Below are 71,018 nucleotides of genomic sequence, written 5' to 3' on the forward strand. Positions count from 1 at the left end.
GATGGCTTGGATCACCCAAACAATGTGGGGCCCCAGTGTATTTTAAGCTAGTGTGTAGAGAACTCTCTACACATATGTGTAGGAACCGTTTCCTCTCTCTCTCTCTCTATATATATATATATATATATATATATATTGTGTTCATTTTTTATTAGGTAATTTTCAACATGAAAACACTTTATGTTGATTGCATTTAATCCATCATGTATCATGGCATGTAACATCGTTTTTATTTAATAGATAGGTTGATCCAAACCGTCCATGTGATGGAACACAACATAAATAGGTTGTGCCCCAAAAATCATTCCCACAGGCTGATCCTAGCCCTCCAATCTATAGAGGTTTCCATAATATGTTGTTCCTCTTAAATCGGATGGTTAAGATCACCCTATAGATTTTTTATTAAAAAAGCATAAAGGAGGGGGTAAGATTGAAATTATGTGGCTTCATAGGTTGATCCAAACCGTCCATGTGATGGAACACAACATCAATTGGTTGTGCCCGTAAAATCAATTCCATGGGTTGATCCTAGCCCTCCAATCGATATAGGCTAATCCTAGCTCTCCAATCGATAGAGGTTTCCATAATTGTTGTTCCTCTTTAGGTGCCCGGAATCCGTTAATATTTTGCAAGTGTCCGCATGAGTAATATAAAGTAGTTCTTTCGTCATTGTCATATGTCTTCACCTCTTCTCGGTAGTTTTTTTCCGTAATTGTCAGACATGTACCCTGTGTCGGTACTTTTACGATTTTACCCTCACATAGATAGAATGTACAGATATGTGGGGAGGGCAAAAAACGGTAAAAATCATCCCCATTGATGTGTTAAATGGACAATAATTCTCCATTTTCTCTTATGTTATAGAGTATTAGATATATATGGGTTTTGTTAAGAGTGAGTACCCCGTGGGCACTTGTTAAGGTGCATTGAAAATGTAAATTTACAATAAATTTACATAGGGATTAAGAGTTTTGCATGGCTTTTGAGTCTTTTTTCTCAAACAATGTGTAGATTTACATTTCCAATGCACCTTAACGGGCACTCGTTAACAAAATCCTTCTATTTAACTAATATATTACTTCACAATTGGGTTAAATATTTTCATAACCATATTGGTTCATAGGAACCCTTTTTGTGTGTGTGTGTGTGTATTTTTGTTCGTTGAAAACACCAATCTATTTATAAATTGACTATTGTGCTAATTTATTTTATTAGGTAACGCTGAGCAGTAGACAACATTTAGAATTTACCTAATAGTGATTTACACTTGAATGATCGAGTATAAATCACAAATCACCAATTTTACGCCGGGTAGCTACCAAGGACCAGGGGCATTGTCATCGCCCACACTAAGGCATTTGAAGAATCTCCATCTATGATAAGAGGGCAGGCACAGACTTCGCAATCCGGCCATCTCAATCCCCCGCAATAGAGCTCGTGCTTCCGCTTCAATGGATCCACAAAATCAAACTAGTCAATGATACAAGTACATGGATAAATTCATGGATGAATTGAAGGACGAGCTGAATGGCTTAACTTATTTTCAAAGATATGGATCTTCACTCATAGTACTATCAAATTCACATTAGTAAAGAAGATGTAACTAAGACAATGGCCCTTCAAATTCATACGTCGGTTGGTCTTACTAATGTGCTATCCTCCTTTCAAAGTCTGATAAATGACTTATTTCTAAGGTACTTAAGCCAATTTTACCACCTCATGGCCGTGTTTGGCCATCATGAAAAAATATCCCATGGGACCAGTTGTGACATATGGCCGTGAGATCGAGAGACGTGAGAGAGTGAGAGATAGGGGAGAATAAAAAGCTCCTAAAAACTAGGGAAAAACAAAAACTCTAAATAGATATTTGGAAAAATTGTTAGAAAAATGCAAAGTTTTGGTTGAATTGTGAAGTAAGGGTAGAGTTGGAGAAATTGTAAAAGAGGGGTTGTCAGGTACGGTTTGACAGTGAATTTGACGAAAATATCCCTCTTTAGTTTTTTACTTTTACTTTTAACCCATTATTTTTCACCGTTTCTCACTTCTACCATTCTCTCTTCCCAAAAGAGGCTTTCATCTCGCCGGAGAAACGAATTTTCTCGCCGTCGACCTCGTACGTCACTCCCGAAGCATGTTCTACTCGCTGGAAGCACGACCTACTCGGCGGAAACCATCCCCTCTCACCGGAAATCAGTTTCCTCCCCTATACGAAGGTAATTTTGAAACATTTCATCTAGGGTTTTGTTTATTTTGGGTTTTTTTCTTGAGGGGTTGGATCTCACACACTTCTAACAATGTCTGTTGCTCTCTGAACCTCTTTTAAGTGCCTCTTTACTAATGTGTGAAACGGATTTGCATTAGTATGTATTTTTTAAGACTTTGAAATGCTTTGGAAGGGGTTTCATTTGGATGATTTTCGAATTTTTAGGGTTTCAATGGGCTGGAACCATTAATTGTTAGAAACAAAATATTTTGATATAGGGTTTCTAGGTTTTCAATGGTTGGGCTTTGATTTTTGGTTTGAAAGGGTTTCATTTAGGGCTTTAAATGGTTTCAATGATCTCATTTAGGGTTTCAATGGGTTTGAATGGTTTAGGGTTTCATGTAGGGTTTTTCAATGCTTTAATTTAGGGTTTCAATGGTTTCAGTGGTTTGAATGGGTTAATTTAGGGTTTGGTTTTCAATGGTTTCAATGGGTTTCAAAGGGTTTCATTTAGGGTTTCAATAGTTTTATTTAGGGTTTGAAACAACATTTTGGGATTGGAAGGATTTCATGTAGGGTTTCAAAGTATTTCAATGGTTTAGGGTTTAATTTAGGGTTTATTTAGGATTTCAATAGTTATCAATGGTTTCAGTTAGGGTTTTAGTTGGGGTTTCAATTCTTTCATTTAGGGTTTCAATGGTTGCAATGGTTTAAGGGGTTTCAATTAGGATTTCAATGGGTTTCAATGATTTCAAAAGGTTTCATTTAGGTTTTCAATGGTTTCGACATATTTCATGTTGGATTTCACTCTAGTTCATAGGGTTTCATTTAAGGTTTCAATGGTTTATGGTTGCATTTATGGTTTCATTTAGTGTTTCATATAGGGTTTTGATGGATTTAATTGGTTTTGATGGATTCATTTAGGGTTTCAATGGTTGCATTGGTTTGTTAGGCTTTGAAAGGGTTTCATTTAGGGCTTAGAAAGTTGGAACCAGTATTCCATGGAAGTTGGATCCATGGAACCACATATTAGAAAGTTGGAAGCAGTATTCGATGGATCCTCTATCTAGTAATATTGGTTCCAACTATATAATTTAAGGTTCCCTGGATCCTCTAATCATTAATCTGTTCCAACAGTCTAATATGTGGTTCCAACTGTCGAAATTGTTGTTCCAAAGGGTTTCATTTTACTTGGTATTTCAGCATTTTTCATTTTCGGTGTGAAAGGGTTTCATTCAATGCTTTGAAGGCTTTCACTTGGGGTTTCAATGGTTTTGAGTGGTTTCAATGGTATGAATGGATCCTCTCTGCAGTAAATATTAATTCCAATTTCATAATATGTGATTCCAAATGTTGTTTTAGTGGTTCCGAGGATCCTGTGATAGTGGTTTGAAGTGGTTCGGAGTCTGTAAAGAGCGGTTTTGTTTGAAGTCTGTAAATATTTTTAAATTCAAGTATCTATATAGTGTTCCATGTGTCTAATAGTAATTAAATGTGGTTTGAAGTGTGTTATACTGCATCGTAGTTTTGTGAATGGAATAATAGTGTGTTTGAAGTTTCTTTTCGTTCAAGTATCTTGTCCTGGTTTCTGCAGATAAGAAGTGGAAGTGGTTTCCTTTTTCATATTTGCAACCCCCTAAAAACCTAAGCCAAAACCCCATATAGAGATCATGCCGCGCACGAAGAACGGGAAGAAGACTGCCACTGTGCCCGAAGGCTCTTCCAGCCGCAAACGAAATGGGAAGGCTGTCCGTGAGCCCTCTCCTCCCACACCTCCCTTCGAGGAAGCCAAATATATGGGCGAAGGAGAGAAGGATGTCGAGGTCGGCTCCGTAAAGGCGGCATCCTCCTTCCGTCGTATAGAAAGGAAGGGCATATTGCGAGGTAGGAAAACCATCTTTGAAGATTTTGCCGCATATGATGTTCGATCCCTTTTTGTGGCCTTTGGATGGGTCAATTTTCTCGGAGTACACTGCGATTCATACCCGACTCTTGTCAAACAATTCTATGCCAATTATAGAGTCGGCGAAGATTATAAGTTCTTCCACTCCACAGTCAATAATAAAACCTTTCGCATGACCATGGAGAAGTTTTGTGAAGTCGCCTCTCTTCCCACCACAGGCGACAAGATTTTCTTCTGGACCGGTACCATGGATGACTTTGATCGTTATATGGTTGATCCTGTCACCGCTTATGGGGACCTTGGTTGCAGACCCCCACCTAATGACGGGTCAACCAACGTGTCCTACAATTCCCTTAGTCGTAGGTGCAAAGTCCTACACAAGATTCTGACCAGCAATATCACGCCTCGCGGAGGCAATAGTGACATGGTCCGGCTTTTTGAGGCGTTTATTATGTATCGACTTCTAAAGGGCCAGCCCCTTCACCTTGGCTATATCATACTTAGCTTCATGGAGGACACGAGGACAAAGGCCTTGGCTAGTCTACCATTTGGGATGCTTCTGACACGTATCTTCCAACATGAGAAGCTGATCCAAGGTAGCGAAGAACGCGTTCATCCTTCTAATCCAATGAATCGTACAACTATAAAGGCAATGCGACTTGATGAGCAGAGGCCCGCTCCACCACCTCATCCGCAGGCTCAGCATGTATCGGCTGAGGAGCTCGTTGCACATCGTCAGTACTTTGACGAGAAGTTTACTGCGCTTTTTCAGCTCCTTGCATCTCATCATGAGGACCATGTCGCGACACAGCAGGCTGTGAGCGCCCTACGCACCGAGGTCTCCACCCTCTGGCAGGAGTACGGGACGTCATTCACCTCCCTCACTGAGAAGGTTTCTTCACTCAGCGAGTTGGTCCGCCGCCTGCTGCCCCCAGATCATTAGGTTGTTGCTGCCGATGAGAGCTGTACATGATCCCTATGCAGTTATTTACTTTTTGGTTTAGTGTTTCTGGCATGTATATGGATGGTATGTTATTATGGTTGTTATGAAGTGATATATTATTATGGTTGATATTATGGATGGATGGATGGTATGTTATATTTGGGTTTGATATGTTATTATGGATGGATGGATGTATGATATGTTATTATGGTTGTTCTATTTCTCTGTCTTGGATGGATGGTATGTTTTCATGGTTGTTATGAATAGCAATGGTCCTACTAATCCAATGAATGGTATAACTCTAAAGTGAGTTGGGGATATTTGTCAGGCCTTTATGGATAATTTTGATTCTCTTTACCTATGAATGGGACTAACACTGTGTTTCAAGTGGTTGTCGCTGCTTTCTACAGATTGTGTTTAAGTTAAGGATAGAAAGGTTCCCATTTCCTTCGTTGCGGCTTCGTCATGGTGATTAACTTCTCCATTTCCATTTGCATCTCCTTAAGTTTCTACCTCAACTGTTTCCTAATAGCTTTTTTTGTAGGCCAAATATGTCTTATCTAGATGTTGTCCTTCCCGCTTCCAGAAGTCCTTAAAAATGTTTCGGTTACATGATGCGCATAAGAATTTGATAAATGAGACCCCATTCAGAGATTTGCTACTACACAAGAACCTCGAAGATGTCGAGTTGCGCAAGAGGATTTTAACGACATTGGTGAGAAAGTGGGATCCGAAGCGGAAAGCATTTAGATTGGGGAGCATTGTAGTTCCTTTTCTAGTTAGTGATGTAGCCAAAATATTAGGCTTAACTATGAGAGGGGAGAGGCTGCAACTAGATTGTGATAGCATGACAAGGGTGGATGGTTGGAGGTTTGGGCTTCCAACAACCACCTTCGAAGAGGTCGTAAATGTTATTCATGCAGAAATGGATTCAAATGAAGAAGAGTCGATAAAGTCGACAGTGAAACATGTGATCTTGTTATTCTGCAGTACTGTCTTGTTCGCACAGAGGGATCACAAGGCATGTTCTTGCCTGTTCCCTTATATTGATTTGGGGACTATAGGAGATGTTGCGTGGGCTTATCTTGTTCATGAATTCTTGGTCAGGTCCATAAATTCACATGCTGCACTTGGTGGAAAGGGGCATATATTGGGTTGCTCTATCATTTTACAGGTAATTTTCCATTCATGCCTTATAGTTACTTATTTCTAAATTATAGGAGTGCATAAATAATGTAGCGTGATTTCAGGTATGGCTATTTGAGCATACCACGTTCTGGGTACCTGATTACCCTGATGCTTATACACGTCTATTTAAGTGGATCGGTGAGGATACCAAGAAGACGGAGCATAGAAAGTTGATTGACCGTGTTGGTGATGGGATGGTGAAAGCAACAGAGGTGAGAGATTAATGTTAATTGGTCGTTGTATGTATGTCTTGCGTGTTGTTTTCTTACATTTGTATTTGTAATAAAAAAATATGACATTTATTTCAGGTGCTTCTGATGGTTGAAGCTATGGCGAGGGAGGAAGCCCTACTGCTCGCCCAGGTTGAGGACGACGTTGTTGGTGTTGTAGAGGATTCAGTGGGGGATTCGATTGGGGCAATTGTGCCTACAGTGGGGGATGCGATCGGGCCAATTGTGGCATGTAAGGGGAGAGAACGAAGGAGAGGGATGAAAGTAAGAGAGGGACTTCTGAAAGAAGTAGAGGAATCCGCATCTCATAGTTCTTTGTTGGAGAGGATAGTGAAACTTGAACGTGAAGTGAGGGAGCTAAAAAGTCAGTTGAAATGGACAAATTCATTGAAGAAGAAAGGTATACAGTTATTGGGTGAGGAGGAGAAGGTAGTGAAGGATAAAAAGAAAGATGCTCGAACAAAGAAGAAGCAAACACATGAAGATGAACAAGTGGATAAAACAGGACATATTGAAAAGAAAGATGGGGACGTTGGGATAGGGAGTGATAAGGGACGTTGGAAGGGTGGATTAGTAGAAGATCCGAAGACGATGGATATTGTAGAGTTTGGGTATGATGTTGGGAAAGATGTGGTTGTTGATCAAATAGACCAGATCTATATTAATAGTCAAATTACAGAGGATGACCGGGAGGCTGCAGCTAATATAGTTGCTATCTTGCTTGACACTCCCGAAATGAAGAGTAAACAATGGAGCATTGAAAACAATGTAAAGCAACGTCGAAGGCGAACAAGACCTAGTAGAGCAATGAGATCACCATATTACATAGGTCAGCAGAAATTCAAGGATGCTCTTGGCAAAGTCACCAGGCCTGCAGCGAGCAAGGTGGATGCATTGGCAGCGCTACAACCTTGGTAAATTCCTTATAACTTAGATTGTGTTGGAAAGCCTGTTTCATTTTTTGGAACTCTATCTTGTTCGATTAAATTCATAGATAGGTTGTTTCAGTAGAATGATCTGAGCTAAGGTCCATAGAGGGAGATGACTTTTTACTGGATTTGCAATGACAAAGTCATTGAAAGTGATGGGTACTACATGTGTAAAGAAGACTTGCTTCTACTAAGCGATCGTAGAGGGTGGTTATCATCTCCGGTAAGATTTTATATTATTTGTTAGATATGGTTCATTGAGTAACGTAAAGAGTGAGCGCACATTTCTTATTAAGTTCCTTCTCGTTGACCAATGGTCTGTTCTGTAGATCGTTAATGTATATACCGACTACTTGAACTTGTGGGATGAATGTTTGCGAAAAGAACAAAAGGGAGCATGCATTTGTCTTACTACCCATCTAGCTGTGAGATTAAAGTGACTTACAAGTAATGATTTTTGTATTTGAAGCTGCCGGCAATTCTAACATTTGTTTTCGTGGTTGCAGCAACTTATAATATCCGATAGATGTGAAAATCCTGAAGCATGTTCCCGATTCGTAAAGCGTCTAGAGAATATCCCACTTAAAGAGCTAAGAAAAGTACTCATTCCAATCAACATAGATTTGGTTCATTGGGTTCTTCTACTCTTGGATATGGGTCAGTGTACCTTCGCTCTTTACGACTCTCTAGTCGCTCGCTCGGGTCCTAGAAGGGTGCAACCCCTTGTGAGTACTACCCTAAACTTGTTTCGTAGGCCAAATATTAATTTATGCTGACTACTAACATAACGTACTGAATTATTGATTTGTAGGTTGATTACCTTGTTCAATGGTTCAAAAGGGTGAAAGACATTGATATAAGTGCATTCCCCATTGATGAAGTGGTTGTTCGGCCCATACAAAATAACGGGTGATGTAACTTCCAATTACTTGAGTTTGGGAAACCTACGTAAACGATTGATTCTTATTGTTGCATATTCTTCATGTTTTGCAGCCACGATTGTGGGCTGTTCATTTTGAAAGAGTTGGAATACCTCAGCCGTGACGCTAGTTTGGATTTCACCCAGAAAGATATTATGGCTATGCGAACTTCTCTACTTTTTGAAATGTTAAATGGGGTGTATGGGAAAGTATCCATTTAACTTTTGGGAGGAAGTCATGTTGTAACTTTGTAATGTAATTGTTGTTTTGTTTCGTGGGATGATTTGTAATAGTGTCTTGTTTCGTGGGCATGATTTGTAATGTAATTGTTGTTTCAGTTATTTTGTGCTTGATACATAGCGATGCATATCGATGTCTGCAGGTTTAATTTGTGAGTTCTGTAATGGAAATGGCTGGAAAAATTATATATAACCAACATTATATAACACATTTTACATAGTGTTAACAAGAAGACATTTTGTGGGGAAACAAATGAATTATTTACCAGGACTTCGTAATTGAGAAACACCCAAATAGCCTCCCCATTCTCACCATCTATGCAACAGGCTTAAAATCAGAGTCGAATCATATGGTGTACTCCCGAGCCGCCAATTGAATCTTCCGAGTTCCGAAACGAATTTCTGAACGTTTCATTCCGACTCTCGAATGATGCCCAGAGGGGAATCCAAAACTACTGGAACTGCATAGGGAGTCCGAATGAATATTCGGACTTCCGAAACGGAATTCCGAATGTTTCATTCGAACTCTCGCATGATGCCCAGTAGGAACCCAAAACTACTGGAACTGCATCGGGAGTCCGAATGAATCTTCGAACTTCCGAAACGGAATTCCGAACGTTTCATTCAGACTCCCGAATGATGCCCAGGGGGAACCCAAAACTATTGGAACTTCTTCGGGAGTCCGAATGTTGCCCAGTAGGAACCCAAAACCTGGAACTACATCGAGAGTCCGAATGAATCTTCGGACTTCCGAACGTTTCATTCAAACTCCCGAATGATGCCCAGGGGGAACCCAAAACTACTGGAAGTCCATCGGGAGTCCGAATGAACCTTCGGAATTCCGATTCGGAAGTCCGAAGATTCATTCGGACTCCCGAATGATGCCCAGTAGGAACCCAAAACTACTGGAAGTCCGGATGAAGCTTCGGAATTCTGATTAGGAAGTCCGAAGCTTCCTTCGGACTCCCGATGATGCCCAGTAGGAACCCAAAATTACTGTAAGTCCATCGGGAGTCCGAATGAACCTTCGGAAGTCCGAATCGGAAGTCCGAAGCGTCATGCGGACTCCCGACGGATGCCCAGATTGGAGGCCAATTCTACTGGCATTAATTCGGGAGTCCGAATTAATCGTCGGACTTCCGAAGGTTCTTTCGGACTCCCGAATAAACCCAGATTGGAGACCAACTCTATACACACAGAGAGAGAGAGAGGGGATAGAGAGATAGAGAGATAGAGAGATAGAGAGAGTTAGAGAGAGAGAGAGGTCAAGATAAACATGGCAATAACGAAACAAAAGTGTTCAAACAGTTGTTCCAATATGAACAGGGTGTATTCAATAGCAATTAAAATTGTGGTTCCAAACAAAATTGTTCAACCAGTTGTTCCAAAATTGTGGTTCCAAAAAATGTACAGTTCCGGCCAACTAGTGGCTACAACAACGTTTAATTTTTACAATTTTTGTGTGAGCAAGTATCATGTGTAGTAACAAGGTTCCCAAAATCATTGCCACTTTGTACAGAAAAACCAACAACTCCATCCCTAAGTAAAGAAAGGAGGTGCGAAGGACACTCCGGACCTACAAGAGAAAGTTGCTACAATCAATAAAATGATGGGTTTAATATGAAAATCATATCGAGTGCGTAATAATGAAACATACCTGTTCTGTGTAGGTGCGGATGGACCGATGGGAGTCATATTTAACTGACGATTTATGAGGGGAGGATTTTTACACGTTCTTTTGTTATGTCCAGGTTCCCCACATGATTTGCAGTTGTGATGTTGTCCAAATTGCAGCCCTCTCTCTATTCGTACTTTTTGGGTCGTCTGGGCTATCATCTTACTTGCGGTGGCCATAGTACTAGTAAATCATGGGATGGCTCGGGCCATTGTGTTCGATCTAAAGTTGGATGAATCACCTCCTCATACGTACTCCGATATGTTGAAGCCAAAAACTAATCCTGACAGTACTTATATCTGTCAAGCTTATTTAATCCCATAGCTGCTATGGCATGCCCACACGGCAATCCCATCGTTTGGAAAAGACCACACATACATGTTTTCTTCTCTAAATCCACACTATTCGTATGAGTGGATGAGAGCACTTCATATTCATTCCAACTACACGTGCGGGGTAGAAACTTACTGCCAAACGAACATGATCTGTCCAACCACTTTTCTGCTCTATGAGTTAAATGTGTTTTCCATGTAGCCCCAGCTTTCCGGCGAAACTGGAAGAAGTCTTGTACTTTCCATCTAGTGTGATCGACTAGAGCAGCAATCGGCAACTCCCTTGCGTCCTTCAATACGTTGTTGAAGCACTCTGCTGCATTAGTGGTGAGCACATTCCACCTGGCCCCTTTAAAATGTACATTAGCCCAATTTTCTTTAGGAATCTCAGATATCCATTTCTCTACTTTTTCATTCTTTGCTTTTATGAGTTCCATCGCCTCCTTATGGTCACTCTCCCTTAAGGCATATGCCGCTCTCGAAAATAGTTTACAAAGTTTTTGACTCTTAAAGGTCTTCAACAGATTGGCATTGAGGTGACGAATACCGTAGCTATGGTATGATCCCGGTAATGCTTCAGCAACAACTCTAAGCAGACCCTTCATCCGATCGGAGGAAATCGTAAATTCATTGTTGTTTTTGTCTACTGGAATCACCCTCTGGCGGAGTAAAAGAAGAAACCATAGTCAACTGTCAAAGTTCTCGTTCTCAACAACAGCAAAAGCTAACGGAAATAATCCACCATCACTATCTAGAGTTGTCGCAGCCAATAAGATTCCTTTATATTTTCCTCGCAAATGTGTCCTATCAATTAGTATCAGGGGTCTAACTGTTCGACTGAACACACGGATGCTGGGGCCAAATGACCAAAATAAACGACCAAATGTGTCATCTCCACTACCCCATAGCTGCCGGGTTCGGTATACACGCATAATGATGCCAGGATTACATCTCTCCATCTCCTGAGCATATGCAGGAAGGATGCGATAAGGAGCCTCCGCATTTCCACACATAATTTCGTGTATAATGACCTTCGCATTGAAAGCCTTCGTATAGCTTAAGGTTATACTCCACTTATCCTTGACGTATGCTCTTATCAAACTAGGCGTCACGTCTCCTGGACGGGGAAATAACCCTAGGCAGGTTTCTGCTGCCCAAGATGCTGTGGCAAGGGGATGATCATTACCACTCATCGTACTTGAGCATGTATGCTCTGGCACAAACCTGTTCACCCTAACACAATCCAGGTAATTTGCCCCACTGATTCTGAAAGGACAACTTCCATTCTTGCATCTAACAGCATACTTTGTAGGTTTTGAGTCTACTGAGACGAATACAAAACACCTATCAATTGCATACTCTCTAACTTTGTTCTTAAATACTTTTAAATTCGGGAAGATTCCCCCCACCTTCAACTCCTCAAGTCCTATTCTCCCCACATTTAATTCATCCACAACCATTTCATCTACTTCCATCGGCTCCCTTGTATACGTATTACCGAACGGGTCGCCGATAATGTTATGTACACCATCCTGGTCTCCGATAATGTTGTGTACACTATCCTAATCATCTACACCATCCTGCTCTACACCTTGGCTGTCATCGCTCTCATCAAAGTTTTCATTGTCCTCATCAAAGTCCTCATCACCATCCTCGCAAATGGCATCATTAACATGCATATCACTATGAAAATCCCTACTGGACCGTGCATCGTGCCTGTATGGTAAGGACTAGGTTAGAATGAAATTCAATGAGACAAAAATAGAACCTCCCAACTAAATATAATTTCTATAATTTATTACATGGAAGTGGTCCTATGTTCAGTTGTATCTTCTTCTGTCTTATTAAAAATTGGATCCTCATAATCTTCATCCAAGTCTACTAAATATTTGTCGACCCGATCAACATTAGACTAACAATAATGGAATGACAATTTCATCAATGAATCACAATTTCATACACGGATAGTAGCTATGGTTGGTATGTCCTTCGCCATGTCGTATTCGTTTGCTGGGAGCTTCAGATGGAATAGGTGTTGCTGACACTGCACGAACAAAATTATTTTTGGGACTCAAAGCAGGTTCGATTGGAGTAGAAGCTTCATAATGTTCATTTATATCAACTACATTTCTGAGCAATGAGAATTTCCACATGAGATAATATTTTAATGGAATGAGAATTTAAAGAATGCCAAAGTCCAGCTGAGTTAATATTTGACCTCTTCATGGGGATGGGTGCAGATATAATTTCTCCAACTATGTACTCTTTAGTTATGTACAGGACGATAGAATTAAAGAGGCTATTCTCAAAAAGCATCATCACCATACCTAGCTCATCATCATTTCGAATGTCGTATAACACGATTTGATATGGATCCATGACATATCGACATTTTATAGATAATGACACGCTGATTCCTGTGATCCCAATCCTTTGGTGAATTAGAGACTGAAATTTCAAAAAATTTATATGGCGATTCACAGTTAAACACATTTTCGTCCCGCCAATATATTGGAATGATACTTCATCCTTCAAGTACCCATCAACGTGTAATATAAAATAAGCCCTTTTTTCCACCATTTTTGCACACCATGTTTCGATAAGAACCATTATTAGTACACTTATGATCACTTTTGGACCAAAATAATACTATTACACTTTTGGAACCACTAAATTATGGTTTGAAGGTGTTCATAATGGTCCGATTATATACATACTGAGTATGAGTACCTTAATCACTATCAATACACTCATGATCACTTATAAAGTGCATGAAAGTCTATTTACACTCTTGGAACCACTATTTACACTCTTGGAACCATAATTTCCAAGAGTATTCCAAGGTCTAAATAATGGTTCCCAATGTATTAAACCACTTTTACAAAGCATGAACCCCTATTTACTCTCTTTGAACCATAATTTACACTCTTGGAAGCACTTATAAAGTGCATGAAAGTCTATTTACACTCTTGGAACCATAATTTACACTCTTTGAACCGCTACTTACACTCTTTGAACTACTAAATTATGGTTCCCAGTGTATTACACCACTTTTACAAAGCATGAACCCTTATTTACACTCTTGGAACCATATTTTAAACTATTGGAAGCACTATTTACACTCTTGGAACCACATTTTATACCTCGGACACTAGGGAACCACATTTTATACCCCGGAACCACTATGGAACCACCATTTATACCTCAGAACCACTAGGGAACCCCATTTACACCCCGGAACCACTACGAAATCACATTTTACACCCCGGAAGAACTAGGGAACCACATTTTATACCCCGTAACCACTACGGAACCACATTTTATACCCCTGAACCACTACAGAACCACATTTTATACCCCGGAACCATTAGGGAACCACATTTTATAGCTCGGAACCACTAGAAAAAAACAATTTTCACCCCGGAACCACCAGGGAACCACATTTTCAACCCTGGAACCATTAGGGAACCACATTTTATACCTCGGAACCACTAGGGAACCACATTTTTTTATCCCGGAACCACTAGGGAACCACATTTTATAAGTCCAAACCACTACGGAACCACATTTTCTACCAAGGAACCATTAGGGAACCACATTTTATAGCTCGGAACCATTAGGAAACCACAATTTTGACCCCGGAACCACTACAGAACAAAATTTTATACCCCGGAACCACTACGGAACCACATTTTATACCTCGGAACCACTACAGAACCACATACTATGCACCGGAACCACTCGAGAACAACATTCTATGCCTCGGAACCACTAGGGAACCACATTTTATACCCCGGAACCACTAGGGAACCACAATTTATACCTCGGAACCACTAGGGAACCATATTTTCTACCCCAGAACCACTAGGGAACCATATTTTATAAGTCGAAACCACTAGGGAACCACATTTTATACTCCGAAACCACTACGGAACCACATTTTATACCCTGGAACCACTAGGGAATCACATTTTATAGCTCGGAACCACTAGGGAACCACAATTTCCACCCCGGAACCACTAGGGAACCACATTTTCAACCCTGGAACCATTAGGGAACCACATTTTATACCTCGGAACCACTTGGGAACCACTAGGGAACCACATTTTATAAGTCCAAACCACTACGGAACCACATTTTCTACCAAGGAACCATTAGGGAACCACATTTTATAGCTCGGAACCATTAGGGAACCACAATTATGACCCCGGAACCACTAAGGAACCACATTTTCTACCCCGGAACCACTACGGAACAAAATTTAATACCCCGGAACCACTACAGAACCATATTTTACACCTCGGAACCACTACAGAACAACATTCTATACACCGGAACCACTCGGGACCAACATTCTATACCTCGGAACCACTAGGGAACCACATTTTATACCTCGGAACCACTAGGGAACCACATTTTATACCTCGGAACCATTAGGGAACCATATTTTCTACTCTGGAACCACTACGGAATCACATTTTATAAGTCGAAACCACTACGGAACCACATTTTCTACCGCGGAACCATTACGGAACCACATTTTATAGCTTGAAACCAGTAGGGAACCACAATTTTCACCCCCGGAACCACTAGGGAACCACATTTTCTACCACGGAACCACTAGGGAACTACATTTTATACTTTGGAACCACTAGGGAACCACATTTTATACCCCGGAACCACTATGGAACCACATTTTATACCCCGGAACCACTAAGGAACCACCATTTATACCCCGGAACCACTAGGGAACCACATTTTATACCTCAGAACTACTAGGGAACCACATTTTATAGCCCGGAACCACTAGGGAACCACATTTTCTACTATGGAACCACTACGGAACCACATTTTCTACATTTTATACCCCGGAACCACTAAGGAACCACATTTTATACTTCAGAACCACATTTTCTACTCCGAAACCACTAGGGAACCACATTTTATACTCCGAAACCACTAGGGAACAACATTTTATACTCCTGAATCACTAAGGAACCACATTTTATATCTCAGAACCACTACGGAACCACATTTTATACCCCAGATCCACTAGTGAACCACATGTTCAGCGGTAAAAAATGTCTTCGAACCACTAAATTGTGTTTCCGAGGCATAAGTAATGGTTCCAATATGTTTTAAACACCAATGATACGTCTATGATGACTTTTAAAACCCCTAAAATATTGTAATAATATACCAAACACTAGTTGGACTCTTGAAACTACAATTTTGAGTCTTGGAACCACTATGTAACCTCTCGAAACCACTAAATTGTGGTTCCAAGGCCTACGTAATGGTTCCAATATGTTCCAAACACTAATGATACAGTCATGATCCCTTTCACAACCAATAAAGTAGTATTACAATGTACCAACCACTTGGGAACCATAATTTACAGTCATGAAACCACTATTTAACCTCCGAGGAACCACTAAATTGTGGTTCCGAAGCCTAACTAATAGTTCCAAGAGTCCAGGTATACATACGATGTCCAATCAGGCTTCTCTCTATACACACAGAGAGAGAGAGAGAGAGAGAGAGAGAGAGAGAGAGGTCAAGATAAACATGGTAATATCCAAATAAAGAGGCTGGTAGACCATGAAAACATGAAAATAACGCACAAATAACATGAAAAACATGAAAACCCAAGAAATCATGAAAACATGAAAACATGAAAAGAATATGTAAACCCTATTCAAGTAGAGGAGAATGGCCATACTTGGAGTTATGTTTAATGATGTTTTTTTTCCAAAAGACTGGCTGTTATTCACATTGGATGAGCTACCAAGGTATCCAACAATGATTGTTTTTCACGTTGGAAGTTGGTTGGGGAAGAAGAAAGAAAAAGAGAAGGTGGTAGGTCAAATACCTTAGGGATTAGAGCTTATAAAGTTGGTGGGAAAAAGCAAGGGGTATATTTGTCCTAAAGGCCTATTTTTGTACCATGACAGCCCCTTTTTTATAAATTTGAAATGACTACCCTTTTTTCACAATATAATGAAAACTTTGCATTTTTCTAACAAATTTTCCTAGATATTTTCTTTTCACTATTTTTTTGAGGACTTTTGATGCTATGTCTACTCCACCACTCCATTCTCTCCCTCTCCTTCCTTCTCAGCACCTACCACGCAATTGGACGCACGAATATTCCACGGAATAATTTTTCATGGTTGCCTAACATGGCTTATATTTTTTATGAAATATTGAATCATAGAAAGACTCATCTATTTGAAGCTTGTATTCACCATTCTATATGAGAATCAACTATTTATAAAATGGTTCAATTGTAGCTTCGATAATGTATATTGTGCATATATCTTTTGTGGTTGTTGATTGATTCACAAAGGATAGCAAGTACGGTAAACTTTTAAGAGTGGATTGCCGGAATCAGGAATTGGAATTAGTATCCCATTTCAATCCTATTCTGATTCTGCCCATAAATGGAATTCCAATTCCCATTCTTTTGTATGGGTAAGCTCCAGAATCCAATCGTCTCTCTCATCTCGTTACTGATGCTCCTCGTAGAGTACTCTCCATCGTCCGAGACACAAAAACCCTAAAAAGAGATATCAAGAAAACCACAAAAAACATGTAGATGTGATGCACTTTTCCCCCGCAATGGTTTATCTTTTACCTTCGTTCCAGAGCAAAACATCTGGAGAGGGATTTTCGTTTGGAGAGAGAGAATTTTATTAGACAAAGTGATAGCTAGAGTGAAAATTTCGGTAGATAGAGACCCGGAATCAAGAATACCACCTCTTTAGGCATTGTTCGTTTACAACCGATTGCGAGTCCAAAACCAATTATTGCACTACAATTTATGTTTAATTTTGAGTCCAATAATTGGTTTTGGAGTCACAATCGGTTGGCATAATCTCAAACGAACAGGGCCTTAGTCGGTAATGAAATTCACTCAAAATTCTAGTGTTTTTATCCTCTTGGGGTTTCCATTTACACCGATAAAATTGATCCAGATGCTGGAATCAGCAGAGACGTAATCCAACACCGATTCTGATTGCTGATTCTGGCAATCCAAACACACCATTAAGGATCAAATTCCATAAAACATCTTCATGTTTTTTCTAGGAGTCAGATATATCTACCGGAATTATGTCCATGTTAACGAGGGATCGATGCTCTGTGAACATCATTTTAGAAGAAGGATTAGTTTAAGTGGAGTGGTGAATTGGAGCCTACTTTGAAGGTTCTAAAATAAATAATTTCCTCAACACATGTTGGCACTACCTAATTTCACGGAGGCATTTGAGATCTTGACAAATTAGGAGCTGCGTTTGGGAAGCTTTGATGTAAGAAGGATGACCATTGCCTTAAGCGGTAGAAGTATACTTTTATCAACAAATGAGATGGAAATTATGGCAATCATTCATACCATTAATAAGTGGAAAGTAGTCATAGAATTTGTTCATAATATTTTTGAACTTCATGGCATGTCTATGGTGATTGAGATGTAGTCTCTATTAGTATAATTTAACGAGATTTGTTTTCAATTTGTAAGGCAAGGAATTGAAGATGGGTTCACTTTATCACCCTCAATTCCTCAAATGATGGTCAAATTGGAAGTACATCTATATTATTTTTAGACTCTCAGCCTAAACAATGGGTCGAATGGCTCCCTTGGGGTAGAATAGTGGTACAAAACCACTTTCCATGAATCCACAAAAATGGTATCTTATGTAGCATTCTACATCCAACCACCATCCTTTATTGATACTTTAAATTAAGGTACAACTTACGCTCCATGTGAAGGAAGGATGCATTGAATTTTGAGTGTTGAAATCTCAAGTGGATGAGCATCACTCAAAACAAAGTTTTGAATAAGTAGGGAATATTGCACAATGGGTGAAAGCCCGATTCATCAATATCGGGTGAGTGAAGAATGACAAACTGAAAAAGTAAAGAAAATAGAGCTTGAAATTTGTAGGTATGATATAGGGCTTGTCAAATTATATAGTGTAGGTGCATAGTTGCATGTAATCGGGGTACAACTTAGTTGGTACGCAGCTGTTGTTGGATCAAATATCAAGGGCGACTATGGGCAGCTGCGTGCAGACACCCCGTATGAAAAATCTGAAACACCGCTAGAGCAATATAGTGACTTTCTTGGCCATGCTATGCATGGTTGTAAAATAATGGGCCCCAACACAGGGCGGAGCTACATTGAGCATAAGGGGGCAGTTGCCCTGTTGAGTTGGACCAAATCCTTAATCCTTAATAGGCCCAACTCAATTGGGCCCAGCCCCCTTTAAAATTTGAAGGCCTGCCCCCCTCATGTATGAGCATGTGTAAGCTTGCCCCCCTTTTATAAATCCTGGCTCTGCCACTGCCCCAACGCATCAAAATATTAGGTGAAAAATGGTGGGCCCTACACCATGCCATGGGCATGAGTAGAGATCTTGTGACCCACCTCGTCAAAACATGATGGAAAATGGTACGCCCCCCGAGGCATAGGTTTGTGAAGTGTTGATAGGGGTGTAAAATGGTGGGCTTCAACCTGTGCACGGATTTGGGTGGAGTTAGTGGGACCCACCCTATCAAAACATGGTGTAAAATGGTAGGCCCCACCCTATGCTTGGATTTAATCAGGTGGAGTTGGTGGAACTCCGCCGTTCAAAACATGGTGTAAAATGGTGGGCCCCACCATAATGCATAGATTTGGGTGGAGATGGTGGGGCCCACTCTATGCTTGGATTTAGGTGGAGTTGGTGGGACTCACCCGATCAAAACATGGTGTCAAATGGTGGGCCCCAGCATATGCATAGATTTGGGTGGAGATGGTGGTCTCACTCACAGGTGCAAAATGGTTGGCCCTACCCTATGCATGGGTTTGCGTAGAATAGGGTGCCCTACCATATCAAAACATGAGGTACAAATGGTGAGCATCACTCGTGCTATACGTGGGTGTAAATTCGGGTTGGGGAGAATATAAGTGGCAAAACCTGATTTGGAAAGGAAAAGCTTTTCCAATAAAAATATTTCTCGGAAAAAACATGTATGACAAAGGAAAGAAACATGATTAGCATATATTATAGATTACGGATTGATGGATTAAAGTAAGGGATGAATGGACTTCAAAGTATGTTGCCCGAAACAATTCTGCAATGCATTTCGAGGCTAAGATAAGCTGATCTCATGACACTTTACTAATAGGGGGTGGCTCGCTTTGGTACCACCCACTTCTCTCTTTGAGAAATGAGGTCTAGCCTGCATCGAATCAAACCCTCTTCCTCTTCATTCTTATATTTGTCTTTCGTTTTTTTACTTGAAATATTTGTTGAATAGGTCACAGATAGCTAGTTTAAGGGACAAAAAGATGGAATAGAGACCTCAATTTAGGTTGCGTTTATGAAATAAAGACTTCGATACAAATTTACAATTAGAAAATCATGGAGATGGTAAGTCAAAACATTGTTTTGCACCTTGCGGGTACTTGTGGTTTGGCAACTTACCTTGCATCTATTGATAGCTAGCATCCCTCCTTTTATTATAATTGTTCTTTTGTGGACCACTAATCAAATAGTTAGGATCATATAACCGGTGAGAATTTTGAACCATGGGGCCAACTATTTAGGGGTGTAACTTGGGCTAGGTTGGGTTGGGTCGAGGCCCATCCCAGCCTAAACCAAGGACCCAAAACCTCAACCCTAACCCGAGCCTCGTTCAACCCTAACCCGACTCTAATGCAACCTGATTTTCAAAATGGGGACGGATTTTACCAGGTCGAAAGAAATTTGGTTTGGGTTGGCCCGTCGCAAAAATACAGAAAAGAAAAATCAAGCCCTATGATTTTGAAATTGTGATAAAATCATGATAACATTAGGGGATGGGTCGGGGTCGGGTCACCCAAGGCCTCAACCCTAACCCAACCCAAAATTAAATCAGACTGGCTTTTCTGAACCCTAACCCAACTCGATCAGAGGAAACACCAACCCAATCCAAGCCAAAATTGGGTTGAACCCCGCTGGTTCGGGTTGAGCCCAACCCAAATTAGCGTATGACAAGCTTTAATTTGATCTAATCATGCCACGTATACAATGGGGTTTAGCCACTTGCCAACTTGTAGTTGTAAGTTGTAACTTTGTTTTTTTTTGTAAGTTGCAACTTTGGCACAAGGTGAGACCACAGCTAAGAGTAAAAAAATGATATGAAATGGTGGAGAGGAATGAGGGGCCTTTGATTGGGGATAAGAAGCAACATTGACTTTTGACAAGAGAATCTCTTATGACATTTAAATCACTCTGTTGCAACCCAAAACCAAGGCCATTTGAAGGAATTGTTATTAGAGAACAGAACACAAAAGCTTACAAAGCTATAAATGCCCATTAATAGCAGAGCTGGTGGGGAGTGGCTGGTTTTGGCTTCTCAGTGCTGGAATACCGTGCTCTATTGGGAAAGTGTGCATTAAACTTGGTAGTAAACATAACTAAAGGAATCCAATTTCTCCCCTTGGGTAACAAAGAGGCCAAAAATAAAGCCTCAGATTCCTTTTTTAGTTTTTCACCTCACTACTCTGTATTTCTTCTTGTTCATCACAGTTCTCTTAAAAAAGGATCTGTTGAGTGAGTGGGTTCTCCATCTCTTTTAGTTTTGCAGGTGGGTTTTCTCATTTTCTTCAATATTTGTTAGTGGGTCTATGTTGGTCTTTATATATGATGTTGTTTTTGGCCTTTTTCGTTCATGGGGTTTCTCATTTTCTTCAATATTTCTTAGTGGGTCTATATTGGTCTTCACATATGATGTTGTTTTTGGCCTTTTTGGCGCATGGGTTTTCCTGGGTTTCCTGTTTTTGTTTCTTTTGTCTGGTTTAGTTGGTGGTTTTGCTTGTTTTAAGTGGAAATTTTTTCTTTTATATTTGGCAGGTATGTATAAGAACCAGTTGCAAGAACTAGCACAAAGGAGCTGTTTCAATCTCCCTTCTTATGCATGTATTAGAGAAGGACCAGACCATGCACCTAGATTCAGAGCATCTGTTAACTTTAATGGTGAAATTTTTGAAGGACCTAGCTATTGTACTACACTAAGACAAGCAGAGCATGCTGCCGCAGAGGTAGCTCTAAATACTCTCTCCACAAGAGGCCCTTCAAGGTCTTTAGCTGCTAGAGTTCTTGTAAGTGCCACAGATCATATGTTTCATTTTGAATTTAAATTTTTGCTTGTTTTGATTTTGGTTTAGGATACTACACCTACTAAAAAACACCCATCCATTTTCTCTTGTTTGTTGTTCAAATTTTGTGGACACTGTTCTATAGGATGAGACTGGAGTATACAAGAACCTTCTTCAAGAAACTGCTCATAGAGCTGGTCTAAACCTCCCTGTTTACATCACTGTGAGATCAGGGCCTGGACATTTACCTGTTTTTACTTGCACAGTAGAGCTTGCCACAATGAATTTCACAGGTGAACCAGCAAAAACAAAGAAGCAAGCTGAGAAGAATGCTGCCATGGCTGCCTGGTCTGCTTTGAAACAACGTAAACATCCTTCATTAACTCAAAAAAATAAAATAAATCAATTTTCATTCTAGGTTTTATCATTTGGGTATTGAGATAGAATATGAATTGATGATTTGCTTGATTTTTTGAGCTTGGTCACGGTTGTTTTGCAGCGCCAAATTTGGGTTCTTTGGGTCAGATACCAAACAAAGAGATAGTGAGCAATGAAGAGCAGGAACAGGTAGTTGTAGCAAGAGTTCTTGAAAATTTGAGGCCCAAAGATGAGTACAGAACAACAAGGAAGAGGGATCATCAACAAGTAAGAAAAAGAATGATGTTGGGTTACAGGGACAACAACTTTGTTTCTAATCCAAATACATCAATGGAGGACATTTTCAAAAAATATCATCAATGGAGGTCTTTGGAACTAGTATCTGATATTTCATCAACCCACCCAACTCAACCACAACATCACCAAAACAGCTTCTTAGCTCTTCCTCCTACAGGTTCCAAAATCTTACCACCAATGCCCATTTTCCAACAGTCTAAATCTATTCCTCAAGAGCCATTTTCATCAAGGGACAACCCATTAGTTTATTCATCAAAAAGCCCTATGCCACTGCAAATCAGAAACAAATCCCACGTCAAGACCCAAGAGATCCCACCACCATTGGAAGAACATCATCAGAAGGATGAAGATGAATGGCTTAATGGAAAAACAGAAGTCACAGAAAAACCTAATGAAAAGGACCCCAAGAATGCAAATACAAGTTCTGTTTCCAGTCTCTATTCTAGTCATCCAAGGCCATTTCCTATGCATAACACATCAAATCCCAATACTCCACTATCTGATCATCACAACCAACAAACACATATCAGACCTAGGCCTTTCAGACCTCATTTTTCACCAATGGCAATACCTCCGATGCAAACTATCCCAGCAATTCCTCATCCAAGAATGCCTCACTGTGGCGAATTCTACTCGCATAGCATTGCGCCCACTGTTAACATTCGTTCAGTGATCCCTGTGTGCGCCGCTCCACCATTGAGGCCTCCATCAAATCCTTCAACAACCCAGAAAAAAGAAGCCCCATCTTCATCATCTACCTCAGCCTCCCTACAAAAAGATGAGGACATTTCCGCAGTCAGCTCCAAGATCAACAGGCTCCAGCTATGAGAAAAACATATACTAAATTAGTAAATTACCTATTGCATCCCATAATCACCAAATTCAGCAAGTTTTGCCTAATGGGTCTTTTCTTAGACTTGTATTTGGGTTAGAAATCCATGATTTTGGCCTATGCTTCCTTGTGAGGATTAGTTTCCTTTTGATACAAATGTCATGCTTCCTTGTGAGGATTAGTGAAATTTGATTACAAATGTCATGTTTTTTCCTTTTGATACCTTATCTGAATGTGTGAATGAGGTTACTGCAGGTAAAAAATGTAGAGAGAGGAGGAGAGAGACGGGGGAGCAAATTACATAGGAGCTCAACAAGGTCCAATTATGAGAAACTCACACTAATCACCTATTTTAAATCTATAAACACCAAATTCTTTGAGTTTTGCTTGATGGGTCTTTTTTCCCAACTTGTGCCTACTTTTAGAATCTATAATTATGAGAAACTCACACTAAGAAGTAAGAACCTATTTTAAATCTATAATCACCAAATTCTTCTAGTTTTGCTTGATGGGTCTTTTTCCAAACTTGAGTTTACTTTCAAACTTAATGATTTTCAAATAAGGTCTCTGTGATGGCTATCTCCTCAGGGGCATTTGCTTACAGATGTTATGTTTTCCTTTTTGAACTTTTGGAACTGTGAGTGAGGATAGTGCAAGAGAGAGAGCGAGAGAGAGTCTGGTTGGGTGTTTGTTCCTTTTTGATGATGGATGGGGAAAACAGGTATTAATTGAATGTGAGCAGAGGGGTTGCAGAGATAATGGTGGGATGGAGAAAATAAAGGAGGGCAGATGGATAGCATTAAATGTGTGCAGGAAAACAAACAAATGCAGTGATAAACGCAAGCGTTATGTTGTGGTCAGTTATTTAATGGCCTTGTCCACTTATTAATGCTTTTCCGTGGGATAAATGAGAGAGAGAGAGAGAGAGATCTTGGGTCTTTACCACCTTTATTTTTTATTTTATTTTTATCTGTTTTATCCAGTGCTGTTTGGACGTGAATTTTGAAAAGTAAAAATAGCCGTTGGGATTTTGGCAGTTTTTACATGATGTAAGCTAGTGTAGTCCAGTATTTTTCAAAAAGTAGTATGGCTTACAAGTTACAACATAAGATGATCCAAACTGTCCATTTGATGGGTCACAACCTAAATAGGTTGCTGTGATCCAAAATCTATTTGCACAAGATGATCCCAACCATCTGATCTATAGAGGTTTCCAAAATATGCAATTCCTCTACAGATCAGATGGTTGGGATCATCCTATGAAATTGATTTTTTGAGCACAAGCTATTTAGGATGCGGCCATCAAATGGACAGTTTGGATCATCCTATTGTGCAAGTCCTATAGCACTATCTGAATAATACTGGATTATACGGGCATACACATAAAAAATTTCAGGTTTTTAGTGGAGCTAATTGTATGAGGGTGACTGTAGACACTTTTTTGAGCTGATACACAAAGTACGAGGGTGATCTCTGTATCTGAAGAATCAGAAATCCTAGTGCATGACACACTGCGAATTCAAAAGAAATCAAGCAGCTATAGTCCAAAAAATCAATGGCACTGAACATTCGGACCGTGGCTCCCCCTTTGGTCAATGACAACACTCATTACTCACATGGTTAGGTAGATTTACGGTTACCCACTAACCATGTCTAAGGGCTTCAACCCTAGCCTGACCTTAGGCAGCACTCCCTCAAACCTAACCTGACCCAACCTGAGCGTCGGCTCGAGGATGGTCAACCCTAACCAACCCACCTCTAAATCTCTCAACCCTAGCCTGACCCGTCTAACCCTTTTTTTTTTCTTTTTTTTAAAAATCGAGTTGGGTTTGAGTTAGCCTACGGAAAAAACACAAATGCCAAAAAAAAAAAAAAAACCCCAAGATTTTGAGAATCACAATAAAATTAGACGGAGGTGAGGTTAGGGTTGCCCAATGCCTCAACCCTAATCCAACATGAAATTAAATAGGGTTGGCTTTTCCAATCATAACCTAATCCAACCAAAGGAAATGCCAACCCAACCCATCAGGTTATTATTGAGCCCGACCCAAGTTGCACCCGAAACAAACTTGGCTCCAGAACAGATTAGAGCCTCCAACCCCTCTAATAGCAAGGGGTGTGGAAACATCAATTCCTTCTGAAATTATAAAGTAAGCATTGAATTGATATTTCCACACCCCTTGCTATTAGAGGGGTTGAAGGAAGTTCCTCCAAACAAGTTACTGGAGCCAATTTTTGTTGGTTGCACCCCTACTTTTGAGTCCTCTGATCTTAGATGGTTAATCTGAATTAAATGTGACAATTGTCTAGCTATGTGGTGAGATATGTCTAGCCATGTGGAGTGTTTAGATGAAAATAAATGCTCATATAAATAAGTGGGGGGCCAATCCTTCTTTAGTGGTCCCATCATCTAAACCATACGTGCTAACTGTGGGAATATTGGCATACAAATTTTAACTTGGTGGGTGAAATTTTAGAAATTATTCAGTGAATATTGGGATTGTTAACCAATGGGATAGCAAGTTGGGGTTTATTTTATCCTTGGATAGACTTAATATCCTCTCTTCCAGGCCGTTTTGGATAGGTGGGTATTACAATTCAGGATTGTAAAATTCAGGTTTTAGCTTGAAAGTGGTGTTTAGATACCTACTGGATTTTTAGGAATCTTTCACATCAGGATTGAAAAAAAAACCAAAATACCTCCATATTATTGACAATGACCAAAGTACCCTTATTTTAGAACTATAATCAAGTTTTGGCATTAAAAATGGGATTCTCGATTAATAAACTCTATTCATATCTCATTCCTAATCTCAAAGGTCACCCAATGAGAAGAGTAGTCATAACAAGGAAGTGATAAACTAATTTAGAAATAAATATAGACCATAGATTTTAGGGCAGCCAATTGCAGCACCTTTTGGCTGATCGGTTTAAGAATGGAAGCAATCAAGCCTATGCAAGGATGAAGTAAACCCTGTCTTGCTACCCCCTTGGTGAATAACCCCAATAATGGAAACACATAATGTCAAGATTAGGATCTACTAACGAATTCATTTTTATTTTTATTTTTTTTGAGAAATGATAGAATGAAGGGCACCCTTGCAAAAATAGCTTCAAGGGCGCCCCTTATTGGTTAATTTCTGCAAATTGTGGTGCTGAAAAAAGTGGATGGAGCCTAAAAAAGTGGATACCGTGTTGGCTTTGCAGAAATCAACCAATAAGGGAGCCCTTGAAGCTGATTTTTGCAAGGTCGCCCTCCATCTATCATTCCTCTCTTCTTCTTTTTTCTGAAAGATATAATGTCAAGATTAGGATCTACTATAAGTCTATAACGAATAACTCCAATAATGACACATGAAATTAAACATCCACAAACAAATGAGATTTACAGTCTTGAAACCTACATAAGCATTTAAAACCAAGAGTAATGCTAGGGAAACCGAGAGTAGAACCTAAAAGGGGACCAAATTTAGGGGACCAAACAAATTATTTTATGCCACAACATCACTAGTGACATGAGCAATTCCTTAAGTTTAGGGAAATCACAAGAAATGTTTTGAACAGAGATAATGCCAACTGTAATAAATCCAAAATAGAAGGGTGTTACTCATAATCATTCAACAAAGCAAAAATGGTGAAAATAGAGAAAACTATTGCTGGGTGTGCTGGTGAAAACTACCAGAGAACTACCAGACTTTTCATTGTAGGGATTGGCAGCGTTTGATAATGATGACGCTCATTTCCATAGAACGCTGGGCGCAGTTGGTGAGGCAAGATCATTCACTTGAGCTGAACATGCTGCAGGGGGTACCGGTGATACACTTGTCCCAGCACACATCTGTAAGCTTCCCCACCACCTCATTAACCATCGCCCTCCGTTTCTCTTCCTGCATGAAAATCAAGAACAAATCAGGGAGGCTTTTCAGAATGAAAATACAATTTCCAAATGAGTTCAATTGTTGTTGACCCCTTGCTTCATTTTATGAATTGATGTATTTTGTAATCAAAATAAATATATTTGCAAACTTACCTCTTGTATTTAGGTGGAACTTGACCGGATGGAACACTAAATGACAGTAACACTTATTTTTTGATGCATTAAAAGGATATATACCACTATGATCTAGATTTTTTTTTTCAGAAAGTAATGAATTATTTTATTAATAATCCTGCAGCCATAATAAAACAAAAACGGGGACAAGGCGTCATACAAAGTGCTTACAGCAGCACCCCCAACAACCCTATACCCCTGTCCTACACCCTACCCAAATCTCATGAACAAAACCGGCCGTCAAGATGAGCCAAAAGATACCACCTTCCTTCTCCGCTCCTTTCGCAAGCTTATCCGCTTGCTCATTGGCTAATGATTCATATGGTTAAACTCAGGTTGCACAGTCACACAAAGATCGCAGATTTCCAAAATAATATTTGCCCATTTCCACGGACCAGGAGACCTCTTCCTTGCCCACGCCAAGACATTGGTGGAATCCTCCTTGATGATTAAAGGCGACAGAGTAGTCATGTACCATTTCAAACTCCAAAGGAGAGCTCTTGTTTCTGCCTCATTAGAGACACACACCCTAGATGGTCCAAAGAAAGAAAAAATTATACGACTGCTATTGTCACAGAATAAGCCACCCGTGCCCGCTCTACCAAGATTCCCTTTTGAGCTTCACCCATCCTCTAGGAAGTGGGCACTAGCTGGGGGCGATTTTAAACTTCACCCACGATGATCTAGATACAACACTTTACCAAATCTGTCAGCTAAACAGTCATGTCTCAATGTATGAATGCTTAAAGGAAAGTTCTTCACAAATGACTTTGATTTAATCAACGTAACATATTTTTCTCTAAATGAACAGAAAGCAGTAGATTTCAAAGGTGGGGTGACATCATGTCAATATCACCAAAAAATTTGAATCAAAAAACACAAGTTGATACTAGGACATCCTGAAAGGGAAGTTTTCAAGGTTGGATTTTCATGTTAGGCCTGACAAATCAAGGACCTGGGACCAGATTAAATTTGGGAACTTTTGTGAAATGACTTGACAAAAGTTTTCATGACCAACAAATTATCCTTATTTCTAGACATGATCCCCACTTTACTTTCCGTAAATGAACAGAAAGCTGTAGATGTCAAAGGTGTGGTGGCTTTTTACATCATGTCAATATCACCAAAAAATTTGAATCATAAAACACAAGTTGATACTGGGACATCCTGAAAGGGAAGTTCTCATGGTTGGATTTTCATGTCAGGCCTGACAAATCAAGGACCTGGGACCAGATTAAATTTGGGAACTTTGGTGAAATGACTTGACACAAGTTTTCATGACCAACAAATGATCCTTATTTCTAGACATGATCCCCACTTTACTTCTGGTATCTACGTTACACTTCAGATATTGGAACATTGATGCCTCCAGAAGAGAAAACCCAAGGCCAAAGCCTGTGCCACGTATGCAACAATCTTGACACAAACAGTGAACAGATAGGGAGTAACACGCTAACTCACGGCAATACTGTCAAGTTTGTGCACTGCCACATCATCTTAAGAGGCGGCTACGGCTAATCTTGGTGCTTCTGGGTGCAACAAAATTTAACAGGGGCTTCGTTCCAACTATCTCAATATACAGAATTCAGTCACTTCTAACAATGGTCAAGGGAGATCTTTTCACTTCACGAAAACAAAGGAGATAATCACGTCATGGGCCATTTTAACACATCAACTTGGGTTTTTGGTCTCCCTGTTTGAAAACCTGAATCAAGAGAATCAGGACGATTAAGATAAGGGACTTGAAGCATATTCTAGGTTCACTGGCTCTATGTTAAGGACTACAGAACTCCAATCTAGGAAGCCAGAAGAACTCATAATGATGTCAACAAGGACCTATAAAAGAATTATTCAGAAGTAGAACTGATTAAGATATTTCCATTATATCAAGAATATCAGGCACATAACAGTAGATTAAGATAGTTAAATTTCAGGCCCTCACATATTTTTTACCCAAATAATGTAAAAAAAATAGTCTAAACTCTAGACTCTAAATCAGTAATTCTCCGATTCTCTGACCATTCAACAGGGTCAATAACCTTTCTTTTTTTACTAGAAAAGGGTTGAAAGCAACCAAACATAGGCAAAGGGAGAAACAACACCAAGACACACTAGCAGAATTCCTCTATTTATATGCAATGCAAATGAAACCCAGCACAGTGCATGCATCATCCTAAATTCTTCAGTGAGAACATGACAAATTTGAAAGATATCCGTACACAGAAAAAACAATGGATGCAGGCCATGTCGATTAATATGCCCCAAGCCAACCGACACAAAATAGAACACTGTGCTTTTGACTATATGTTGGGTTAATGTGTTAATCTTTACAATATTTTTATTCTATTCTGACTTTTAAGGTATTCTGTTTATCTACTGGCACCTGGTTTTTACTTTCTGAAAATAGGAAAACTCTCAAGCTTATATACATCCTTCAATTATTGTATCGAATACTTAATGTCTTGCTATTACTCAAACCCTGTTATTATAAGAGAGACTAGCAAGACAACCTTGTCACAATGAGCAAAAACTAGCATGACTCAGTGCACCCATAAACACTTGGTGTTTGGGACAGTTGATCTAATAGACAAGAACATGGCAATCCAGTGGGTCCGGGTCAAATGCCAAAAGGATATCTCATTCCCAAGATTAAGGCGTGGAAAACTTAACTTCTTAAATACATCATAAAGTATGTACTTTTCATAATGTTTGATTAAAGGTCTATAATCATTCGATGAGAATGGGATAGATTGGACTTGTGATGGCCAGCAATTTTCATGGGCCCAATCATTGTACATGTGGCGGTAGGTCCACCCGTACGATGATTGTGTTCCTCAACGAAACAATGATCATTTTTTTAATGGCAACGAAAACAACATCATTCAAAAAGCTTTTTCTTATTATAGTACTACTCTTAACTCTATAAAATAGATTAATATATACAATAGAATCAATGAAACCTATTGTTTGAAGTTTGGTTAGTGAAATACTTTGTGTACATCTTAGATTCAGTCATCATCTATGCTGTTGAGAGTGGTGAGAAGAGAAGAGAAGGAAAGAAAGAGTGAGATAGGGATATTCTCCCCTTCACTAATGTATTTATAAAATTATTTATAAATTTAAGAAAAAAAATATAAAATAAAAATATCGTAAAAATATCGGGATAATATCGCGATATTTTATGATAAAAATGAAAATACCGCTATATTTTTAAAATCTTGAGATTAGTTCGGGATTTTGTCGTTTTATCAGAATCTCACGATAAAAAACGCTATATTTATTTGTGACATAGCCTTTTTGCCCCCACCCCCACCCACACAAAAAAATTAATGAGGGCTATAAAAACCATCAAAACCACATTTCCTGCACTTTATAAAGAGTTTTGGGGTTTTAGAGAAATTCCGTAGAGATTGTTTTTTGTAATATCTCCCCAACTGTTTTTGTGACCCACTGATGTGATCCGACCGTGGATCATCACTTTATCACTCTTGCATTTGATTACTTTTGCTTATTGAGGATTATTGGACTTATTTAGTTTTATTTTTGCACAGACCACATTTCCTTTTCCCTTTTGTTTAGTTTTTTTTTCCATTTTTGCCCTTATATCACTAATTGTTTCTCTTTTGTAGTGGAGGGTATGGTAGTCCATTCACCACTACTTAAAAAGACTAGCAAGGAGGGCCCACTAGTGGATTGTATTTAAGAGAACACAAGGGGAAGAAAACCTAGCTTTTAAAAAATTGTGAAAATCCAAGAAAATAGAAGCCGTCAGCCTCTTCTCTCCAACACACCATGGGTGTCTTCTCCTCCCCTCCCCCTCCCCGTCACGTGTGGTGAGTCTTTTACCTCTCTATCTTCCTCTATTTTCTTCCTTTTCCTACCCTCTTGTCATCTATTTCTCCCTATTCTTCTCTTCTTTCTCTTCTTCCTCATTCTTTCTGTCTTTTCTCCCGCTCTAACCCAAACTCTCTTTTCATCTTTCTCTCCCGCTCACTCTCTATTCTCTTTTCTCACTCGCCCCCTCCTACCTATCTCTCACTCTCACGTCTCTCTCTTTTTTCTCTCACCCTCGTTGCCTTCTCTATCTTTCTCTTGATTTCCTATCTCTTTCTCCTTTCTTGAATCTCCCAACTCCCTACCTACTTTATCTTCTTCTTCTTCCTCGTCTCCAACTATTTTCTTCTCCTCTACTCCTCTTGAATCCTCCTCATCAACAATATTTCGAGAGGCGGCTGCTGTCTGGACTGCGCATCGTGCCCACGGATTTCTCCCCCTCGCTCTTGGGTCCTCTTTTGAGAGGATTTGAGGTGAATGGACTGCAGCCCATCCCGGTTAGACCTTTCTTTTTTATTTCCAGCCCACTTTTGAGCCCTTTAATCCCTTTAGAATCCATAGGAACCTGTTATGTGATTTACCCTAAGCCATCTTAGGAATATTACCCTTATTTAAAGTAGATTTGGGCCCTTGGTATCTTTTTTATTTTTGTGGACAGCAATAAAACAGTGAATAAATTCAATTATTAAAGCCTTCATAATTCCTTCTTTAATGTTATTTAAGTTGTGCGATTTGTTGATGTATTTTTGCTGTTTTGTTTTTTTATTTCTTGTATCTCTGTTTATCTCGTGTGGTCCATCTCGGCCCCTTTTAATATATTATCATTTCAAAAAAAAAAAAAAATGTTATTTAAGTTGTCATTTGCACTGTTGCTTAGATTAGAATATTTTCCATTAATGGGTTCTCTTTAATGCTAATTTGCATGAACCTTTATGCTGATATTAATCAATTATTGTGTGCTTATTTATTTTGGGTTTGGATACAAGTACGACTATGCGAATGTGAAAATTTAGTTCCAATGAGCTCCTAAAGTTCCTGTAGGAAGTCGCAAGCCCCCGGGTTCGCACCACCTACACAGTTGTTAAAGTGTGTACTCCAAACCATTGTTTCAAAATGGAGATGCAAGTCGAAACGTGCCCAAAGAAAATCCTAGTCAACTCGGCATGACGCGGTCAACTACTCCGTTGACATGGTCATAACTAGGGAGAGTCAAAGGAGTTTCTATTAACTTTGTAAGGCAAAATGCGGAATACGACAAGGCAAAAGGGAGTCGACTCGGAGGAGTCCACAATGACATGGAGGAGTTTTGAAACTATGGTCCAAACCTAATGGTCAATTACAAACATAATACAATGCACTTGCACGATCTTGGGTATGAGAGATAAGACACGATCTATGAAAAATTTGAACAATTCAATCTTCATTTTATTTGTAATATTTATAGTTTACATTTAGAATTTTGTATGATTGAATTTACTTAAATATTATAATAAATTTAATATTTTAAGAATTTAAATGTGTATTTATGTCAAATTTGGTTGAGGTTATATTTTCTTATATTTTCCTAACAATTTCTCAACTTTTGAAGCTTTGAATTTTGAATTATTTAAAATAATTCTCCAATGACAACGTCTTTTCCAAAATGAAACACTAGTACGTCTCATCCCACAGGCCAAAACAAAATGCCGAATAAAATGGTATTCACAACTATGCCCCTTTAACCAACATAATTCAATGTAGAAATTGGCCATGCCAATCATTAACTCGCTTGAGTTGGCTTATTTTACCTTGCCTTAGTTCTTAACTAAATATGACTTTTGAAACACTACCTGAACCGTCAATAATGTAACTACTTAGCCTACTTACAACGTAAGATAAATTCATTCTAGTGAGTTGTATTAAATACATCTACCTAGTTACAGAAAACTCTGTAGGAGTTTTTGTTGCTTGCTTCCATGAAAGAGAGATTCTTGTCCACAAATTTTATCAAACGCAAGCTTCCAGTCGGGTTCTTATTCATTAAAAGTAAGCTTTTTGCTTAGGTGATTGTTTTTTTCTGAAGAGTTTTTTTTCTTTTTGGTAATGTTGGGTGCATTCAAAACTTAAAGATAATCCTTCCAAATGCACTTGGAAGTATTTAAAACTTACAAAGCTAATTTTAAGTTTGAAATAAAACTTACATAAAATTTTATTAAAAAAACACATCGTAGCTTGCTAGGGGAATTTTCGAAACACAATTTAACATTAAATCCAATGACTAAAAAGTCAAAATTATAAAGCTTTAAATCGCCACAACTTGTAAGCATAATCAAACCATGAAGTCCTACTTAACTTACTTGCAACCCTAACCTAGATTCACCCTCCCTCCCAAAGATATCTTAGCCTATCTCTTCCTAAACGTTTCTCGTTCATTTCCAATGATGCTTGATGCTCACTTCCTATGATGCTTCCCACACACCTCCTCTTTGTTTTCCTCCTCACTTCCTTAGTCCTCCCTGTTTCTCACATTCTCTTTTTCAGAGCCCTCACTTCCCACATTTGCTTCCTGAATTGTTTCTTGTTCGCTTCTCACTCTGGCAACTATGCATTAAACTACCTATTATCTTTGAATAATTGCATTGTAAAAGACTGTCTCTAATATTGGTAAGTCTTAAAGTTAGATTCATAGGATGCTATGATCGGGTCATGTTAGGGGCAAAATCGTCCATTCAATAGGAACGGAACACAAGGCACCTAACCCAATTAGGTAACCGAACTTGTCTTCTAGATAGCAAGGGCAGGCAAGGACTCTCCACCTCCACGAATAGTAACCCCGAGTAAACAGGAAAGTGTCCAAGGGGAAAGACAGAACCTAGCATGGCAACTTTCCTAAAGACTCGGCAGCTCAAGATAGAAACCAGTTCCCATGAGGAAAGTCGGAACTTATCAAGATAAATATGGAAACCGATCCCATATGGAGGTTGACCAATAAGGAAAGACTCCCACAAAGGCAAGAATTCTAAACTGCCTAGGACTCCTCTATAAATAACACCCCCACGCTCAAAGCAAGGTACACTTTCACACTATAAGAACTATTACTCTGCTTCGCTGCTGCTTTGATTCACAGTTTGTTTGTTGCCGATTTCTGACTTGAGCGTCGGAGTGGTCTCCCAGAGTCCAAACTCCGGGACCCCTAACGCGTGTTCTTCGAGCGCAGGACCAGCACAGATCAGGCTTCTACCGAAGCACGTTAGACTGGAGAGGATTTCAGCACCCACAGGTCACAATCAAATAGATTGAACCTTCATAGGATGTGTCCAAAACCCAGCTTATTTCAAGTCCACTAGGGCTTACTAGCCCAATTTCAAGTTCCAAAGCCAAGAAAGCTCTAAATACTCAAAAACCCAAATACAAGTAGCCAGCAATTCAAGAATGAAGAAAAACCCAACACCCATTATTCTAAAATAATGACTTTTTCTGATTCCTACAAGCACACATTATTTTATAGATCATTCTCCATAAAAAAAAAAAAAAAAAAAAAAAAAAAAAAAAAAAAACCCCTCTCACACTATTCATGTAATAGTTCTTTCAAAATCTAACAGGCACCCACTACTTAATAGATTCTAAAGTTCCTTTCATGTTGCACTATGCTATACTTTTTTAGCATTTTGTAAGGAAAAAATAAAACTTGCGCCACAGAAATAAATTAAAAAAGAACTATAAGATAAAGAGAGAGAATCTTACATCGAGAACTCGCAACAACTCGGGATCGATTCGTGAAGAATCCATTCCAACTATCAAACCAAGCTACAGTCTCCAAACCCTAAAACCCTAACATGCGGTGGGCTTCAAAGAAAAAAAAATTTCTTGTAAAAAAAGGCAAGTGTATATTCGTCCCTATTTTTTACTTGAGACAGCCTCTCTACTATAGAAGAGTAGTCATAATTCATAAATACACGAGAGAGGGCTGTCCCAAGTAAAAAATGGGGCGAATATATCACTCTCCAAAATAAAGCAAAAAAGGTTGGCCCGGCGTATGTTAGAATATAAAGAGTTTTTTTTGGGCAGTGATAAATTCTCACTCACTGTAGGATAATTCACTCCCTTGATACGTTAAAAAGTCTCCCGCGGCATACCCCTCGTTTAAGGCGTGCAAATGATCCTACAGCTGGTGCGAATTTATCATCGCCCTTTGTTTTTTTTATTAGGAGGGATTCAATTTTAGGAATTTGCTAGGGACCATCACACAACGCATTTCGCAGACCGGCTGTTGCAACAGCAGGTCCGCGAAATGCGATGGTCCCTAGTAAATCCCTTTTGAATAATATGAGATCAATGATCGGAGGATAATTGTATTAATCTGAAGGGTGATGATAATTTCGCCCTAGTAGAACTTGCACGCTTCCCTTATAATGTGATTTGACATAAAGTTGCCCACTTTTCACGTCAAATCAGGTTATAAGGAGAGCCTGCATGCAATGCCGGGAGTGAAAATATCATCTCCCTTATCTAAATCATACTCTTGATGTACAGTTCTCATTGAATCAATCGTTTTTAAATGTTTACACTCAGTTCCCGGAATGCCCACCTTGCCATTTTAACTTCATCTTCGTACCATTTCTTCACAAACCCTCCAACACTGGTTAAGATTTATACCATTTATGCCAATATGCTCTTTATTCCCAAAATGATCCCACGGCCGGATTGAAAGTTTATATCGGCTTATCGTGCATCAATCATTCATTTGATGATATATGCACTTCCAAAATGGGATTCCATTTGGAAAATAAAGACGAAAGTGAAATTGACCAATGATTTGGTTATTTCCAATGTTTTTTTGTTTGTGCATTTTGTGGGGATTGGAGCTCATGCCCTTGTCTTCTTGTGCATGTCTCACAGCATGCGCATCATGTTTGGATACGCAGCATAAGACTCAGATGGCAGTGGAACAAGTAGCCAAAAGGGAGGAGACGAGCACTGTATTTGCTTGGAATTACCTCGGAGAATAATGATAACTAGTATTTGCCTGCACATCATAAGCTCGAGTATTTGCCTGCACATCATAGGCTCGGAGAGTAGGGAAATAAGTATGGGTGACATTACCAATATAGAGACAAGAGAGAGGAAAGAGCAAGAAAGAGAGAAAAAAACATCATTCCCAAGATTTTGCAAACAAAATTTCTCCCCTTTTGTTGAATCCGGTTTGAAAGTTATAAGGAGTAGACAAGACTATGTTGTTGATTTTTTTCTTATTAAAAAAACCAAGTTGTAATTCAAAATTACAAATGGTGGGACATTTTGTCATTTTTTGGTTTGTCTTTTGTGACCTACTTTATAGTTTGTCCTTTGTGGCTCTCTTTGCCTTTTGAGCCTTTTAACTCAAATTTTTTAGTTTCCCTCCAACTCTTCTAAAGCAAGGTGAAAACCTTTAGTCTTAGATGGGAGAACGGAGGAGAAATTTATGGGCATATATATAGATCCACTTTTATATGTCTTGTGAATGAGAAGAGGAAAAGGGAGACCCTCGTGCTTGAGCCGTCGGGTGGCCCGGTGGGCTAGACCATATCACACACGCACGTCGCCCGGCTCGGCCCGACCGGCCCGCATGTGGGCCCAAGGCCTTTCCTTTTTCTATTATTTCTTTTTCTCCTTTTCTTTTAATGGTTCAAGAGTTTATTTATTTTGTTTTAACTCTTTTTACCGTTTGAGATTCCTTAATCGTGGTTTAGTGACCGTTTGGGAAACATCTCTTACGCACTAAAAGAGTGCGACGTTTCACCCTAATGTGTCGATTGCTTTTCTATAAAAATCGGTTTTAGAGAAAACAGGAAGATATCCTTAACGGATTCTTCTTATGTTCTCTTTCTTCTATGGTCTTCTCTTTGGTTTTTTGATCTTTCCCCCTAGCTTTCTGATAAAGGCTTTTAGCACATATAAGCGAGTTCTTAGGCATCCAGGCTGCGTGAGTGCACACCCCTGGAGCAAGAGTTGTTGTATCCTGAAGGCATACGCCGAGACACCCATCTGCATCATTGTGTAGACACCCCATTTTGACCAGACCCAGGTTCGCAATTAGTTGTGCGCAATCTCATCAAACCAGTGAGTTAGGGTCCCAAATTGCACCCTAAGCCAGGTTAGGGTCCCCCTCAGGTCTCCGTAAAATTTCATCGAGATCCGAGCACGTTTGATCAGTGAACGGATCGAAGTAGTGAGCGTAGTGCAAGTCTGGAAGGGGGGCAAATTATCCGCACAGGGGGGTGTGTTTTTGAAAAATTGGCCGAGGTTTGTCTGTTGATAATAAGACAAAGCGGCGTGAGTGCGCTTAGCGAACCGCGCGCTTTATCCATCTTTGGAGTGCCATTATCAACGCAGTTGTTTTAATATAAAAAAAAAAATCAAAACGAAAGAGGGCACTGTTCATTTTTCTTCTCGTGAAAAAAATCTGAGAGAGTAGAGAAAAGGGAAAGAGGGAAATTTGGTTTTCCGATCGGATCTCCGATTCTTCTCCGGCCTTCTTCCACCTCAGGTAGTCTTCCTCCTCTCCGATCCACTTCCTCCTCCGGCAACCCTCCGGTCAAACTCCGATTTCATCCTCCTTTTTTCTTCTCCTTCTTCTTCCACCTCCGGCAATCTCTGCAAATCCCACCGGCAACTTCCTCCTCCGGCCAAGCGTCTTCTCCGATCGGATTTTCCGATCGGATCTCCATCAACTCTTCTTCTTCCACCTCTGGCAACCTCTGCAAATCCCACCGGCAACCTCCTCCATCTCCACACTCTTCCTCTCCGATCTCCTTGCCGGAGCATCGTCACCGTCTCTCATCACTTGCCGGAATCCGATCCCTTCACCGCCATCTCTCTTTTCGAATCTGAGATCTGAAATCTCAGATCTAGAAATCTCAGATCTAAGATCTGAAATCTCAGATCCAAGATCTGAAATCCCAGATCTGAGGAGAAAGAAATTGCAGAGGAAAAGAGAGGCAGAGAGAGAGGTTTTTATTTGTGGATTTTCTTCTCCGGCAAATTCCCGGAGCTCCGACCACCAAAATTCTGAGAAATCATCCATCTGTATTGCTTTCCTTCATTTCAATCCTCAACTTCTCTTTTTCTTTGCTTTTGCTACTCTTCATCCACCATAGCTTTCTCCGGCAAATCCTATCGTCCCCAACCATTATTTCTTCGTTTTCGATTTTTCTCTGAGCAGATCTCCGGTCAATTTTTCCGGCCGGCATCTCTGAAATTTTTGTTTTGATTTTCTTCATCGTTACTCTCCACTATTGCTTTAGATCCTTCTTTTCCCCCAAATTGAAACCCAAGATCTGCTTTTCTCTTACCTTGTAAGCTTTGGATCTGGAATTTTCGTGGTGATTTAAGCTGGAAATTGAAGAGAGTGGGAGATCAAGTGCATCCTCTATTTTCAAATAGAAGAGGCAGCTAATTAGAGGTAAATTTTCGTTTCAATTTCAATTGATGCTTGAAGTATAGACTATAATTCATATTCATGGTCCGGATGTTTGAGTAGTTTGTGGTGTCTTTGTGCTTGGAAATGATGCTGGCTGTAGGTTTAATTCTAAATTTAATTAATAATTCTTTTCCCTTGAAAATGATACCAGCACAGCAATATTTGATAGCTTCACAAGCTCTATTGGTTTTCCATTGTATTAATTTTTCTTAGCTTGTGAGAAAAGCTATAATTATGTTGTCTGTTGCTGTGGTAGTAAGGAGTTAGGAGGAACTGGTACAATTTTTAGAATGAAGTTGTGAAATACTAGTTTTGAGAATAGAAACAGGGTATTTGTGTTAACTGTTTGTAGTAATTGACCCTTATAATGACACTACTGTTTCTCTTGTCCCTCGCATGTAACAGTTGCATTACATGCATAGATTGCTATGGGCATAGTCATTTTTTGATTAAATGTATGACAAAGCCAGTAGTGCTGTTATTAAATGTAATAATGCTAAGGTTGTGTTACTAATCATTGATTTTGTTACTATCCGGTTCCAAGAATTGAACAAACATATCCTGTTTTGTTATTATGTTGTTATAACTTCCTTCTTAGGACTGTGAGAGTCACGAACATAATTTCCAACATAATTTTCTTAAACTCCAGTGTGAACCCTTTTAGATTTCTTGGGCATTGTTGAGAGTGTTGGTCTTCATATTAGCATTCTTTCTTTATTCTCTTTTAGGTATCATTCAGCCTTTGAAATCGTTCACAATCTGTTTTCGTTCACTCAGTCAACCTTGTTTCCTGTGAATATATATAATAGAATTTTGGCAATTCCAAGACTAATCTGCAAGTTTGAATGGGAATGGGTTTACTAATGCTGAATATAATAGTTGATGGATTTAGTTTTACATCTAATTACTTTGTTTTTTTTTTTACTACCTAAAAAAAGAAAAAATTGATTTCTGTCAAGAGGTACTATAACTCTCAAAAATATGGTGGGGGGCTGATTTCATTTTGTTTAGGAGAAGCTTGTGAGTTCGGTAAAAATAAAATAAAAAAATAAAAAATAAAAATAAAAATAAATGTGATGTCAGCACATTCATGTTTAATAATTTCACTTAAGCATTTTGTGTTTCTTGATACTAAGTCTCTTGGTTCTTGTTGCCCCTTTTAGGGAGTCTTAATAGTCTTTGATAGCTATTACCTAAAGAGACAAAATGAGGCTATGCATTTATAAAGATATGAATGTGATGATGTCACTTTCTTAAACCAAATCTGGGAACTCATATCCTTATTACTTTGTATTGGTGGCAGCATTTTTTTTAATAACTACTTCATTATTGACAAGGTACTAGAAAGGATAAAGAAAATCTGGTCTTATTAATATTACTGCAATCGAAATTTACTGTCATATCTTTGGATTGTTCGTTAAATGATATTGGCATCACTAGCTTTGATATTTACATCTACTATGGTAACTGGTCCTTTTCCCTTGTTTGTTCTGTGAAGTTCTTTTTGGGGAATCATTGTAATCAGAGATAAATGCTAAAAAAAAAATGGCAATATTGGTTCAATGTAATCAAGATGTAGTAGTGCCCGTGTTAATGCCAGTTCTTCTTTGGATGTTAGTCATTTGCAGATCATGTTTAGCATTAGAGTGAGATACTTGAATTACTCTTCTATTTCTCTTAGTTTGTTTACAATTGTATTTCTTTGAAAATAAATTTTTTTTTTTTTCCTTTCTCTTATCATCATAAGGGCGATGAAGGCGATAGCCCAAGCCCATCTTTAGGGGACTCGCTCAATCTAAGTAGCGCTCCCCTCTTTTGTTTAGTAGGCGTACTCAACCTTTCAGATATGCCCCCTGTTATGCATCAAAATTTATAAAAATCAGAAATATCATTGCATGCATTTGTATAATCTATTAAATTTTTTAATATTCTTCTCTTGTACTAAACTTTGAGTTAGGTTCTGAAGATGAATGGACTGTCCAGGTGAGACTATTTTGAAAGCTTATTTTACTTAGGCTACCCAGCGGCTGGTCTGGGCTAATTAATTTTATTTCAATAAATTGTTTAATTGAAGGAGGAAATCAGATGACTACTCTATTCGATATTATCGACATGAGTACTGTCTGATTTCAAGGCGGTTTGTAGGAATATTATCCTGTGTATTTGTGATATCAGATGATTACTTTAGCATCATCTGATTTCACCCCTATATCGGGGCAGTGGTACTTGTGGTTGGGCATAGAAGTGTTTAATGTTGTTTCTTGCTTTATTAGGCTATCCAGCGGCTGGTCTGGACTAATTAATATTGTTTATCATTGTATGATTGCTATTATTACAGATTGTGCACTATTTAGTTGTAGATCATATTTTGCTAATATTTGATTTGTTTTTTATAATAATTGATTGAAATTTGCAATTATCTGGTAGCATTTTCCTCTCTCTTTGATTAGACTAGCACAGTCTCTTAGATTTCTTTAGATACTATAACCTGTACTAGGAGACATACTCTGTCTCGTTAGGCAATCCTCCTTTGGAGGCAAGCCTCATTTGTAGAATCCTCTCTGAGGTTGTACTTCAGTTTGTTCCTTTGTTAATTAGAGACCAATCTGGTCAATTAGTTGTCTTAGCCTTGCTTCCCCCTTTGCAAGGGCAATGATAAGGTTGCTTAGAGCCCATCTTTGTGTGTTTAAGAGACCCGTCCGGTCTCATTCTCTCGTTAATCCTCTTTGTACATTTTTTTTGGTTTTGGAAGAACACCCTACTCGGCTTGGCTTCATACCCCTACCTTTATGGGTATTGGGTTGCACATTTGTTGCACCCTGAGGGCTAGGTAGCTGTCCGGCCCGGTTGAGTGTTTTACCTTTGCCAAATATGCACAAAGTCTCTTATTTCCTTTTAGACTCGCCCGGTCTCATTCCCTTGCTAAACCTCCTCTTAGTGCGCCGTTTGGCTTTGGAAGAACACCCTACTCGGCTTGGCTTCATACCCCTACCCTTATGGGTATTGGGTTGCACATTTGTTGCACCCTGAGGGCTAGGTAGCTGTCCGGCCCGGCTGGATGTTTTTACCTTTGCCAAATATGCACAAGGTCTCTTATTCCTTTTGCTTGTGAGTCTCTCCTTATTCGGTAGTCCTTTCGCATAGGAATCAGCCCTTGATTAGAGAGTCTTTGACTCATTCGCCTTTTAGATGGTGTTATTAGGAGAGTCTTTGACTCGCATATCCTTTAGTTGTTGTCAGTGGAGTCCTTGACTCGTGTTTTCGTCTCTCTTAGAGAGTCTTTGAATCGTGTTTCCATTTCTTTTAGAGAATCTTTGGTTCATTTATTCCTTTGGTGTTGTTATTAGAGAGTCTTTGACTCATTTATCTCTTTCGCAGTTTTTCTAGAGAGTCTTCGACTCATTTGTTCTTTCAGTTGGATTTATTAGAGAGTCTTTGACTCGCCTTTCCTTTTGCAGTATCTTTAGAGAGTTTTTGACTCTTTTATCCTCTAGTTGCTTTTATTAGAGAGTCTTTGACTCGGTTGCTTCCTTTGTGTTGTTATTAGTGGAGTCTTTGACTCGTGTTTCATTCTCTTTCAGGCTAGTCTTTGACTCATTCGTCTTTGACGCTTTCATCTCTTAGTTGGTGTTATTAGAGAGTCTTTGACTCGTTTGTTCTTGTTAAGGAGTCTTTGACTCATTTGTTCTGGTTAGGGAGTCTTTAACTCATTTGTCTTCTTCGGAGAGCTGTGCTCGCTTGTGATCTTAGATCATTCCTTCGCCTTTGGCGTTAGTTTACTTGGTTTAGGGGTTTCCCCTGTTGGCTTTAGGGTTTGGCCCTAGGGTTTTTCTTTGTATTTTCCCTTAGGTCTTTGACCAAAAGGGTGAAAAAACACTTTAAAACTTCAAAAGCATTGGAAAAAGTTTTAAAATCCAAAAACATTGAATATTTTAAAAATTCAAAAAAACATTAGAAATTTAAAACATAAAAAATAGTTGATTTGCTGTAAGTATTTGTTATTTTGAGAGTTCGTTTCGAACTACGTTGGCTTGATCCTCTCCCACGAGGTACGTAGCGCAGCTCGGGATTTATATCCCAAGTCCAGCCAAACTTTTTGTAAATAACATTTTAAAATCTTTTTCTTTGAATAAGCAACCTTTCTAATTTTGTTTTCAAAAGATCTTCCTCTAGAGTTAGGTGTTTCTCCTAGATAGAGAGTTTTAGAGTTAGGTTTTTCTTTTGCTAGGTTGCTTGATTGTTTGTTTGTTGTGTGCTTGTTTTAGAGTTAGGGGTTTGTCCTAGAGTTATAGGAGCGCCTCCGTCTGGTCAGTTGGCGATTCACATCGCCGACTGATGACTAGAGTAGGATACGTTAGTCCACCCTTGGTTTTCCTTAGGAAATACAGCCTAGTTACACATAGGTTGTAGGAACCACTTGCACTAGCCTAGGGCTAACATGCATTTAGTTAGGGCATATAGGGTGTCCTAAAAATCCACAATTCACTGGAATTTAAATAATCGTACAAGAAACTTTAATAACTAGTCCGGTCTTTTAGATCGAGTCTAGGATAGAGGGCAAGGTGTCTTAGGCATCATAGTTTAGAATAGGCACGAAGAACTACGTTGCCTTGATTCTCGTGGAGGCGGGGATACGTAGGCTTCTTTGGATGAATACCAGACCATCCGAGGACTCGGGCTAATAATTTAGAGTCTTAGGATTTATCATGTCGTTATTATATGTTTTGATGTGTTTTCTTACTTTCTCGTACTGATCCTATACCTTTTGCTGTGGCTTGCATGTGTTTGCACATCAGAACTTAGACACCCTTTAGGTTTGTCACTCATAACCTAGCTGTGCTTAGGTGGCACATTTTTCATTTTATTTTATGTGTTTATTATCTTTATCCTCAGGAAATGCATGCTTAGGTAGACGATTCTTGAGGATTGTTCCCATTTCAGATGATTTTTACCCAAACTTCTTTGGAGTTAATAATAAATGGCATAAGAGACCAAGTGCTTGCACTCGGACGAATCGGGGGTGCTCTCAGACCTTCCCCATTCGTAACCAGGCACGAACCCATATATATTTCTGGTTATCCATTGCACAGAGGATTTGATTTTAGGGTTCCATGATATATCCATGGATGGCGACTCTGAGTTTATTTCAGGTATGTCTTGGTTTCGAGTCTTGGCTCCGGATCGAGACATATCTCTTTCTTTTTATATCGCCACTCGTGCTATGCTATGAGGGTGGCATCCGTTTCGAGAGTTCCTTGGTAGAGCTCTCCATTCACGTGGATGATCCAGAGGATGGTGTAGGGACTAATTTCCCTCACCTCACTACCTCTTCGGATCGGGGTCCACACATTGATTCGTCATAGTGGGGGCGAGATTTGCCTTAACGACAACGAAGATCCTCCGTGCCTCAACTCGATAAGTGGTCTAACTATTTCTCTGTTTGATTACAATTGATTCTTGCAGAATAGTTACTGTTGATTTCTGTCTTTTCAAGTTAAGGTGTTAATTTGTTATAAGGTATTCTCGAATCCTAAATTACAGATTTGCACATCATTTTTCTAACAGAATGTTACCTCGATAGATATACAATAATTGCCCAACAGACTTCCTCTCCGGGGGAGTTCATTGCAATATTGGAAACCAAACAAGAAATGACATCCCAAATCCAAACAAAATTCCGACGACTGCTGGGATTTTGTGCATGTTCGGCTAGCAGTCGTCATAATCTATTTATGTGAGTTTTTATACGGTGGATGGCCATGCATGCACTTCAGCCAAAAAAGTACAATGTGGCCCACCTACTTGGTTGATCTAAACCACTCATTTGTTTGGGCCGAATGGAGCTAAGATGTGCCCCAAAATATTCTCCGTAGGGTTATCTTAACCCTTTGATTTGTTGAGATTTAAAATAGATGATGTAACATAGAAACCTCCATAAATTGGAGGGAAGGTTAGGATCACCAAATGGAGAAGATTTTTGCCGCGGCACGGCCTTTCTACGTTGCTCCAATAGATGAATGGTTTAGATCACCTATCTCTGTAGGCACCAACCTCTCCTAATTTTTTTCCGCTAATCATGCATGCACAACCTTCCATTATATAAAAACTCCAATTATGAATGGATCACGAGACAATAATCACAAGTTTTACGAGCCTTCGCGGGACCAATGGGGGTGGCGGATTCCTTTGAGGCTGAAGTGAGTGCTGTTCATCATGGTATCAGGCTGATTGGTAGAGACCGCTTAGATAAAGTGATCGTAGAGGGGGATTCTCTAAGTGTCATTAAGTGGCTTAATGGCTAGACTAAACATCCTCAGAGGTTCGATCATTTTTTATATGATGCTAGATTGGATGGGATCTTCATCGATTATGTTCAGACATGTTTGTAGAAGCAAACTCGGTGGCTGGTGCTCTAGATAGAGATGGAGTTTCCATCGAAGAAAAAACACTTTATGATTCTCTTCCTCCTTGATGTTTTGTTGCTTCTTTCTCTTTATGTATTCCTATCGGGAAATGACATCCCCCCTCCTTAATGGTTGTTGTGAGAATGGTTCACCGCTTGAGGATAAATTCACCCCCTTCAACGTTTTTACAACTTAACGAATAATGTTCTGGAGGGGGGATTTATTTGTCAGGGGGTATCATTTCCCATTCCTATCCTTTATCTCTGTTTCTTCCTGTCTTTGGACCATCTCGGTCTTCTTTTTAAATGAAATTGGCTATCATTCAAAATAAAAAATAAAAAAAATCACACGTTTTATGGCACCATATAAGAAAGGGAGCTGATAAATCCTCGCCTAATTTTTTTGCGGACAGCTCCTAACACCGGTTGAGTGTGGTAACCGATTTGTTTCTCCCATGCTTTTCTTTTTTGTACTGGGGCCCCACAGCAATAACCTCTTGACAGATGAAGAGGAAAGCTAGAATGAAACCTATGAGTTGCAACCCTCGTTTCTTTCCAGTCTGCGTGCTCTTCCGATCCTTCAACAACCACTGCTCCGAAGAGGGGTCATCGACATCAGGCTCAGAGTCTACAATCGTTGTATCTCTATTCTCGTTGTCCTTTATCTACAACGGCTTACCACACCATCCTCTCTTTCTTTTGGTCGGGGTTGTCGATGTAGATCTTATTCTTCTCGTTGTCATCGTAGCTTGTTTCAGAATAACTTCGGAGCGGATCCATAGCTAGAGTCTCTCTGTGTCTAGGTTAAGAGATTGGATTCTCCTATTGAATGCATTTTTTCTGCACAAGCCATCTTCTTTGCCAGCTCTTAGAAAGGAGTACGTCTCTCACCTCCTTGTATTTATAGACAGTCTCATTCAGCGACTAGGAGCAGATCCCATAGCGTTTAAAGACGTTTCCAAATACCAACTCCAGTCTTCTCTATATCAGTTCAGTAAGGTGACTTGGTCTTTTATTTTTCTCTTGAGAGGAGTTGAGTAGGCCTTCGCAAAATGAGGAGGAGAATCAAACTTCACAGTCCTCTTCGTCTCCATGGATGCAAGGGGATGCACGCTTCATCTCAAAAGTAGAATTGGAAGGGAACTGTTGTGGTTGAAAGCAGTCAATGTGATGTGGCAGTTCAAGAGGAGCAAACCTGATCAGATCCTGATCGGCAGGAGGGATGAATGCTGATCTGATCTTTCAAATAGAAGGTATCCTGCGCCTAGATGGATCCTACACAAGGCAGCACCCAGTCAGAAGACCAACCCGGAGTCGTTGCTCCGGATTGGCCCTTCGACACTCAAGTCAGTATATGACCTCATCTTTAGACCAAAATAGTAATGAATAGTATTTTCTCGGGTTCTAGAACCTTACCTTTGAGCCTTGGACGGCTATTTATAGTATGTGGTCATGGCCGATTTACCTCTTTACCCTTTGGACAGGTGTCGTCCTGTGATTGAGAGGAGAGTAAGTGCTTCCCTCATCTTTTAGGGTCAGACTCTTAATTATTCTCTGGTGGCGGGGGTAATTAAAGTATACGTCAGAGGACACGTGTAGCTTCCTAATTGGATGATCAATCTGGGCCCCATCAGAAACTGTCTTTTTATCCCTGTTTTGTGACGTACAGGGGGGAGATTGGAAGAAGATGGTCTCTTGTTTTCGCAGGCGGTTTCTTTCAGAAGTTCTATGCTGTAGGTCACACGTACATAGAAGTTGAGCACGGGAGAGACCGACAGGTTACCACTCAAAACCAGTGTTTGGGGCTATTCGCATAAAAATAAGGGGCGAAATTATAAGGTCCCTATAAAAAAAAACTCCAATTATTAATTGGTCACGACTCATGAGACATTTACACAAGATTTAAGATTATTAAGGTGTTTGAACATGCATGCACGTAATTATTACAATTATAGTGAGCCAAATCATTCAATGTTCCATAACAATTCATTTCTTAGGTCCCAACTCAGTCCTCAAAAACATCTTCATAGTATGATCCTAGCCGTCTCATCTGTAGAGGTTTCTATTATATGTCGTGCCTTTATAGATCAAAGGTGATGGGGTATAAAAATAGCAAGCCTATAACAGGCTGACACCTGTCCAAGGGTATTATGGTAATTACCTCAGAGTAGGTAAACTCAAGCCTATAACAGGCCGACACCTGTCCTGGGGTAGGTGAGCCAACCACCCTCTATAAAAGGGCTTTCAAAGCTCAAACCAAAGGTAATAACTTCTTCTCAACCACTCTTAAAACTAGCTCTACACTCCTGCTCATACTGACTTGAGTGTCGAAGGGCCTGTCCGGAGTAACACTTCGGGTTGGTCTTCTGACCTCGTTTGCTCCTTGTGCAGGACTCAACTCCTCATCTCCTTCACCTTTGCTCCTCGGGTCCTCCAGCTCAGCTCCTACGTCATTGCTGTATCTGTTACCGATTTTAGGCCTAACAGATTGGCGCCATCTGTGGGACTCGAACTAAAAGCTGTTCAAATCCCCTTTACAAAATGGCAGGGCGCAAGAGTGCTCGAGTACCAACTACACGGAATACTCGAGCCGTATTGCCTCGCAGGACCCGTAGCGAGCGAATCGCCTCGCAGGTGGTGGCTACTTCCGCCACAGCAGAACAGAGCCCCACTCGCTCGGAACATCTCAGCCCCATGCCCACTCCGGATCAAGTGCAAGCTCTCTTTCAACAGATGACTGCTCTTGTCGGTCAGTACCAGCAGCTGATCCAAGCGCCTCCCCAACATCCTCCAAAAGCTCCACGACCTGTACAGGAAAGGTCGCGAGCTCACAGGGGAGAGTCAGCGCGCCACGATGAAGACCGGACTCACCACTCCACGAGACAAGTTCAACACTCTAGAGCCCGGCACGCCCACACAGAACCTCACCGCCGCCGGAGATCACGGTCCCGCTCTGCGCGAAAGCATCGAGCCCAGGAAGACCGCGCGCTGCAGGAAAAACTCCGGCCTCATCGTAGGAGCCCGGAAAGTCAGTCCGGCTCCGCGACGAGCCAATCGGTGGAGAGAAACAGGTCCCTCGATCGACCAGACCGCAGAGCTGATCCGATGCTACGGAGGATGGAAGAAATGGACCATCGAATAGAAGAGCTAGCAAAGAATCAGAGCCGGCCTGCTTCAAGGGCGTTCTCAAGCAGAACGCCGTTCACCAACGATGTCATGGGCGCCCCAGCGCCCAGGGGATTTAAAATGCCAACAGTCCCGCAATATGACGGGACCTCCGACCTTGTGGACCATCTGGAGATATTCAGAACAATGATGCTCCTCCACGGCGCGTCCGATGGCTTCCTCTGCAGAGCCTTCCCGACTACGCTGACCGGTGCGGCCCGTGACTGGTACTCAAGGATCAAACCGAATTCCATTAGCAACTTCGACGACTTCGGGGACGATCTGGTCCGCCACTTCATGAGTAGCCGTATGCCAAGGAAAACAACAGCATCCTTGATGGCCTTGCGGCAGGAGGATAACGAACCTCTGAAGGCGTTCGTCAGCCGCTTCAACAGGGAGGCACTCCAAGTGCCAAATCTAGATCCCTCAGCCGCCACAAACGCGCTCCTCGCAGGTGCTAGATCTAATGATTTTCGCCAGACAGTGGCCCGCTGTGGACCCCGATCCGAGGACGAGTGCCGAGGGACGCGAGATCCCTCCTACAATCCTCTAAGATCTCCACAATGGAAGAGAGCTCTACCAAGGAACTCTCGAAACTGTTGCCACCCTCACAGCATAGCATGAGTGGTGATATATAAAAAGAAAGAGATACATCCTGATCCGGAGCCAGGGCTCGAAACCAAGATATAACTAAAATAACTCAGAGTCGCCATCCATGGATGCGCCATGGAACCAAAAAAAATGCTCTGTTTGTAATGGATAACTAGAGATACAAAAGGTCCGTGCCTGATGACGAATGGAGAAGGTCCGAAGAGCGCCCCCAATTCGCCCGAGTGCGAACACTTGGTCTCCTATGCCATTTTTCATTAACTTCGAAGAAGTTTGGGTAAAAATCATGTGAAATGGGAACAAATATCCCCGAGTGGACGTCTACCTAATCATGCATCACTCGGGGATGCAATAATAAACACACATAAAGTAAGATAAAAGATGTGTCACCTAATGACAACTAGGTTATGAGTGACATACCTAACAAGTGTCTAAGTTCTGGTGGACGAACACATGCATGCTACAGCTAAAGGTATAGGTCTGCACAAGAAAATAAGAAAATACAACAAAATATACAATATAACACAACAAATTCTAAGACTCTAAATGATTTAGCCCGAGTCCTTGGATGGTCTGATGTTCATCCAAAGAAGCCTACGTATCCCCGCCTCCACGAGAATCAAGGCAACGTAGTTCTTCGCACCTATTCTAAACTATGATGCCTAAGACACCTAAACCTCTATCTTAGACTCGATCTAAAAGACCGGACTAGTTCTTAAAGCTTCTTGTACGCTTATTTTAATTCCAGTGAATTGTAGATTTTAGGACATCCTATATGCCCTAACTAAATGCAGGTTAGCCCTAAGCTAATGCAGGTGGTTCCTACAACCTATGTGTGACTAGGCTGTGCATCCTAAGAAAAAGAATGGGATCACTAACGCATCTTAGACCTAGTCATCAGTCGGCGATCTGAATCGCCAACTGACCGGACGGAGGCGTAACAGACTCCTAACTCTAACACAAACACAAACAAAACACGCAACAAATCAAAGACAAACTCCTAACTCTAAAACTCTCTATCTAGGACAAACTCCTAACTCTAGAGGAAGATCTTGTTGAAAATAAGGTTTTGAAGGTTTTTGAAGAATGTTTAAAATATTATTTACAAAAGTTTGGCTGGACTTGGGATATGGATCCCAAGCTGCACTACGTACCTCGGAAGAGGATCAAGCCAACGTAGTTCGAAACGAACTCTCAAACTACGCTTTTAAAAGAAACACTCAACACTTTAGATTTTTTTTAAAGGTTTTAATGTTTTTCAAATGCTTTTGATATTTTTTAAAGTTTTTCAAATGTTTTTGAATTTCAAATTTCTAATGTTTTTGGATTTTAAAGCTTTTCCAATGCTCTGAACCTTTAAATGTTTTCAATCTTAAAGGAAACACGCAAGTAACACCACAAACTAGGGCAAAGCCCTAAATCTAAAGGGGAAACCCCAAATAAGCAACTAGCGTCTCAAAGAGATAAACCACAACAAGAAAGATAGCGCCCCAAGAACAGAGAAAACAATCTAAGATCCCAAGCAAGGAAGGCTCTAATAAGACTGAGTTAGTCTTGAACGAAAATACTCCTAACTAATGACACCAGGGAGGGAGTACAAATGAGTCGGAGACTCTCTAATAATACTACCAAGTCAAAGACTCGCTCTAAAAGAGGAGGCAACTCAACATGAGGCTAGGTAAGCCTCCTAAAGGGGAAACTCTCTATATGAGACAAGGCTTGCCTCTGAGACAAATGACGTAAAGAAGGGTTCTGATGAGACTGGGCAAGTCTCCTATATACAAAGGAGGGCTCAAAGTATCCCTATCATCACCCGAACCCTACGGAAAGCTACTGAAGCCCATCTCATAAAAAAAAATAAGAAAACTTCAATGAAGATTTTAACAACAAGAGGAAGACTCAAAACTTGATGCGAATATCAAACACCAAGACAGCCTCGAATTCTAATGAAATTCCTAAAAGCATCTGACGAAAGTCTGTAAGAGAGCAATATGCCATTCTAGGATAACTTGCAATAATGCTCCACAAGACATATATGATTTCATGAAGATAGAGGAGGGGGACAATCCACAGGGTGCCAAGATATCAGCTTGATAAAACCAGAGATATTTCAGAAGCAAGACATAAAATCAGGCAATTTATGCCCTTGCATCCACAACATGGGGCAAAGGAATCACTTAATCACTATTATCCATTCAGCCTACATTACTCTCTAATAAAGGAAATAAGAGAACCAGAATGTAACTCAGCAAGGAAACTGCCAACATGCATTGGGGAGGGTCAAATTTAAGAAATCTGCAGATGCTCCAGAATCCAAGAGAACAAGCAAATAATACCCATGACATGGGGGAGGGAAATGAGATCAAATAGTTCATACAACCAAACCCTCGACATGGGGTGGTCTCCTGTGAAATCAGATAGTACTCATACCCATGACATGGAGTAGAGTAACAACCTGATTTCCTACATCAGTTAAACATACATCCCTCCACCATCTGCTCATCACAGAAAATAAGATTGCCATCTTGCACTCAAAAGTCAAATTAAATTTAAAGCCGGAAGCAATGCCACCACAGCAGAAAACAAGATAAGCAACCATGAATCAATGTATTATAATTTCAAAGAATAAAACTTCAGAACCACAAAACAATTCAGCTGAACCCTCGACATGGGTCTCCTGTGAAATCAGATGATTCTCATACCCATGACATGGGTATGAGTAATAACCTGATTTCCTACATCAGTTAAGCATACATCCCTCCACCATCCGCTCATCACAGAAAATAAGATTGCATACAAGGATCATATTAATACCCAAACTCATGAATCAATGCCATACTCAAATAAACAAGGCAAATAACCATACAAATTTCAGCAATACAGAAGGGGGATAGGTGTTACCTGAGTTGCAGACAAAACTATCCAGAAAGAAAATATACTGCTGCAGATGAGATCTGAGGAGAAGAGAATCGAGCTCTGCTTCAATAGCATTCAGATCTAGTTTGATTGCAAGTAGATCCGACCCAAAATGCCCTGAATCTATGGTCTAATGAAGAGTAAAGAGGGCTGATGGTGGGAAAAATGGAGAAGATGGTTTGATGGTGGCTGAGAGGAGAGGAGATGAAAAATTGGGGATTTTAAGAAGCGAAGGGGGAAGAGATGGAGGTAGCGAGAATGGCCGGCGGGAAAGCTGACCCGAGAAGAAAACCCCAAACCTTCGAACCCTTCTCTCTCTCTCTCTCTCTCTCTCTCTCTCTCTGCTCCTTTATCTTCCTCTTGCTCTGCAAATCCTTTTTAGCAAAATCAAGATCTCTCGACCAAATCAGAGAGATGGAAATGGAGGCCGGAATCGGGTAGGAATGGGGTGGTAGCAGAGGTGGCGAGTGGGCGACGATCGGCCGGAGACGTGGCCTGAGGAGATGAAGTTGGGGGTCGAGCTCGCTTCCTCTCCCTTTGCTCTTTATTCCCTTCTCTGCTTATAGCGAGGGTTTTCAAACAAAAATCAAAGAGAAGGCGGTGGTGGCGGTTAAAATATGTTGGTGATGGGAGGTAGAAAATGGTATAGAGGCGGTGGTCGGATGATGGTGGAGATTACCGGAAAACAGAAGTGATGGTGATGGTGGTTGTCGAGCAGAGGCCACAGGGGTGGAATTTCACAAAGGGTTTTGGTAAGGGATTCGAAGTGGGTTTGATGGGGGAAATGAAGGTAGGAGATGAGGAAAAGGGTGGATGGGGTGGCCGAGATGGTGGAGGTTCTCGAATTCTGGTGAGGATCACCTGAGGAGATGAAGATGGGGTGGTGGACGAGAGGGGGTTTGATGGGTAGGGGTTTCGAGGTGGAGGTGGCCGGCTGGAGTAGAAATGGGGGATGCGGCTGGAGGTAGTGAAGAAGAGAAAATGGTGGCTCGGTGGTGGTGCTACCGGAGAAGATGAAGGGTTAGGGGATGATAGGGAGAGGTGGGGAAGAAGAAGAAGACGACGATGGTGGTTGGCCTCCGACCCTCCCTCGTTCTCTGCCTCTTTCTGTTTTATAAAAAAAAAAAATCTCCCTCTCAAAACCCTAACCGATCGAGTATATATATTAAAAAAAAATGATATTCGACCCCTTTTCTCCTCCGGACAGCCCCCTCTAATGCATTTCTCAGTGCTCTTTTAATCCTATAGGAGTGGCTCGGGCAATAGCGAGGGCAAAGGAAAAGAAATGATATTTTAGCACCCCCCCCCCCTTCTCTTTTCTGGACAGCCACATATTGCATTTGTGGTTACTCTTCACATTACATGGGGGGCCTGGGTACAGGCAAGCCCTAGGAAAAAAAATGATAAATCCGACCCTTTCAATTTCTATGGACAGCTCTTCTTTCATATAATTCACTCCCCTTTTCATATGAGAAAATGGTAAATTCAGCCCCCCTTCACTCGCTTGGACAACCGCCTACTAGTGTAATTTGGGGTCCTAACACACTAATTTGAAAAGGCTAAGCACAAAACATGGAGGTGCAGGGTACAGTCAAAATGGGGTGTCTACAGATGCCCCTCTTTGGCAGAGCGTGTACAACATGCGAATGGCAAAGCTGAACAGACAACACATTTTGATCGACCCGAAAACAAAGCAAGGCAAAAAAAAAAATTATTTTTTATTTTTTATTTATTTTTTGGTTTTTACTTTGAAAACAAAGGTAAACTGGCAAAAGACTTTTCAAAACTCTCAAACTGCAAGCAATAGGGAGATAGTCTCTCTCTGACCCTTAACTCTGCAATTGGCACATCTCAATGAGATGACCTCTCTTGAAACTCTTAACTCGACAAAACATATCATATTGGTGAAACTACTTTCCACCTCACGCATATTCCAAACAATGGGGAAACTACTTTTCCGACAAACATTCTAAATCAAAAGAAACTACTTTTCTCTCAAACAATCAAAACCAAAAGGAAACTACTTTTCCAACAAACATCATAAACATGAGAAACTAATTTTCTCCAAAAAACTCTATCTCTGAGAAACTACTTTTCTCCAAAAACTCTATATACCTGAGAAACTACTTTTCTCCAAAAACTCTGCCTTTGAGAAACTACTTTTCTCTTCCAAAAAACTTCAAATAATTGAGAAACTACTTTTCTCTTCCAAAATCTCTATACCTGAGAAACTACTTTTCTCTCACAATCTTCATAATCACGGGGAAAATACTTCTCGCCCGATCTTAAAATCAACGGGGAAACTACTTTTCACCCAAAACTTCCAATTAAAAGGGGAAACTACTTTTCGCCCAATCTTCCAAACAATGGGAAAACTCCTTCTCGCCCAATCTTTCAATCAACGGGGAAACTACTTTTCACCCAATCTTCAAAACAATGGGGAATGAGATATCCTTTTCAGTAAGCGTACGCACGACGAGTCAACACCGTGCACACATGCAGTAAGAAGATGAAGACGGAGAATGAGATCTCCTTTTCAGATGCGGATCTCGGCAACCTGATACTGCCACATGATGACGCCCTGGTCTTAACCATGCTCGTCGCAAACTGGGAGTTGAAGAAAATCCTAGTCGACAATGGGAGTTCGGCTGATATTTTGTATTATCATGCTTTCGAGAGAATGATGATAGGTGATGACCGCTTAAGGCCGGCGAACTCAGATCTGTTCGGTTTTTCAGGAGAGGTCGTCAAGGTGGAGGGACAGATTGAACTCTCAGTCCTTGTCGGAGAGCCGCCCTGCCAAGCTTTCGCCATGGTCAACTTCCTGGTAGTGAGGGCCACTTTGGTCTATAACGCTATCTTAGGATGGCCTGGCCAGAACCTGATCCGCGCCGTCGCTTCAGCGTATCACCAGAAGATGAAGTTTATTACGCCAAACGGCGTGGGAGAAGTCCGGGGAGACCAACCACAGTCCAGGGAGTGCTATGCAATGGCACTCAAAGGTAAAAATACGGTGGAATCGCTGCCGATTGAACTACTAGATCTGAGGGATGAAGCCCAGGGGACTCAGCCCGCCGAAGACCTCATCTCCATCCCCTTGTGCAAAGATGATAATGAGAAAGTCGTTCAGATCGGCTCCTCTCTAGACAGCAGCACCCGGCGTAGCCTCACCCAGTTCCTTCAGGACAATGCAGACGTCTTTGCATGGGCTCCTGTTGACATGACAGGCATAGACCCAAAGGTCAGCACACACAGACTCGGTGTTGACCCTACCTGCAGGCCGGATTGACAAATTTCCGGACTGATTCCCAGGCTGGACTGACAGATTTTCCGGACTGATTCCCAGGCCGGACTGACAAATTTCAGGACTGATTCCCAGGCCAGACTGACAAATTTCTCGACTGATTTCCAGGCCGGACAGACAGATTTTCCGGACTGATTTACAGGCCGGACAGACAGATTTTCCGGACTGATTTACAGGCCGGACAGACGAAATTTCCGGACTAATTCGGCAGGCCGAACAAACGGCTTCGCCGGACAGACTCCCCCCGATCAAGAATATAACTCACCACACTTCCCCAAATCACTACAATGACTTGGAGAACTGGGGGGCAACTGATGGGGTATAAAAATAGCAAGCCTATAACAGGCTGACACCTGTCCAAGGGTATTATGGTAATTACCTCAGAGTAGGTAAACTCAAGCCTATAACAGGCCGACACCTGTCCTGGGGTAGGTGAGCCAACCACCCTCTATAAAAGGGCTTTCAAAGCTCAAACCAAGGGTAATAACTTCTTCTCAACCACTCTTAAAACTAGCGCTGCACTCCTGCTCATACTGACTTGAGTGTCGAAGGGCCTGTCCGGAGTAACACTCCGAGTTGGTCTTCTGACCTCGTTTGCTCCTTGTGCAGGACTCAACTCCTTATCTCCTTCACCTCTGCTCCTCGGGTCCTCCAGCTCAGCTCCTACGTCATTGCTGTATCTATTACCGATTTTAGGCCTAACAAGAGGGTTGGGATATGATGCAGAGCCTATCCATGCGGTTGTTGTCCAAGAGCACTTACTTACTATCTTTGTCCATAAGCTATAAAGAGAGGAAAATAAAGTAGTTATTTTTAGCCTTCAGGGTTGCACGATTGCAGCTGCTAAAATCAGCAAGTTTCCCTTAGGTGTTGCCATGATTGGATGAGAATGGAAGGAATCCAAGAAGGTTCTGCTGAACTTATCCCTTGCCAATCCAAGATGGACAGGATGCATAATTTGGGAGAGAATTTTGTTGCTACCGTAAGTAGACTTTAGTTTTATTTTCAAAGTTACATAGCTGCTATAAGTGGTTGTTCATACATATTTTCTTTGTTGTAAAATAAAACCCTTACCAATTGAGCGTGTGGATGTTATTTCAATAGTTGCTTTCTATTTTAATTTCACTGTAAGAGACTTCTTATATAAAGACATCAATGAAAAGAGGAATAGAGCTTGGTTTTGAAAATTAAACATGGAATGAAAAGTGTTTATTTTCTTGTGGAGAAATGGTGTTTTTTTTTACACTTTTTTCTTGGAATTTCCCTCCAACGTGGGTTAGTTTTTGAGCACCACAATTATCTTTTGTTATTTTTTATAAGATCATCATTGCCGTTATCGATCGCACGCCCATCCGGCGTCAAGATCATCTTAAGGAGATGATTTACAGGGCACGGCATATTTACATTGGAGCCCAGTGAATGGTTTGAATCATTGGGGCATGACCCATGTACATGCACGTGTGGATACCATATAAAAACTCCAATAATCACCTGTATAGTAAAAAAACTGGGGTGCCATCTCTTCATCTAGAACTTTATAATAACTAAGAAATACCTCATTCGATAGGGTTGCGTTCATTTGCATGTTGGCCCAATCTCGCACTCTTTCTTTGAAGAAAGACAAAAAGTTTCATGGTGCAATGAACGCATGTTCCTCTAGCTTCCTCATTTTCCTCATTTCCAATGAACGCATGTAAGCACAGCACTTAGGCAGCTGGGTGCCACATCCTTTGATTCTATCCACATTATAGACCTCTCCACCTTATGCCGAGTCATATATGCATCAGCTTTTGTAAAAATAAAAACATAAAGCATAAAGTACTTGGTATCTGTTATTATTCTATAAGCAATGCTAAAAGACCCAAGGGTGCTCCATTGGATCCTCACATTTTATACATCTGATTGCTTTAATGGAGGCAGTTGAGCTGTAGCCTGTAGGGCACATTAAGATAGCATATTCTATAATATCCTTATGATTAAAATTAATCAATTAAATGTCACTCATATCCTCAACTTGTTCTTGCATTATTAACCCGGACGGGTGTGGCTCTTTGGCGTAAAGTCATGGGTTTGTTCCCCAGTGACGAGCGTTCGAATCCCCCCCTTGTTTACCCGATGCACGTGGTTTCCGGGTGATTGCGTGCATCCGTAGGGAAATAGTCCTATCCCCGAAGGGGGTGGGGACAACTTTCGTTACCAAAAAACAAAAAACTGTTCTTGCATTATCTCTTTATAATAATAATAATAATAATAATAAAATAATAATAATTAGTATGACATTATATCAATGTCCCTTGTTCCAATAAAAATTCTCCATTGTTTCAATAATGGCACTCTTCTCTTTATATTTCAATTAGGCTCCATTTCTTTCGACGTAAAAATGGAGTAAAATTTGTGGTAAAATTACAAATTTTACTCCATATTTACATCGAAAGAAATGGAGCCTTAGGGAAATGATTTCAGCACTACCATGTTTCGTTATTGACGCTCATGTTTCTTTCTTTTAGTATTTAAAGAGCTGTCAAAAGGTCATTACATTTCTCAAAAAGCTCTTACAAGCTATTTAAATACTAAACTAAAAGACAACGTCTTTAACAAAAACATGGTTGTTAAAGACGCAGGCCCTGTTTGTTTTGGATCTGTGAACATATTGTTAGTCCATAACTGATTATTAGACTCAAATAAGTGAATAATCGGTTTTGGACTTACCATCGGTTTTCAAAAAACAAAACAAGCAGGGCCTTAATCAGAAAAGGCAAATAATAAAGTAAAGTTGACATTATCAATATATGACAGTGCTAATAATCACTTTTGGACTCACAATCGGTTCTCAATATTCCAAACAATCAGGGTTTTGTTCAGAAAAGCAAATAATAAAGCAAGTTGTGATATTATCAAAATAGGAGTGTATGGATATCATTTTCCTTGTTATTCTTGTCATCATTTGTTTATTTAATTGTATGTGTTTTGTTAGGCAATTTGGCAAAAAGCCATTTCACAGCTTACTTTTGCAATAGAACAGCCACCAATTAAACAAATAAGACAAAATCTACTAAGAGCGACCCGACCCTGGTTGTTCTCTCCTGCAAAAGTGAGCCACGGAATGGCTTTTTGCGAAATTGCCCAGCAAATCCCTAACTATATTGTGTAGAGTTTTTATACGGCGTAAGCCTGTACAATCCACTATTTTTCAAAAAGTACTTTACGGCTTACACCATGGAATCATCCAAACTATTCACTTGACAGGACAAAACATAAAATCATTTCCATAAGATGATCCCAACCCTCCGATCTATAGAGGTTTTCATAATATGCACTTCATCTACAGATCCGATGGCTAGGATCATCCAATGGAAATTAAAGAGCATTTCTTGGATTGCCAAAAAGATTGTCAAAAATAATTTCAAAATAAAAATTTGGGTTTTGATTTTTCAACAATGTTAGCAAGACTAGCCAGTCTTGGTGCAATTATGAAAACTAGGTAATCGGCACGACACAATCTTTTAGCACAAACGGAAATCTGCACGACACAATCTTGGTCAAAATTGGTACGCGGAGTACTTTTTGGATTTACCGTATTTTAATAACTACACAAACTCAGCTTGCCCTGTACATTTTGGATCTACCAATTAATATAAGACAAGAGGACTTGGTGCAATTTTGAAAACTAGGTAATGCCATCAAAGGAAAAAACAAAAGCATAGGAAAAGACAATAGCATCCGATCAAGACACCACGTACACGTAACTTATTATAAAAAGTCCATTGGTAGTGGCATTTTGGCAATACCATGATTTAATAATTGCACAAACTAAGCATGTCATTTATGTTTCAATCGGCTTCTCATAGCTTTTTTGGGAACTATAATAAGAGAACGTATATAGGGGTGTAAACGAGCCGAGCCGAGCCGAGCTTGGCCAGGCTCGGCTCGGCTCGTTAAGCTCAAAAGCTCAGCTCGGTCAAGCTCGGCCAGGCTCGCGAGCGGCTCGTGACCCTTACCGAGCTCGGGTTATACTAAGTTCACACCCCTCATCTTCCCTGGACAGCCCTATCTAGTGTAATTTGACTACTTTTTTTACACTATGGGAGGTGGTCCAATTACAAATGGGGTTCCAAAAATGAAGTGACATATTTTGCCTCCCCCTTTCACTCCTGGATAACCCTTTTAGTGTATATATTAATATATAATATATATATATAATATATATATATATTTAAATATATTATATTCTTAACGAGCCGAGCCTGGCCTAAATCGGGCTCGGCTCGTTAAGCTTAACGAGCCTGGCAAGCCGGCTCAGCTCGGCTCGTTAAGTATTCGAGCCGAGCTCGAGTGAGCTTCCGAGCCCGAGCCAAAATTGACACCCTTAAACGTATATGATGGTTGGCCATCATATAAAAGCTCCTGTAATAATCTTCAACGGAATTTGTTAGGGACCATCCTCAAAGCCATTCCACCTCAGATTAATTAAATGAATAAGACAAGATCTGTTGAAAAGTGAGACTATGTGGCTGCTCACTCTGTGATGGTCTCTAGCAAATCCCTTTTTTTTTTTCCATCTTTCACAGTTGTTTAAATAATAAAGACAAGAGGAGTTAGTGCAATTATCAAAACATAGTAGTGCTACTATCAAACTAAAAACAATAGCATCCGATCAGAATGCCACGCACGGCACGTGTCAGCACAAGAGAATCAGATATTCCTCAGCATATTCCTCCACGCAAAATTCCCCTTCGTTTTCATAAGAAGAGAAAGAGAAAAGAAGATTGAGAGAGAAACAGACGGCCAAGGGGAGAGAAAAGAGAAAGTGAGAAGAAAGAGAGTCTGTGGGCCCCACCATCCCTCGCTTTCCTTCTCCCTCCCCCATTACCCAACACGGACACCAATAAAAAGCTAAAAAAATAAACAAACGAAACGCAACCGAAAAAACACGATATCTCCTTCTAAACGGAATATCTCCCCGCATATCCTCACCCCGCAAAACGAATATTCCTCCCCCACTCTCTTTCCCCGTTCCGTTCCGTCCATAAAAAACCCCCGTCCTCCTCACATCTCTCTCCCATTCTTCAATGGCTCTCAAAGCCGTACACGTGTCAGATGTTCCCAACCTCGATCACGTGCCGGAAAATTCAGTCCTCTCCCTCTCCTCCTCCTCCTCCCGTTCTTCCTCCAAAGGTAAATCTCTAAAAACTTTTTCCGTCAACTTTCGCCACACTTTCCGTTCTCTTTCTCATCGTTTTCTTTTACAGGTGTTGACGGAGTTAGAGCGTCGTTTAAATCTCCGAAATTTGCCGTGATCGGACACCGCGGGAGTGGCATGAATATGTTAAATTCAAGTGACCGGAGAATGAAGGTGATTAAGGAAAATTCCGTTCTCTCTTTCAATAACGCCGGCAAGTTTTCCGTCGATTTCGTTGAGTTCGACGTTCAGGTAAATCAAACGGCCGTTATCTTTTCCGTTTTCTCTTTGGGCAGTGACAAATTCACCCCCTTCTATTACCATATTCACCCCTATTTTTCAAAATGGACTGTACAGCCCACACCTTAGGATGATCCAAACCGTCCATTTGATTATATGGAGTTTCTTTATAGATCGGAGGGATAAATGATAATCCTATGGAAATGATTTTTGGGGCACAACCTATTTACATTGTGGCCCATCAAATGGACGGTTTGGATCATCCTATGGTGTGGGACTGTACAGTCCATTTTGAAAAATAGGGGTGAATATGGTAAAAGAAGGGGGCGAATTTATCACTGCCCTTTTCTTTTTGTCTTTGTTTTTTCCCGATCGGTTTGTTATGGGCGATTTTTCGCCGCGTTTTTTCCTTCTGAGCCTCCGTAGGAGAAGGAAGGCTGACGTGGTCCGTACGCGACGACGCGTAGGAAAGAACGGCTTTGTCGCGCTTGCTTTGAAATCGCCGTATTATTTGTTGACACGTGTACGGTACCGATTAGTTTTCAGAGCCACGTAACTCTTACCTTTTTCTACCGTCGATTGCTGGCGATGTCAAAATTTAGACCCTATTTTGGAATAAAAAATCGGAGATTATTTTTTTACCCCATGTAGGATTATGCGCCCCGCTGTTAAAGTGAATTGTGGCATACTTTTTAGGGGTGCAAACCTGACCCTCATCTACCCGACCCGAAAATAGCATGGGTCGGGGTTAGGAATCATGGGCCTTGGGTAGGGTCGGGTTTCAGTTTAAAAACCTTGCTCAATCTTGGGTACGGTCGGTTTTAAAGGAAAAAAACCCGAAACCCGACCCGACTTATGTAGGTATGCTATGACATTTTTAATTATCTCTTGAATAACATAGCACATTATTTTTCAATATATTGATATAATTGTTTTCATTGAGGTGATCATGTTTCTGATGTGGAAATATAGTTTCCTTCTTAAATTTATACACTTGATTACATAAATGTAGAGATTTTTGGTGTGAAGATTTGTTTTTTTTCCTACAATGCTTCAACGTGAAAAAATCCGACCCGACCCGAGAATTATCATGAGTAGGGCCGGGTTTGGGAATGGTGGGTTTTCCAGAAAAAAACCCAACCCTAGATATTATTCGGGTAGGGTAGCGTAGGGTTCTTCAAAACCGACCCGCCCGACCCGAGTTGCACCCTAATAGTTTTAACGCTTTTTGATGTCAAATCACGTTAGAGTGGGGCGCATAATCCTACAAGGGGTGAAAAAATCATCATCCTAAACAAGGGAAATTATATCTTCACCTCTGTATGCTCGTCTCTTGTGGCCTATGACTTCATTTTTTATGAGGGACAAAGAAAAACGATGGAAATGCAAAAAAAAGTCGTGGAATTATCATATTTTCACTTCATTTTCATGAAAAGAGAAACAAAGAAAGGCTGTGGAATAGTTGGAAAAGATAAAAAAAGAGCATGGAAATGCTAAAAAAGCGTGGAAATGTCATATTTTCAATGGCATAGTATCGCGCACCACACATCATATTGACGAGTTTTATGCCAAAAAACTCTCATATTGTCATCCATACGAAGAGTTTCTACACACTAGTGACACAAGCTTAAAATACAGCGGGGGTCACATTGTTTGGGTGATCCAAAGCATTCATTTGATGCAGGGGCGATGCCACTTGAAAGGAAAGGGGGACAATTGCTCCCCTTAATTTTGTGGAAAAAAAAAAAACCTTTATTTTTTAATATTTTTTTATACTTAACCCCCTTTTTAAAAAAATATGCCCCCCTTTCCAATCATTCCTAAGATAGAAAATAAGTTTAAAATTTTAATTTTACCATCTTTATCTCCCTTCTTTGTGCAAAATTTACTATAATTTTTGCCCCCATGTGCAAAATTTCAGATAGAAATTTTTTCTATCTTAATTTTAAGATAGATAAAAAATTACTATAATTTTTGCCCCCCTTGTGCAAAATTTCTAGCATCGTCCCTGATTTGATGGGCCCTCACATAGGTAGGGGGCGCCCAAAAGATTAGCCCACAGGATCATTCTAACCTGTCCATTTTTTGCCTCCACGGTTCGAATGGTTAGAATGATCCTATGGAGCTGATCTTTTGGGTGCACCCTATCAATGTGAGGGCCCATCAAATGAATACTTTGGATCACCCAAACAATGTGCCTCCAGAACTGTATTTTAAGCTAATGTGTAGATAACTTATTTACACTAGTGTGCAGACTCGTTTCTTATAACATATTTTTAATTTTTCAAAGCAACAATTTTCTATTTGGGAATTGCTAGCATCAATTGCAAAAGGCATTTCGCGGCTGGTCTGTCGCATGTCAGACCAGCCATCTTGTGAATGAAGACAACAACTTTTGTCTCCATTCACGAGGTGGCTGGTTTTATATGCAACAGACCAGCTGCGAAATGCCTTTTCTGATGGACCCAAGCAAATCCCTTTCTATTTTACTGTACTGTCAAAGATTTGAAGCCATGAAATTGCCAGAATACTCTAGTTGGTATTTTTATTACAATATAATAATTCCTTTTACTTTCTAAAATCATGTCCGATTAGTATGGGTTACCTTGGAAATCGAGGTTTTTACTTTATTATTTTTCTCTTGGCATTGGATTTTACTCCTTTGCATTTTTATATTTTGTATTATGGGAGACACCTGGTCCCTTCCAGTTGTAATGCTTAGTATGAATATATATATATATATATGTCATCTTTCAAAAAAAAAAAAAAAAAAAAAAAAAAAGATAGTATGGGTTACCATTTCTATTTGACTATAAATTCTTGGTACTGATTTGTTTTTTTTTTGTGTTGGTTTTTTTGCCTCTTATTTTATATTCTATATTTGGGTGAGCGAAGAGAAGCTTAGACAAGACTGTAAATATCATTTTTTGTAGGTGACAAGGGATGACTGCCCAGTCATTTTCCACGACAATTTCATCCTTACCGAAGAAGATGTAAGCTTCTAACTTCTCTTCTGAATTTTCTCCTCTTTGTTGTTATATGCAGACAATCTTTTCTTGGTTTGTTGGTGTTGCTCCCCTTAAAATTAGGAATTTCCACCCATATCATTTTCTTTGTATACATAGAAGGATATCAATGAAGGCAAATATATGGTGCCCAACTCTTGTGGATAGAACTGACCGCTCAAATTGTTCTACTCTTGGATGAAACAATCTATCAACATCATAACCTAAAATTCAAAGGTGGGTGGGCCCCCATCATCTGCAAATGCAGCCAAACTTTAGACAGAGGGTACACTTTTAGGTGATGTGGTTTGGCTACCTGTTTCTCACTACATCTCTGGTCTTATTGTAGTAATCAATTAGACCTGTGACAAAAGAATGGTCCACAACCATGTGAAGGTGGTCTCACTGCTCCCACTAATGGATGTGGTGGACTGGAATTTTGAACCCACACTTGCATTTTTACCTTTTGCTAGAAAATTGGCCCTAGAACTGTCCAATTTGTGTGCATAGAGCTGTCTGAGCCAATCAATGGGATGCCTCTTGGATCTCCAATCTACTACTATAGATTCTGGAGCTATAATGAGTGCTCTAGTCAGGGTTATAAAATCTATTTGATGATGGTGCAGGGTTTCACTCTAATTTATATACTTACCTTGCTTGTTTTGGATTTTGAATCCCTGATTGACTCAAGATTGAATTTAATTTTGAGTCTAGTAATCAGTTTTTGGACTCAAAATCGATTCTCAAAATCCAAAACAAACAGGGCCTTAGTGTCGATGTATACCTTTAGATTCAATGTCTATGGTGTTAAGATCAATCCAAACTAACTATCAACATTTGAGGTCTGCATGTGACATGTATTTGTTGTGGAGATAGTTGATCATGTAGACCGTCATGAAGCGACCCACATTGTCCTGGTCCCATGCCAAATGGACATTACATCTATAAGATTAAATCCTACAAAAAAAATAAAAAATCAATGGTTTAGCTTTTCTTGTTGGAACCATAGATAAGGTTTGATGGATCAAAGGGCTAGGATCAACAGACCAATTAAATCAGATGGAACCAGAAACTGGCCACACCATCTTAGCATTTTTTTTCTATAATTTATAGAATAGATAATTTACCTTTTTGTTCCATTTTTCTCACAAATGGAATTTTCTTGTCCTTATAATTTTTACCCTGGTCCTTCTTTTTCATGGTTTTGTAGGGTTCTATATCAGAGAAGCGGATTTCAGAACTTAGCTTAGAGGACTTTTTCCTCTACGGACCACAAAGAGAACCTGGAAATGTAATAATTATTCCCTTTATCTTTATGGATTTTCTTCATATGACCAGGAAATAAAAATAAGTTCTCTTTAATTTTATAGGTGGGTAAATCAATGCTTAAGAAAGCTAAAGATGGGAGAATTTACAGCTGGAAGGTTGAAGATGATGACACTCTTTGTACATTACAAGAGGCATTTCAGAGAGTCGATCCTTGCCTTGGTTTCAATATCGAACTAAAATTTGATGACAACATTGTCTATGAAGATGATGCACTTGTACATGTTCTTCAAGTCATCTTGGGGGTAAATTCCTACTCTGTGGTAGTCTTAAACCTAAGGAATTTTTGGATGGAAATTGTCAAATGGTTGAATTTTATTAAATGAGTTTTCTTTATTGTCTCAATTTCGTAGGTGGTGTTTGAATACGCTCAAGATAGGCCCATCATCTTCTCAAGCTTCCAACCGGATGCAGCTCGTCTAGTCCGGAAATTGCAGAATGTTTTTCCTGTTAGTACTCTTGTTTTCCCATTCCATAGTTATTTTGTTTTCCCTTGGCATCTTATAAATTACCATGTTTTCCTTTATGTTTTCATTAGTAAAATATATACCCATCCGAATTGATGCATACTGTTAACAGGGTTGAAATTTTGAAATCTAATGGTTGGGGGTGTTTTGGGAACAGTGACGTAAATGTCAAATTGGATAATCTAATCAACAACCTCATGATTAAATACATAGGCTTTTGGGTTTTAATAATAGTTTCAATATTTTTATCTTGGCCCCACGTTTAGCCCTACAAAGTCAATTAAAATGCCTTTAACTGTCTCGAGTCATGACCTCATCTACCAAGTACTCAGACTGCGTTGTTCTAAGTGGACTAGGATTTTCTTTGGCCACATTTTGGCTTCCATCCGCGTTGTGATACATTGGTTTTAATACATTGTAACTTAGACATTTAAGTAGTAGATGAATTTCTATTTGTCAACAAACCAATTTTGATTCTCTTGAACTTCCAAGTAGACCCAAAACATAGAGGAAGTGGACAATGTTTATTTGCTATTTTGATTTGGATTTTCTCAACATGGAAACTGTTGTAATGATATTGCTATTGCTTATTTAGGTATACTTCCTCACAAATGGAGGATCTGAAGTTTACAGTGACGTGAGAAGGAATTCCTTAGACGAGGCCATTAAACTCTGCTTGGGAAATGGCTTGCAAGGGATAGTATCAGAAGTCAAGGCCATTTTCAGACATCCAGCAACAATAACCAGAATCAAAGAAGCCAATCTTGGTCTTCTAACCTATGGCCAACTGAAGTAAGCCTACTTTCTTCCACATAGGTTCAAAACTTTACAGGAAAATAAGAAACCCAAGTCTAATCTAACTCAATTGAATTGGTCCAACTAGCAAAATTATCGTCTGACTCACAATTGTCTGATTGCCTCACCGGATCAGCTGAGTCGGGCCCAGCTGATGCTGGGACCCAAGTAGAACTCACCCTTAAAATCTAGCCGTTAAGGGGAGGGTGCCCTAGTCCTTTTAAGCCCTTCCACATCCATTCACTTTTCAGATGTGGGATCTTTTGCTTTCGCAAGGAAGCCCCAACAATCTCCCCTCCACGTTGAGGCGGCATGGGAACTACGAGATCTTCCCTTAGGAATTTTCTCCTTCCTCGAGGGTACACCAAGGATATCATTGGGACCCAGGTGGAACTCACCCTTAAAAGCTAGCCATTAAGGGGAGGGTACCCAAGTCCCTATAAGCCCTTCCACGTCCATTCACATTCCAGATGTGGGATCTTTTGCTTTTGCGTGGAACCCCAACATACTCACATATCTTAACTTGTTGGTTCCAAGTCCAAGTTGTGTTCCATCTTGATAAACATTGACAAACTTACATGTAATTGCAGCAATGTGCCGGAAGCAGTATACATGCAGTATTTGATGGGTATTGATGGCGTGATTGTCGATCTAGTTAAAGAGATCACAGAGGCGGTTTCGGATTTCATCAAGCCCGCCGAGGAGGGAGAAGAGAGCTTGGATGGAGAGAAGCAAATACAGGGAACCAAGAGGCCCAAGTTCTCTCAGCATGAATTGTCATTTCTACTGAAGCTCATACCAGAATTGATACAGGTCTAAGTTAAAACACACAAAAGGGTACCATTATAGATTACAAAGAGCTCTGTTTCCAGTTGCTTACTGTAGATGGTAGCCATGATCATTGGGCATTGTTGTATAGAAATGGATCTGCCCTTCTGTTAATTTTCATTGAATTCATACAACAGTGGATGAGATAAGTCTCCATTTTGTATGACTAAAATGTTCATCAATAGTTCCACTTTGGTCTCCATAATCCCGTGCGTGTGGGTGTGTGTGCCTATTCTAGAAAACCTTATGGATATAGATTTTCTCTCATAAAATACAAAACTCAGTACATGTTTCCTATCCAAGTTAGGAGTAGTGTTTTTTTTCTTCTTTTTGAACCCATGTGGAAACAAGACACCAATTCCAATAATCTCTACCTTGTCTTGTTTCACAGTAATCTCTACCTTCTTCTTTTTTCCTTCGTTTCTCTCCTATTGCTCAAAATCATCATTGGCCTTCTGAATTGGTTATTGATTCCGACTTTAAATGACTTAACAGGGCCGATGCATGCATAGCTTCCCCAAGAAACTCAAGTAGTCAACTCTAGAGAGAGATCTCGATTCATCGTCCTATAGCATGAAAACTAAAGAGATCATATGTACGATCTTGCAACTATGTGCACATGTAAGATCTTGCCACTATGTGCAATGTGTTCAATCACTCATCACTTGTTAAGTTCAAATGAATCTTACTAGTCGGCAAATTTTCTACCAACTGGTATAATCTTCTACACTTCTCTCCAAGTCACCATAGGTTTACAATTGGATGTGATTTTTATGGCTCTACTTGGTGCTGAGCATCTAAAACCCTTGAATGAGAACCTGTTAAGGTATATTAGAGTCCGTTGCGTCTTTAGGACATGTACCAATAAAAACATGGAAATGATTTTCCCCCCTCTGACGGGTAAAATCCCCCCCTTTGACATTATTCGTTAAGTTTTAAAGGCAAAGAAAAACGTTAAAGTGGGTGAATTTATCCTCAAGCAGTGAACCATCCTCACAAAAACCGTTAGGGGGGGGGGGGGGGGGGGGGGGGATTTTACCATTTTTTTTTCTGGGGGCGGGGATCTCATTTCTCTAAAAATACAAATTATTTCATTGAATATTTTGATCTTTACTATCCCAACTCACGTAGAAAACATTTGGTATCAGAGTCGCGGAAAGGGCAACCTGGAAAATGTCATTTATCTAAATATACAAATTATTTCATTGAATATTTTGATCTTTACTATCCCAAGTCAAGTAGAAAATTTTGGTATCAGAGTCGCGGAAAGGGCAACCTGGAAAATATCATTTCTCTAAAAATACAAATAATTTCACCGAATATTTTCATCTTTACTATCCCAACTCACGTAGAAAATCTTGGGATCAGAGTCGCGGAAAGGGTAACCTGGAAAAAAGGCCAGAGTAAAAAAAAAAAAATGTTTGTGATGCTGAAATGGACCCCCGATACATAAGATTAAATCGGAAATAACCTTCGTTTCATACTACTATCTCAATATATAATCTCATGTTATGTTATGAAAAAAAACAATCATAGTTTGCTCATAGTGAAAGCTGTTACAGAGTTGGCCGCTGAGGAAAGATAGATGCGAAAGCGTGGTGGAATGTTACGATCCTTAGTGGGGGGTTGCCTAGATATGGGACTAGTTAGGACCCAGCCTAGTATGGTACAAGTTTAAAGGGCCTAGCCTCGTACGTTCCATCAAATCTAGAGCTTTTGGCATATTGGTTGGGTAATTAACAATGCTCAACTACTCCAGGTTGCTATGGTACTCCGCTGGGGTTGGTGAGTGCACCCTTTTTTTTTTTTTTTTGCCCGTTTCAACACGAAGAAGACCATTAATGGAAACCAAAAAATGGTCTCATTGTAACACAATAAAGCACCCCACTATTACATATGGAATCTACCTCTGATTGATCGGAGGGCGATCTGGAGTTCTTCGATGGCGATTGATTGATGGCTGGTAAGCTGCTCGGAGAGATTCTGAGTTGGGAGGAGGTGGAGAGGGGTCCCTTCTCCGGCAAGTTCCAATCGTGGTGTTGGTAGCCTGGTATCTGTTTCTTGAGGCCACTCCCGCTTCAGCCAAGATTTCCTCTATCTCTGAATCAGTTTCTGAGGTCTCTGAAGTTGAGTCTTCTTCCTCGTATAAATAGGGTTCTTCATACTCCTTTGCTGTTTCTGTCTCTGTTTCTGCATCAGTTTCATTTTCCGTTTCTGTGTCGTCGTGGGTATTGGCGTTGGAATCTGGGGGGTTTACCCCAAGTAGGGGTCTGCACATCTCTTTGATCTTGTTGGGAGGCTTCTTGTGTGGTCTGTCTGAAATGTGGAGAGTGGAAGCAGAGTCAATAGTTGGGTATGGTATCAGCAAATCAGTTGCGTCGGGAGCTAATTTGGTTCATTTGGGCACTAAAGGTGGCTATCAAGCGGGAGTTATGGATTATGGTGCAGATTCTGGGTGGTCTAATGTTAAAAGCAGAAATGTTAGACGATTTGAAAGTGTCCTCAGGAGAAGAAAGATTGGGTTATTGGGGGACTGGAGGTGTTGTAAATGTGGCTTTAGAAACTTCAGAAAACGAGTGAAATGCTGGAAATGTAACAAGTTCTGGTCAAGTTTGGATTTTTGAAGAGGATCGGGTAGAGGAGGGGGATTCAGAGGTTGTTGATGTGTCCATCGGTGTTAATTTGGTGCGATGGGCTTCGCGTGAAGTGTTGTTTGGGCAAGATGGTGTAAATCGAACCTTTTCTTTGATTACTAAGGAAGGCTTTTGTTTTCCTTGGCTCTGTGGCCCTAATAATCTTTTGATTGACCTTAGTGGTATGTGTGGGTTGGTGAATCGTATATTTGGTCCTCATAGGGAGTATCCTTTTCGATTCTTAGTCATGATCTCTGCTGGGGGAGTCAATCAAAATTTCAATTCAAGTTTCTGCAGTCAGGTGGAATCATCCTCTCTGTTGATGGCGTCCTCTCATCTTGGTCGAAATTATGGGATGGTCCCTGTGTCGAACCTTCGAAAGGAATCGGATGAGGTCATGGTTGATCATACCTTGTGCATAAGTAAGAAATTGGGGTTGGTTTTTGCGGGTCCTGAGGAAGTGTATAGAGCTGAAATACAGGAAGCGGAACAAAGAGATGTTGGTAGGAATCCTTGCTCTAATGGGTCTGCTGATTCTAGTTCGAGAAGAATGGATAGGGAATTACTTAGATTAAAATCGAATATTAATTATGATTCAGGATCTAGAGGGAAGAGCGTTCTCTCGAAGAAGAAAGGAAGATCTTCTGGTGCTAGATTGGGGAAGTTTTCTTCTAATTAAGTGATATTATGAAGATTCTATCTTGGAATGTTAATGGTCTGGGGTCCCAGGAGAAAAGATTACAGGTTAAAGAATTGCTAAAAGTTTGGAAGCCAGAGGTTGTTTGCATTCAGGAAACAAAATTGGCCTCCATTAGTAGCCTGGATATCAGAAGTATGGGTTTTAAAAAAGAGTGAGATTTTCTTTTCTTAGCTTCTAAAGGGGCGTCCGGAGGTATGCTGTTAGCCTGGGATAATGTTAGTTGGTCTAGTAAGGAGGTGTGGTCTGGAGATTTCTCCTTATCAGTTTCTCTTCAAAAGGTGGTGGATAAGTCTGAATGGCTCTTCTCTGGAGTCTACGGTCCTTTTACAACAGCAGAAAAAGGCCTTTTTTGGGAGGAATTGGTAAAGGTAAGAGAGCGTTGTTCTCATCCCTGGTGTATTGGGGGTGATTTCAATAAAATTAAGGAAGTAGGGGAGAGGTTAGGGTGTAATAGAGTCAATAATAATATGAAGGGTTTCTCTGATTTTATAGCAGTCAATGAATTAGTTGATCTTCCCTTGGGTGGTGCATCTTTCACTTGGGTCAGAGGGCAGAGTAGAAGTAGGCTGGACAGATTCTTGATTTCTGGGAAGTGGTTGGAATTCGTTCCAGAGGTTTTTCAGAAAGCGCTTCCTCATATGGTGTCTGATCACTGTCCCATTCTATTAGATCCTAGAATGGAATCGTGGGGTCCATCTCCTTTTAGATTTGAGATTGCTTGGTTGGAGTCTCTCCAGATGGAGGAGAGATTAGGGGGTGGTGGTCTTCTTGTCATTCGGTAGGCCCAGCTGACATAGTTATTGGTAACAAACTGAGATATGTTAAGCCAAAATTGAAAGCTTGAGTCAAGGAGAGAAAGTTGCTAGATCATGGGCGGAAGCGCTGGCTGGAGAATCGTATGTTAGAATTAAATGCTCTAGGGGAGTGTGGT

General features: G+C 40.2%; 6 protein-coding genes and 1 pseudogene across 9 annotated transcripts; 4 read left to right on the top strand and 3 right to left on the bottom strand.

The window, feature by feature from the left end:
• The first annotated feature begins 7,508 nt into the window (after positions 1–7,508).
• LOC143891026 (putative ubiquitin-like-specific protease 1B) lies at positions 7,509–8,537 on the top strand. The gene is made up of 5 exons (XM_077395684.1): positions 7,509–7,619; positions 7,726–7,821; positions 7,903–8,121; positions 8,208–8,305; positions 8,390–8,537. Exons 1-5 carry the CDS (start codon positions 7,509–7,511, stop codon positions 8,535–8,537), a joined length of 672 nt encoding a protein of 223 aa, XP_077251799.1.
• Positions 8,538–10,507: 1,970 nt separating this feature from the next.
• Positions 10,508–11,167, bottom strand: LOC143891027 (uncharacterized). The gene has a single exon (XM_077395685.1). It carries the CDS (start codon positions 11,165–11,167, stop codon positions 10,508–10,510), a length of 660 nt encoding a protein of 219 aa, XP_077251800.1.
• Positions 11,168–11,248: 81 nt separating this feature from the next.
• On the bottom strand, positions 11,249–12,037 carry LOC143891028 (uncharacterized). The gene has a single exon (XM_077395686.1). The coding sequence runs from the start codon at positions 12,035–12,037 to the stop codon at positions 11,249–11,251; it is 789 nt and encodes a 262-aa protein (XP_077251801.1).
• Positions 12,038–20,837: 8,800 nt separating this feature from the next.
• Positions 20,838–23,421, top strand: LOC143889908 (double-stranded RNA-binding protein 3-like). 2 transcript variants are annotated; one of them, XM_077394306.1, is made up of 5 exons: positions 20,838–20,993; positions 21,119–21,176; positions 21,443–21,690; positions 21,833–22,052; positions 22,187–23,421. In XM_077394306.1, exons 3-5 carry the CDS (start codon positions 21,445–21,447, stop codon positions 23,188–23,190), a joined length of 1,470 nt encoding a protein of 489 aa, XP_077250421.1. In that variant the 5' UTR covers positions 20,838–20,993; positions 21,119–21,176; positions 21,443–21,444; the 3' UTR covers positions 23,191–23,421. The 2 variants fall into 2 exon arrangements, with proteins under 2 accessions (XP_077250421.1, XP_077250420.1); XM_077394305.1 differs by lacking the exons at positions 20,838–20,993; positions 21,119–21,176 and having other exon boundaries at positions 21,213–21,690.
• Positions 23,422–26,640: 3,219 nt separating this feature from the next.
• On the bottom strand, positions 26,641–35,106 carry LOC143890875 (mitochondrial import inner membrane translocase subunit TIM8-like; annotated as a pseudogene). Its single transcript, XR_013255268.1, has 2 exons — positions 34,803–35,106; positions 26,641–27,081 (listed from the first exon to the last, which is right to left on the bottom strand). The product of XR_013255268.1 is annotated as a mitochondrial import inner membrane translocase subunit TIM8-like (transcript).
• A 24,579-nt stretch (positions 35,107–59,685) lies between these two features.
• On the top strand, positions 59,686–66,959 carry LOC143889909 (glycerophosphodiester phosphodiesterase GDPD1, chloroplastic-like). Of its 2 annotated transcripts, XM_077394307.1 has the most exons (8): positions 59,686–60,089; positions 60,164–60,345; positions 63,267–63,326; positions 64,549–64,629; positions 64,709–64,909; positions 65,018–65,113; positions 65,727–65,923; positions 66,517–66,959. In XM_077394307.1, the coding sequence occupies exons 1-8, from the start codon at positions 59,984–59,986 to the stop codon at positions 66,743–66,745; spliced, it is 1,152 nt and encodes a 383-aa protein (XP_077250422.1). In that variant the 5' UTR covers positions 59,686–59,983; the 3' UTR covers positions 66,746–66,959. The 2 variants fall into 2 exon arrangements, with proteins under 2 accessions (XP_077250422.1, XP_077250423.1); XM_077394308.1 differs by lacking the exons at positions 59,686–60,089; positions 60,164–60,345 and adding an exon at positions 60,556–60,856.
• Positions 66,960–70,281: 3,322 nt separating this feature from the next.
• On the top strand, positions 70,282–70,869 carry LOC143891029 (uncharacterized). Its single transcript, XM_077395687.1, has one exon. The coding sequence runs from the start codon at positions 70,282–70,284 to the stop codon at positions 70,867–70,869; it is 588 nt and encodes a 195-aa protein (XP_077251802.1).
• Positions 70,870–71,018: the final 149 nt, after the last annotated feature.

The sequence above is a fragment of the Tasmannia lanceolata genome, unplaced genomic scaffold (assembly GCF_043159265.1).
Source record: "Tasmannia lanceolata isolate RefF3 unplaced genomic scaffold, GAP_Taslan_0.1 ptg000013l, whole genome shotgun sequence".
NCBI classification, from domain to species: Eukaryota; Viridiplantae; Streptophyta; class Magnoliopsida; order Canellales; family Winteraceae; genus Tasmannia; species Tasmannia lanceolata.

Excerpts from the sequence above, each read along its gene's own strand:
- LOC143891026 (XM_077395684.1), top strand. The coding sequence starts at position 7,509 with ATGACTTTTTACTGGATTTGCAATGACAAAGTCATTGAAAGTGATGGG. Across the intron at positions 7,822-7,902 it reads GTCTTACTACCCATCTAGCT|CAACTTATAATATCCGATAG; the intron begins GTGAGATTAAAG and ends TCGTGGTTGCAG. Across the intron at positions 8,306-8,389 it reads CGGCCCATACAAAATAACGG|CCACGATTGTGGGCTGTTCA; the intron begins GTGATGTAACTT and ends CATGTTTTGCAG.
- LOC143891027 (XM_077395685.1), bottom strand. The coding sequence starts at position 11,167 with ATGAAGGGTCTGCTTAGAGTTGTTGCTGAAGCATTACCGGGATCATAC.
- LOC143891028 (XM_077395686.1), bottom strand. The coding sequence starts at position 12,037 with ATGGAAGTAGATGAAATGGTTGTGGATGAATTAAATGTGGGGAGAATA.
- LOC143889908 (XM_077394305.1), top strand. The coding sequence starts at position 21,217 with ATGTTGGTCTTTATATATGATGTTGTTTTTGGCCTTTTTCGTTCATGG. Across the intron at positions 21,691-21,832 it reads CTTTAGCTGCTAGAGTTCTT|GATGAGACTGGAGTATACAA; the intron begins GTAAGTGCCACA and ends ACTGTTCTATAG. Across the intron at positions 22,053-22,186 it reads CTGGTCTGCTTTGAAACAAC|CGCCAAATTTGGGTTCTTTG; the intron begins GTAAACATCCTT and ends GTTGTTTTGCAG.
- LOC143889909 (XM_077394307.1), top strand. The coding sequence starts at position 59,984 with ATGGCTCTCAAAGCCGTACACGTGTCAGATGTTCCCAACCTCGATCAC. Across the intron at positions 60,090-60,163 it reads CTCCCGTTCTTCCTCCAAAG|GTGTTGACGGAGTTAGAGCG; the intron begins GTAAATCTCTAA and ends TTTCTTTTACAG. Across the intron at positions 65,924-66,516 it reads CTAACCTATGGCCAACTGAA|CAATGTGCCGGAAGCAGTAT; the intron begins GTAAGCCTACTT and ends ATGTAATTGCAG.
- LOC143891029 (XM_077395687.1), top strand. The coding sequence starts at position 70,282 with ATGCTGTTAGCCTGGGATAATGTTAGTTGGTCTAGTAAGGAGGTGTGG.